Raw genomic sequence first — 72,089 nt, 5'->3', positions numbered from 1 at the left:
AATTTAAACTAGTTGAGATTCAATAGACTATGTTTTATCCCAGAAAATATGGTTATGTCCCACCTATTTATGCAAATAAAAAAATAAGGTTTTCTTGCATAAACCTCAACTCCTGGTATCTTCTAGGCAACTGTACAGAAACCATATTAATTCTCCTGAGAAATTTTTTATTTCTCATTCCACATTGCAGCTGTCTATTCCTGATAGTCTCCCATTCAAATATCAATTAGGCCCAATCTTGCTTACTTCCAAGCCGAGTCAACTTCATCATTTGTTTTATGGTAGGACCTTTTAGGACACCATTCAGAGCTCCCAGTTTGTGTACTCCTGATGTAGCGAATGCTCAATTCAAGAACAATGTACCCAATTTTCAAACAGTAAGAACAAAGATGTTAGGTTAACTCATATAGATGACAACGTTGATTAAAGTGGAGTCAAATCAAATCAGGTTTATTATCACTGTGCCTCAGATAGGTGGGTGTGGGTCCCTTTTTGTGAAATGGGGCCTTGGAGTCCAGGTGGGCCTTTTTGTTGCTATCTCCCTGCTACGTTTCATCAGCCCTGCCAGAGCTGCTGAATGTGTTAGCCGGATTGGCAGTTGATTTCCCCAGGCTGATGATCATGGGGGATTTCAATCTGCCTTCCATTGGCGAGACATCCGAGTCAGCTCGGGAATTGGCTATGGACCTAACTCAGTTAATTCAAGACCCCACCCATAACAGGGGACACACGTTGGACCTGATTTTCATCTCTGGACAGTGGATGAATGATCTAGATTTAGGGGATATTTCTATCCAACCCTTGTCATGGTCTGATCATTTCCTCATCAGGCTTGACTTCCATACTGCTACCCTTCACTGCAGGGAGGCAGAACCGACTAGATGGTTCCGTCCCAGGCACCTGATGGACCCTGAAAGGTTCCTGATGGAGCTTGAGAGCTCTACCGAAGCCCTAGTGGAAGCCTGGGATAGGGTGGCCACTGGGACCTTGGACCGTGTTGTGCTTTTGCGGCCTCTGACCCGGTGTCAATCCCGGGTAGCTCCCTAGTTTACTGAGGAGCTCCAGGAGATGAAACACCAGAAAAGACGCCTGGAGAATGGTTGGAGGGCCAACCGGTCTGAATCTGATCGAACTCTAGTAAGAATTCATATTAAATCCTACTTAGTGGTGATAAAAGTGGCAAAACGGCAACATTTTTCTGCTGTTATTGCAGCTGCAGATAACTGCCCAGCCGCCCTGTGTAGGGTGACCCGCTCCTTACTTAACCAAGGAACTGGGGAAGACACAGGGTAGGGCTGAAGAATTTGTTCACTATTTGCAGGATAAAATCACTCAGATTTGGGCAGGCTTGGACTCTGACTGGGTAGATTTGGGCGAGTCCACAGGGGATGAATCTTGTGGAGACTATCTGGGATTAGTTTGACCCTGTGACCCCCGAGGGCATGGACAGGATTATGGGGAGACTCAGTGCTGCCACTTGTGTGCTGGACCCATGTCCCTCTTGGTTAGTTTCGGCTTCCCGGGAGGTGACACGAGGCTGGCTCCAAGCGATTACCAATGCTTCATTGAGAGAAGGGTTCTTTCCCACCACCTTGAAGGAGGCGGTGTTGAGGCCCCTCCTTAAGAAGCCTTCCCTGGACCCAGCCTCTTTAGCCAACTATGTCCGGTCTCCAACCTTCACTTTGTAACGAAGATTGTTGAGAGTGTGGTAGCATGTCAGCTTCCCCAGTACCTGGATGAAGCTGCCTATCTGGATCCGTTTCAGTCGGATTTCAGACCTGGATACAGCACGGAGACGGCATTGGTAGTGTTGGTTGATGATCTCTTGCGGGCCCGGGACAGGGGCTGCTCCTCTGTCCTGGTCCTATTAGATCTCTCAGTGGCTTTCGATACCATCGACAATAGTATCCAACTGCGATGACTCGGGGAGTTGGGAGTGGGGGGTACTGTTTTGCGGTGGTTCTCCTACCTGTCAAATCGGTTGCAGTTCGTGTTGACAGGAGGACAGGGATCGACCCCGAAGCACGTCACTTGTGGGGTGCCCCAGGGGTCGGTTCTCTCACCTCTCCTGTTCAACATGTATATGAAACCGCTGGGCAAGATCATCCATGGTTTTGGGGTACGGTATCATCAATATGCTGATGATACCCAACTTTTCATCTCTACCCCAAACCACCCAAATGATGTCCTCGATGTGATGTCCTGATGCCTGGAGGCTGTGCGGATCTGGATGGGGGGGAAACAGACTCAAGCTCAATCCCTCCAAGACTGAGTGGCTGTGGTTTCCGTCATCCCGATTTGTGCATCTTGCTCCATCTTTGATGATAGGGGGAGAAACTTTACCCCCCTTAGAGAGGGCCCGCAATCTGGGAGTCCTCCTGGATACGCGGCTTAGTTTAGAAGAACACCTGACGGCTGTGACCAGGGGGGCTTTTTACCAGGTTCGCCTGATACATCAGTTGCGCCCCTTTCTGGATTGGGATGCTCTGTGCACAGTCACTCATGCCCTCGTCCTTTCTCGTCTGGACTATTGTAACACTCTCTACATGGGGCTGCCCTTGAAGAGTACCTAGAGGCTTCAACTGGTCCAGAATTCAGCTGCATGGGTTATCATGGGGGTACCTAGGTGCTCCCATGTTACACCCCTTTTAGGTGGCCTGCACTGGTTGCCGATTGTCTTCCAGGTGCGATTCAAGGTACTAATTATGATCTTTAAAGCGCTCCATGGCTTAGGCCGAGGATACTTGCAAGACCACCTACTGCCACCAGTAGCATCCCACTGTCCAGTGCGATCCCACAGAATAGGCCTCCTCAGGGTGCCATTGGCCAGACAGTGTCGGCTAGTGACCCCCAGGGAGAGAGCCTTCTCTGTGGGAGCCCCTTCCCTCTGGAATGAGCTGCCCCCAGAGCTTCGCATAATCCCCGACCTCCGGTCCTTCCAACGCACCCTAAAAAGTTGGCTTTTCCAGCAAGCTGGCCTGGCCTGAATAGAATAAAATATAGGATTAATTTGGTAGTTAATTTTAATTTAATTTTTTATTTTTTATTGTAAATAGCAATTAGCGGCGGTTTTTTGGATACTTTAATGTCCCTTTTAATTTTTGTAATATGTGTTTTCTTTTATGTTGTATGCCTCCCTGAATCCTTGGGAGAAGGGTGGCATATAAATCCAATAAACCTAAACCTAAATTTATTACAGTGAAATACCAAAGACTAGAACAAATAAAAACATTAATGAATATCCAGTTAAAAATTCTAAAATAAAATAATAAATAACAGATAAAATCTATACTAAAATCACAATCTGTCACCAGTCTGTCAGTTACACTCGGCCTAATTATACTATAATATCAATCCTTAATATGTGGGCCCATAGTCATTAAATACTAAAATACAAAAAAAAAACAAAAAACCGCCCTAGTAATGCAAAAAGGTTTGCTTCATTAGTTGGGTAAAATATCTATGGTGAATTAATCACATGTTTCCAACGAATCCCCTGTGCTCTGCTGCAGAATCTAGTCACCTGCACTGTTCATCCTTAAGCAGCCACTGCAGTGTCGAAACAGCCAGTATATCTATTAATTATTGGAAGAATATCCCCCCACCCCCAAAAAATATCTCTATAAAAAGACCATCGGAGTATGTGTCCAATGGTCTCCATCTCCTCTGAGCCACAGGAGAGCAAAGTCTTTCAACTAATTGTATCTTTTTATACTTGCCATATAGGACAGTAGATGGAAGCGCATCGCAATGTGCAAGCTTTCGGGTGGTTTGCCGACTCCAACTGGCTAATTGGAAGAAGTAATAACATATCTAATAAAGTATGAAGAAATAACAGAGCTTTCCCTAAGTCCATCTGCCTCTCGATGTCCTCTATTCTTTGTTGTAAGGTTTTTTGCTTTGTTGTAGTCCAACTTGAGTATTGAGGCTGGAGAGAAGCCTAGCTTGGCAAGGTTGAACTTGATGGCCTTAATCCATGAAGAGGAGAATTTGTCTTGGAGGATTAATGGAGCAAGACCTTGTGGAAAGAAATTAAGATTTAGCCAGAGATTTAAAGATGCTATATAGATTCTTGCTTCAACTTTTATTAATCAGATGCAAAAGTGCATTTGAGACACAAGACAGCATCTGGAGAATTGCTCTAATAAATTTGGATTGAACTTCTTCAATGGTGTGAAACACAAACTGAGGGTCCGAGCAAGTTCCCGTAAAGAAGCTGTACTAGCAACTTGATCAGAAAGAACTTAATTGCAACAGGGACCTAGTATCTTCCCTTTGTGCAGAAAAAAATGAGAATGGTGTTTGCTGATCTTTGGCCAAAAGCAGCTGCATATTCACTAAGTACTTTTCTTGAACCAATGGCATTAAGTACCCCTAGGTACATAAAAGTGATTACTTGCTCTATTATAACCATTAATATACCATGAGCAGAGTTTTGGCCTTTTTTCAAGGGGCATTACCTTGGTTTTCTCATATGTTATGTGCAGTTTATTGTAATTTCAATACTGGACAAGGGCTCACAAGGCTCTTTTAAGGCCTACTGTTGTCTTGGAGAGGATCACAGCATCATTGTAATGGCTCCTCTCCTAACTTGAGAAAGTAAAGACTCTTGAAATGGATTATTTCAAAAGGAACATTTAATCAATCAGGACGAAAACTATTAGAAGCAAAGCAGCATCTGAAAATCTTTAGGCCATGCAAATGGGATTAAGCTGATAATGACCCCTCCCCTTTGTCCGAATGCAGATTCTGAGCAATACACAAGTATGAAGATGTGTCCTTAACTCTTCTGCCCTGAGAGTCAATAAAGCACATGTTCCCATGGCTATCTCTAGTTAGACATCAAAGTTATATAACCCACATGGCTATCATAAACATCCCTCCAGAGATATTGGGACTTTCAGTCTCCCAGTGACAGGAAACCAGTTGTAAAGTTGTAAACTCAGTTGTCTCAGATGTAGCTAATGATTTAACTCCGAGGCTCCCCTCCTCCCAATTGAATGGCAGTATCAATTTTAGGGATCTGACAATCATCTTCATAGAGCAGCAAAGTGATGCTTCAGTTATCTATTTTTGTGGGGTGATAACTTGGTTTATTTAACCATTTTTACCCACCTACCCACTACCCAAATGTGTGAAGAAAGGAAGCTGCAGGCTCATTTGCTCTCAACTACCTGCTCTCCTTTTGTTCTCTGCTGTCCAGCAGAAAGGAGAATGAAAGGAGATGGCGTAGCCGAGGCAAAGAAACCTGCAGCTTCCTTCTTTCACATGTTCGGGCAATGGGGGAGGTTTTCTCACATGCCTTCAGAGAAAGAAAGAAGGTGTGCAAGAAAGGCCCTCCCCACTGCCTCTCAGAGACAGGGCGATTGGTGAGCGGCAGGTGGGGAAAGCATGGTGTGGATGGGCGAGGCAAGCAAGCAAGTGAGCAGTGACCAGATGGGCAGGGAGAGTGAGCAAGGGGAACAGGCGGGAGGAAGTGTTCTGGTACTGTGTCATGGGATGAATGATTTCCAAAAGGTAAATTTCACGAACAGATTCCAGCGTATCGTTGAGAACCAGCTGAACCCCACCCCTGCATGACACATACAATGTATGCCCACACACATAGACACAAATACCCATATGTTGTGGCCTGTTGGCTGCCGGCCCCTCCAGTAGCCAAATCAGATGAGAAAGAGGCATGAGAATTAGTTTCAACATCAAGGCAACCTGAGAGCGCTGATAGATAAGAGGCAATGGAGACAGAGGCAGGGCCTGGGCTGTTCGTCAGCCCTCAGATGGAGTCAACAGCCCCTAGATCTGGTGGTGTCTGATGAGGAAAAGAAGAAACAGCTGGGCCCAGTACCTGACTTGCAGATGCTCAGAAGGCAGAGGAGAGGAGAGCAATGGAAATCTGTAGGCCAATCCTTGGGATGGAAAAGCCATCACTGCTAATGAAGCCCCATCCTAGCTCTGGGGATAAAATATAGGGGAAAGAGATGAATAGATGTGGCAGACAACTATTCATCTCCCTGCCAGACAAACTTGTTAGCCTACGGTGAGAGAGAAACATTTTGCCTGGGCTGCTGGTGATCCTAATAAAGGAATCATTTATTTAACTTCAGAGGGTTTGTCATGTTTGGGAAGCTCGGACAGAACACCATATAGGTAGAACTTTAGTCACATAGCCATGAACGCTATCAGTGTCAGTCATATGGCCAGGAACACTTTTGTCAGTCACACGGCCATGAGCACTTTTGTTATCCTATCCTGTGGGGACCTGCTTGAAATGTTTATGAATGCTTAACATTTATTGGATACAAAGCTTAGCACGTAGCTCTCTGAACAGCCACAGTATCACCTGTTCAGAAGCTACTTAGCTACATTCACATAATACACTTAAACCTATTATAGAATTAATCCTATTTTCTAGATTCATACAATACTATACAATAAATCATAAATAGACAAATAAACATACTAAACCTATACAAACTAAGCAAGGTTACCATAACCAACCTTACTACATTGTAAAATGCTACTATTTATTTAATTGAGTGTCTTAAGCATGCTATATGAATTCAGCAATTGTCTTGTTTTCAAAGTTCCTAAAATGGGCCAGCTGGAAAGTTGACACTTAACCTCTATGTAAGTATAATCACTAAACTATGTACCAATCACTTGTCTGGAACTAGTTCTAATCAAAAGAATTGAAGCATTGGGACATTGAGACAAGGATGTGTTTTTAATTTAAAAAAGGGCCCTCAATAAAATTCTTTTCTTGAGTAGGATTAGAAATGACTTTGCTATGAGATATATTTCTTTACTAAATTTATATGGTCAATTAATTGTTGTTCTGAATAACACACTAAAACAAACAATATGAAAATAATATAATGAGTTACAGCAATAAAACATACAACATAAGGTAAATGTTCATATAAGTGGTCTAGCATTTCCCCCCGCCCCCATTCTAAATCCTGGGGCAAAGCCATGGTATTATAGATCATTATAAAAAAGAGCAAGAAAGAATTTATATACATATCTGAGGAGATGCTGTTCCAGAAGACAGACACTGCAATAGACAAGGCCTACTTCTTGGATCCCCGTTGGATGGCACCATTTGATCAATGGGATTCCCAAGCAAGTCAATTCAAATTGTAAAGGATCAATATAAACTACTGGAGTCATGATTCCTTAGATATCCAGGCCTTGTGCCATGAAAGGCTTTATAGGCAGCAACCAGCATCTGGAATTGTAGCTGGAAATAGCTAACAAGCAACAGAGCTCACAAAACTCATAAAGCAGATGTTACATTCTATGGCATCTTCATTACTGCCTGAACCCACTGCATCTTGTATTATCTGCCACTTCTGAGTAATCTTGAACAGCAACCCTTTATGGACTACATCACAATATTTCTTACGTGAAGTGACTAAAGCATGAGTGACTACCTGGAGGGGTTCCCTAAGCCAGAATGTCTACAACTGGCACAAAAATTAAATCTGTGCAAAGGTTTTCCCATCTGAGCTGCCTCTGCTTTTCAAGTAAGACTTGCAAATTAAAAAAAAACACCACTTCAAAATGTCTACCAATCATGAATAGAGGAATGCAAGCTCACTGAGAACTAAAAGTAAAAATTCTGTGACTTGATGGTTCCCACTCTTAATCCCCATAGTTGGTCCAGAACAATGCCATGATTAATGGTACTAAAAGCCAATGAAAAATCATGGAGAATTAGAATTCTTCTGAAAGCCTGTCTTAGGTCTGCCAAAGATCATCAACAAATGTTATCAAGACTGTCTCAGACAGCTGACCTATGTAGACCACTATCATAAATATGAACCAGTTGCCAAGCATCTGAATTTTGACTTCATGACAATGGGGTTGCTGCAATGATCAAAAGTGTGAAAAATGGTCATGTCACTTTTTTCAGTGTGGTCGTAAATGAACTGTTGTAACCACTGTATTAAGCTAACATCCAAGAATCTATTGATTCTTCTAGTATAGAAAAATGTCCTAACATTTTACTGGAATCTACCTATTATAATTTCCATTTCAGAGGAACCATTGAAAACATTTCTTCCTTCCAGCCAAATATGGATTGACTAAAGTTGTTCCACCAGATCCATTCTGAATCATTTGATATCATAGAGTCCTGACAGAAATTTCCTGACAATTAGAACAATTAATCAGTGGAACGAATGATCTGGACGAAGCCTATAGAGTCAATACAGGCTTCGCGAGACGCCACCGGCTTCCGAGGGAGATCCATGTGAGGGTGTTGAGAAGACAGCTGAGAGAGGACATTCTAAGTACAATAAGAGGGGACTCTCTAACATACAAAGGTAAAGAAATTCTCATCTTAAAACAGACTCCACGAAGAGTCAGAGAGAAGAGAAGGAAATACAACTTCCTCTCCACACGTTTAAACAGAGACAGAATCCAGTTCAGATGGCTCCTTCCAGAAGGAATGCTGATAACATGGAGGGAAAAGAAATACCGAATAGACACCTTGGCGAAAGCTCAAGAATTCCAGGAACTTTTACTAGCAGACGATGAGAGATTTAATAAAGAAGGACTTTTAAGACAGGAGGACACTATAATTGACACTCAACCAGGGGGGCGGGGGCCAGGAGAGGCCAGAGAACGAGAGAGATATGGCAGAGAAGATCCGAGAGCAAGGTCACCCATCGAGACTCGATCCAAAGGCGCCCTCAAAGCGAATAACGTGTAAGGGAATTGAAGAATGGGAAACGAATGTACTATCAGCAAATGTAAATGGTCTTAACATAACTTCCAAAAGAAAACGTGTACTGTTGGATCTAGTGAAACAAAAGTTAGATGTAATCTGTCTGCAGGAAACCCACATTAAAGAAAAATACAATAACCTGTTGGTCTGTCCAAAACTAGGTAAAACATTCTGCTCGTCAGCACAAACCAGAAAAAGAGGAATTGTAATGTATATAAAAGAATGGTTGAACCCCAAATTAATATATGCAGACAAAGACGGTAGGGTATTAATGGTGGAGATAATTAATGGTGGGAAAAAAATTTTACTAGTTGGAATCTATGCCCCAAATCAAAAACAAGAGAGATTTTATATTAATCTATATAAGAGGATAAATGAAATAGAGTGGCAAAATATATGTATTCTAGGGGATTTCAACGCTATTGCAGACGGTAAGATGGACTATAAGGGTACTCACAAGAAAAGCACAAGAAGGAAACTACCGTCTGCCTATGTAAATATGGTGAAGGATTTAGATCTTTATGATGTCTGGCGAGCAATGAATGACAAGATGCAACAGTACACGTTTTACTCCCATCCACATAATTCATGGTCCCGTATCGACATGGTTTGGTCAAACTCGGAGCTACTCATGGATACTGTAAATATTGAAATAATAACCAACAAGTGGGCCGATCATCACCCAGTCTTATGGCAATGGAAAGGGAAGGCAAGGATAAAAGCTAGGTGGACATTAAACCAGAACATACTACAAGAGAAACAATTTGTACAACAAATAGAAAAGGAATTGGGCTACTTCTTTAAAGAAAACGGTAAAGAGCAGACCTCAATACAAAATGTTTGGGACACGATGAAGGCAGTTGTGAGGGGAATATCCATAGCCTATACAATAAGAAGAAACAAAATACACAGGGAAAGACTTAATACACTGAACAAAGAATTAAGAGAGACGGAACTGCTGACCCAGAAAGAGCCAGAAAATAGTAGACACAGGGAAAAAGGAGAGTTAATTAAACACCAAATAAATTTGATCTCTCAAGAGGAAATAGCACAAAACATTAAGAGAATGAAGCAGAATTATTTTGAACATGCAAATAAAACTGGGAGATGGTTGGCCCACAAAATAAGAAAGGAGAAGGTCAAAAGAATTATTAAACAACTGTATGACGAGGAGGGGAATTTGAAACAAGAAATAGGAGAAAAGAAAAAGATAGTACAGAACTATTATAGGAAACTATATAAACAAGACGAAATTAATGAACAAGACATTAGAAAATACCTTATAAAGCAGAAGCTTCCAGTCTTGTCGGAGGAGATGAGAGAGATGCTCGATAAAGAAATCACACAAGAAGAACTGAAAAAGGCCATTCAAAAACAAAAAAACAATAAAACACCTGGGCCGGATGGGCTTCCGTCGGAAATATATAAAAAACTTCAAAATACCATAGAAGACAAACTATTAGAACTATGTAATGAGGCATTACAAAATGGTAGGGTCCCAAAATCATGGGGGGAAGCTTACATCACCCTAATACCAAAGGAAGAGGCGGACAGTAGCAAGGTCCAAAATTATAGACCCATATCCCTGTTAAATGCAGATTACAAAATCTTTGTATCAATATTGGCGGAAAGACTAAAAATAATATTAAATCAGAGTATACATTCGGATCAAAACGGCTTTCTCCCAAAAAGACATATTAGAAACAATACAAGAATAATAATTGATACCCTGGAATTCTATCAAACAAGATCCGAGAAACAACTCGCATTAATCTTTGTCGACGCTCAGAAAGCCTTTGATAACCTAGATTGGAACTTTCTAACCACTCAACTAAAAATGATGAAATTTGGCGATAAATTTATTAGGATTATAGAATCTATATATTCACGGCAATCTGCAAATATTATAGTCAATGGGGAACTAACGGAGAGGATACAAATTGGAAAGGGTGTTAGACAAGGGTGCCCGCTCTCCCCACTACTATTTATTACGTCACTAGAGGTCCTTTTAAATCGGATAAGATCAAATCAGGAAATTAGGGGCTTGACCATAAAAAGAGAACAATATAAAGTACAGGCCTTCGCGGATGACATGGTCTTTATCATAGAAGACCCCTTACTTTCAGGACCGAATTTGATGAAGGACATTGAGAACTTTGGGTGTGTGGCCGGTTTAAAAATAAACAAGGAAAAAACAAAAATGATTATAAAAAACTTCCCCAAAAACCAGATTGGAGAACTAGAGGAAACAATGGAATTAAAGGTAACTAAAAAAATTAAGTATTTAGGGATCTGGCTGTCTGCGAAATGCTCTTCCATAAAAGAAGACAACTATGATAAGTTGTTACAGAATACCCAAAAGGACTTAAAAAACTGGTCAAAACTACAACTATCACTGATGGGAAGAGTCGCAGTAATTAAAATGAATGTTCTGCCAAAAATCCTCTACCTATTTCAAACGGCACCGGTCAAGCTAGGGGAAAAATTTTATAATGATTTGGACAAAATGATTCGAAACTTTATATGGAATGGTAAAAAGCCCAGAATAAAATATATGCACCTGCAGGATAAAAGAACTCAAGGGGGAATGGGATTACCGGAATGGAAAACATATCATCAAGCAGCAACAACTATGTGGATAAAAGAATGGGTAATGTTAGCTAATAAAAGAATCCTAACAATAGAGGGCCACGACCTGCAATACGGGTGGCATAACTACCTATGGTGCGAGGGAAATAAAATCCACAATTATTTTAGTAGTCACCATTTAAGGGGGGTATTGATTAAGGACTGGCTCGAAATTAGAAGGAGATACTACACGCAACTACCTAAATGGATATCTCCGACGGAAGCCCTGATATACCCGAATTTGGTAAACTTGGATAAAATTGTTACCTACCAACAGTTGCTAGACGACCAAAACAAACTAAACCCCAGGGAAAATTTGGCTGATAAGGGAATAAACATTGATTGGTGGCCATATCTCCAAATTCAAAACAAACACAAATTCGATCTAGCACAACCTGGCTTCCAGAACAAGAACCAGGAATTAGATAAAATTTTAATTGGACCAGATGAGAAATTAATTTCAAAAATATACAACTGCTTACTGATTCGAAAAACGGAAGCAGAAAGGGTAAAAGAAGTCATGGTAACCTGGGCCCAAAACATTGGCCACACAATAGACCTAGACGACTGGGAAAGAGTCTGGGAATGGAACCTAAAATTGACAAAGTCGACGGCCTATAAAGAAAATATATATAAAATGTTCTACCGCTGGCATCTTCCACCGACAAGACTGGCGAAAATGTCTTCAAAAGTTTCGGCCATATGCTGGAAATGTAAAACGGTGCTGGGCACGTACTACCATATGTGGTGGACGTGTCCGGTAGCCAAAGCATATTGGAAGCAAATACTAGGATGGCTGAATGGAATCCTGTCAATTAAACTATGCCTTAAGCCGGAAACTTTCTTATTAGGAATAATAGATCAAAAAAATTGCAAATCTGACCAATACCTCCTAGTCCATATTCTGACAGCGTCAAGGATTGTTTACGCACAGTGCTGGAAGAGTGAAAATGCCCCCACCAACACTATGGTGATGAATAAAATTCTAGAACTAGCAGAAATGAACAGACTGACGATGCGAATTAATGACAAAGAAGACACAGACTTTTATACAGTCTGGGAGAAGCTATACAAATGGCTTGATGAGTCAGCAAAGACCTAGACATAAAAAGAGATAGCTGACTAACCTAATACGATTAAACTAATAACTCAAATGAACAATATACAACAACTGAGAGATAAACGAAAGGAGAAATGTATCAGGGGCGAGAACCCACCGTCGAGCAATTTTGTTACGCTACAATGTTGGGAAAACTTTAAAAAGCTGATAGGAAATCCGCTATAATTACCTGCATAAAATTAGCGATCAAACTTCATTTTAGATGAGGCGAGAGGACTTATAATCCTTGCCTCTTCAAGCAAGGAAAGGGAAAGAAAACCAGGTTGTCCTCAGCTGAGGAAAACATGCAAATGTAATAAAGGTTAGAAGGGAGGGAGGGAGGGCAGTAGGGAAGTCAGGATGGAGAGGAGAAAGGAGAGGAATAGGAAAGGCAGAAGAAGGGGGGAAGGATAAAGAGGAGGAAGAGAAAGAAGAGAAGGGAAAGAAGGTGGGAAGAAAGAAGGAGAGGAGAAAGAGGAAAAACTGGGGAAGGAAGGAGGGAGGGAAGAGAAGAGGGTAGTAAAGAGGGAAAGAGGGAGGGAAAGAAAGAGAGAAGGAGAGTTGAAAGGAAGGAGGGAGGAAAGGAGGGAGATTAAAAGGAAGGAGGAGGGAAAGAGGCAGGGAAGGAGGAAAGGTATGTGAGAAGGAGGGGGGGACCGAGGGAGAGAAAGGACGGGGAAGGAAAGGAGGAAAGGAGAAAAGAAAGGAGGGAAGGCAGGGGAGAAGGAAGTAAGGGGGGGAGGGAAGAAAAGAGGGAGGGAAAGATACCTAACCTTTGATGTTTATAATGATTTGATAGTATGGGAATATCGCGAAATGTAGTTGTATTGTTTGTTACAAGCTATGGATGTTGTATTTTCTTTTTACCAATAAAATCTTTTAAAAAAAAAAAAAAAAAATTATCAGTGGAACAAATTACCTCCGGAAGTTGTGAATACTCCAACACTGGAAGTTTTTAAGATGTTGGATAACCATTTGTTTGAGGTAGTAGGGTTTCCTGCCTAAGCAGGGGGTTGGACTAGAAGACCTCCAAGATCCCTTTCAAATCTATTATTCTCTTCTATGAATAACAGAGCAAGTCCTTTCTCAAATATTTCAATGCTATCAAAATATATTAGGGCCACATCATACATACATCCATAACACATCCATCTGTTAAGGAAATTGTCTAAATAAAATTGGACTCACAGGCCAATGTTTTGGAATTGTACAACTCAAGGTAATAATATATCAAAGTTTTACTGTATTATTTCTCCAGATTAGTTCTAATTATTATGGTCAAAGCTAGAAACATATTTGTAAAGTATTCCATTTGTTTGCTGGAATATGTTTATTTTGTAGCCTGTAAAATAGCATATGGAAAAACTATTTCAAGATGGTTTAAGAAATGTAATAGTTGGACATCTATACATTTGGATTATGAATTCCACAGAGCATGAATAGGGATATTAAAAATACAGGAATGTAGCATGCTATATATTTTTATAGGCATTGAATGAAAGTGTTTTGTAAAGTGTACACGTGACCTTTCCTTCAGGCCCTGATGTGCTTTTATCATATACATCCAAATACATTCAATTAAAAGTGGGCTTTCTTTATACCCTATGATTCATGTTTAGTATGGTTCATGATGCTTGCTCAAAAAAATCCAGGTCCTGGAGAAGTGAAGGAACTGTAGAGTTTGAGGTTCAAAAAGTGTTGCATTGGTATTTGTTTTACATTGTAATTAAGAAAGCAATATATTTCAATCTGTGTATGTATAATATTTATGATTCCATGCTCATTTCAATGTACCGGCATATTTTGAGAATATTTAGATTTCATCTGATGCTAATCATTTCTTATTTTGTATTATGTGATCAAGATATTTATTCTTACAAATAAAAGAAGACTGTGAGCAAGAACAAAAGTTTGTTCATCTTTAAAGTACAAAAAAAAAGTACCCAACCCTGTGTTAATGGATAGAAAATATTTCTATGAAAACATCTGCAGTTTTGGAATATTAACATTTCTAATAAAGTGGAACTGATATGTGCCAAAATTCAACAGATTTTCCATTGAATTAAAATGCAATTTATTTTATACTATTTTTTCACTGAAAGTTAACATTTCCCCTTCAAGAGAATTACATCTGTTTCACCTTGTTAGGAGTAATACAGACGTGTATTACTAGCTGATGAACTTGCATCTAACAAAATCCACATTAAAATTTCCACTAAAAATAATTTGATGATTTGCAGCTCTCGGCTCATCTAAATTCTTTTCTTGCAGTTAACATTATAAGGAAAAGGATTAAAAATGCAGATAGTCCTCTATTTAAAACTGTTTAGTGACCATTCAGAGATATGTTGGCATTGAAAAAAGTGACTTACACCTGGTTCTCATACTTATGACTTTTGAGGCATCCTCATAGTCCTATGATTGTAATTCAGGCACTTAATAATCAGAATATCTTTACAATAGTTGGAGCATCTGGGATATCTGAGAACATGGGCTCTGCAGGAGTTTGTTCTTTTAAGTAAAATGCTATCCTACAAATTCTATCTGTTTTGTACATACAGCATCAGAATGTACATACAAAAGAAGTGGGACTAGCATTACAATAACAAGGCATTGCTTCCATCATTCCTCTCTTCCCCAATTGTTTTTCCTCTGGATGCCTCATCTGAAGATGATTTTAGGGATTTGTCTTGTTTAGTTGGATATAAAAGTGATACCTTTTATGGAACTTTTGGGACCATAGGCTCTCATTATTTCTATAACTTAAATGAAACAGGCTTGTTAAAAATGCTCAAACCATTTGATTTTAGGAAGAAGAGATATTTTTATTCAGTGTTTATTTCTAACAAAAATCAATATTAAAAATTGCCTGTACTTTTGCATGCATCTTAGAATACAAAATACATTTCTGTATTAAGTTTTATCAAAGATAAACATACAATTGTCTGAAATACCATATTTTGTTTTGTTTTTCTTTTGAACAAAACATGTATTTAGCTACTGTAAAGCAATATCAACTTTTTATTCATTCTGTAATCCTTATTAAATGTTCTTTATTCATTCACATAATTCTTTCAATATTCACAAAGTAGGTAATCTGAAAGCATAGAATTACAATGGCATTAAAAATGAAACAGAAATCTTACTGTATTACAGTACAATACATTGAGTACAACAGGAATTATTAAGGTAATTGGGAACAGACTTCTAACTTTAGTCTAGCAAAGAACAAAAGTCATCAGAAAACTAATTCCTATGGACTAAGAAGTTGACAATACACAATTTTTGATCTTCAAAAATATACTGACCTTTAAAATTCCACAAGAGTGCTTGTTGTTTAAAATTTGCATTCAAGCAAATATGAGTTGTGCAGATTTTGTCTCTGCAAAAAGAATTTAATTTATATTTGGTTCATTCTACTGTTTTCTTATATAGCACATAGCTAGGCATACTATAAGGATACCACACATAAAGCATCACATTCTTCTTGAGTTTCAAATCTATTTTTATTTCCACCACAGCCACCATACCAGAACTGGAAGCACATGTTTTGCTGTTTATGGAAGTACCACTTCAGAGTATAATTTTCACACTCGCCACTGTCCATATCTTTTGAACAAGAATCTACAAAAAAAAATAATGCTTTTTGGTTAGTGACATGAGATCAATCATGATGAATCTTGCTGTCAAGAATAAGAGAGTGGGAAATTTAGAGATAAGAATTCATGTCGTACAAAAATGTACTATACATACAGTCACAAATTAAGCATCAGCCTACAACCATAACTGGCTAATGATTAGAATAAGGCAGTTTCATAGAAACAATAAAAACTTTGCACTGGAAGCCTTGCATGAAAAGAAGAAAAGAACTGAAATGAAGATTTATGAGTGAGGTTAAAAAGAGTTAAGGGGAAGAGAGTACCATAACAATTACTTGGGTGGAGGAGGCAGAAATCAATTTTCTATTTTCTTATTTATTTACTTTTTTATTTTTCTGATTTTTCTTTTCATTTTTTATATTCTCATTGTATTGTAAAATTTAATATCTGCCTATATACAAGGGCTTTTTTGTAGTTGCAATCATTTTTACGAAGTTTATGTCAAGCAAGCTGCTGTGTAGAACTGTGTCCCACATCCTCTTACTGATTTTTTTTATTTCTTGGCATCATGGAGAAAAGAGTCTGTCGAGTTCATAAATATAGAGGTGCTGGCTTATCTTTGGCTTGATGTGGGTTATTGCCTGCGCAGGCTTTCTCAGCTGTCAAACTCAGTTTTGTTTTCATTCTACCCTCCACAACTCTATCCTAATTTATTATTGTTAATTTTCTTTCCATTTTAGTCCAAAGATTTCCAAAGCAGCTTACATACAAAATATAAGAAATCAATGAGTTTAAAAACAACTCCAATAATGAAATTCCTTAAGCCAGTATAATGTAGGACTAAGAAAAATTATTTCTTAAAATTTGGAACATAACAGGAAATAGCATCCAGCACTGGGAAACCTTTCTTTTAAAAAATCATGCTAAGGTTGATGCACCAGAATTGAAAAGGCCCTCATGTCTTCATTTCTAGTGAGAGAAAAATCCAGAGGCAAGTAAGTCTTCAAGCACCCCTTCCATTACCGGCAGATAGAAATACTCTCTGCAATGAGAAGCAGAAGCCGTACACTTATTTCAAGCCTCGCAAGACAGTTTGAAAGAGAGGTTCTACATTTTTTTCCCATCAGCTCTTGAAATGTAATTTCAAAGAGGAGAGAATTGTGCAGTATTTCTCCTGAAGAGTGTGTATCCCTGTACTTATTTTATCTTGAGGTAATTAAAGAATATACTGTGTAATGTCCTGTGTTGCACTGTATACTCATGTCTCCAGTGACATACAGCTTCCTGGCTTTTCTACACTTTAATTAGGTTTCCTGTCTAGAATAAGTTTAATCTCCTTATGAAACAAAAAGTCTTTATATAGTCATTTGCTTTGATTTAAAAAAAAATCAAAGTATGGCTTTTTTAAAATGAATAATATCATCCTAACAAGCTTTTTGAATGTTCAACAGTTCCTTTGAATACAAGTTAGCAAAGGTTTCTTGCCATATTTGTTCTGCAGCATCTTCAATAGGGAGTTCTTGCTGTGTCTCTCTCCTTGGAACAATTCCAGACATGGTTAACTACATATACTTACCAGTAAGATTCATAGAATCATTGGGTTTAAAGGAATTGAAGACTATCCATGCAAGGCAGGAGTCCTCCTACCATCTTGGACAAATGGTTGTTCAATCTTTTCTTGAAAACCTCCAGCTGTTTGTTTATTTGTTTGTTTGTTTGTTTCACATTTCTGAACCACCCATCTCCCTCAAAGGATATGGCTATGATAGTTTAAAATCTCTCCAGTAATAATCCTAACTAATCCAACATTATGAAATTAGGCAAAGGATGTTGTAGACATTGGTGGAATGAAAAGGCAAGATTCATTGTGTAAATTCATTCTATACACTCCTTAACTTCTTCAATGCCTATTTGCTTAATCATATTTTTCTCTCAATTAAGGTAAACAAAATTGGACCTTCATCAGAATATAAGCATCATGTTTCTTCAATCTTCATGCAATTTTGGTTAGATTGATGAAAGAAAAAAAGGAAATTTGGTGAGTGCTATACGTATATATAAAATGAAACAGTACTTTGACTCAAAAGAGTTCTTCCCCCTCCCTTCAAGTTAGTGTACAAAATGCAGCCTTTTCTATCAATTTCCTTTACTCTACAACTAATATGCTGCCACTCTAGGTTTTCTAAGTATAATTCTTTTCTGTTCTTTCCTCCAGAAATATATGTTTCTGTATATTACTTGGCTATTATTATTATTTTTATAGGTATGGATGGTGTATCTCTTGCACTATCTATTTTGAAAGCCTAATAATAAATGGTCCTGGTTTAATTGATCAGTTCCAAACCTACATAATTAAAATATTTCTCTATCAGCCTTTTCTCTGTCATCTGATGCCTTCCAAGTATGCTTGATTATAGCGTCCATAATCCTAATTCTATGGTCTTCCAAGATGGATAAGAAAGGAATTATAGTACCTAATAGCAGGGATATCTTCATAATATACAAAGAGGAATTCAAAGCAATGAGGTATTTCCATTTTAAAAACTGTGAACAAATTTTAAAAAAATGTATGCAAAAATGTAAAAACAACAAAATTAAAATGGACTTGGACTTAAGTGGAAATGCTTGCTGACCAACAGACTATTCTCTAGAGATTTCAGATCAATAAAAGGAAGAATTTCAGTTTAAACACATTTTCAGGTATAACTTTTACTTTTGTCAAACATAGTAAGTTCCACTGAATGACATGTCTAACTACTTTAGTGCAGAACATGATGAAGAAAAATAAAGGAGATGGGAAGAAATAGGGTACATGTCTTCTATGTCTCAACTCTTGTTGCCAGAATTAACTCTGACAGCCTTTGATCACAAAACAAAACTGATTACTAAAATGTATAAGCGTCTCCTTTAGTTTTAGGAACTGAGCTGTAGGCTGTTTTTTCTGAAAACTTCCCCAACATTAAGTATACACATGGCAGGCATCGCATCTTTAATGTATCATTATAATGATAGACAACATTTCACATTTTAGAGAGTTTTTATAAAATCACCCAGTAGACAATTTTTAACATCCCCATTTATATAATGTGCATCCATATATACATACTCTTTGCACTTTGTACTTCCTCAAAATGTTCTTCAGTCTCTGTCCCATTTTGCATACTGATGCTGGTGAAGTATTTATTTTCTATTTGACCATACTGTTCTTCTTTTGGTCCTTGGGTGATCTTTAAATTTTTGTTTTGCACGTTTTTCCTGGATAATTCTGAAGGTTGCAACAAATCATTATGTTTCAATCCAGGAAATAGAATCCTATAAAGGGAAAAGGAGCAAAAAGATAATGCTTTAGTTACACAATTTTGAAAATTATACCCGAGGAGTCTTTAATTCAGATTGGTATATCACAGTGGTGGGTTTCCAAAATTTTTGGAACCTCTTCTGTAGGTGTGGCCTGCTTTCCGGGTGCACTGGTGGAATCTCTTCTAATTGGTTCAGTAGATTTGATGAACCAGTTCTACCGAATAGGTGTGAACTGGTAGGAACCCACCTCTGGTATATCATTATCCAACTTAGGACATTCTGATCAGCTAAGGCCTATGCAATTATTACCATTTGCTTCTCATGAAGAAGAACTGATTTTTGTACCTGTCAGTTATCCCTACAGCTTGCTGATAGTTGTCTCCTCGATTCAGATTGTCACATTTTTCTTCCAGGTTTTTAGGAGGATAAATATTCAATTCCCCTGGGAGGATGGGGAAAGACACTGTTTAGAGTTGAATACTACAATAAATTATTTATTCATAAATAAAAATACTGATTGTGTTTAAACAAATGTCTGCATGTTCATATTCTATTATTTGAGGAGATTTAGTAGTGAGTTATGTCCTGCATTCCTCTGTCACATGTATATACATTCCATTAGATCAGGGATGGGAAACTATGGCCCCTTTATGACCTGTGGACTTCAACTCCCATAATTCCAGAGCCAGCTTTTAAAATTTCCAGCTCAGCTTTATAGTACCAGATCATTCAAAGCATGGCTGGCTCAGGAATTCTGGGAGCTGAAGTCCACAGATCATAAAGGGTCACAGTTCCCCACTCCTACATTAGATATTTGCTCATAGGCTTGGGTAAGAGGTTGCTGAGACAAAGAATGGCTTAATGTCACTTAGCAAATCAGAATGTGATTGCATCCAAGCTTATTTTCCTAGATTGTCATATATAACAAGGCATGTTGTCACATCTCTAACAATCCATGTAGATGTCAAAATAATAAGTGTGTCAGGCATCAACAAACAGTCCCACAAAAGGAATTAAAGTATACCACTTACTTTTCAAAAGTTTTAAGAAGGCCTGGCTAAACCTTAGAGCATATAGCAATTCAAACTTATGAACTTTGCCCATCTGTAATAGGTGCTGCTCCACTGGAACACTGGAGAGTTCTGTCATTTCTGAATCATCAGTTTCACTGCCAAGGGCCAAGGTGAACATGGTGAATCCTCGGCATTTGGCTTCCAATGACATTTTCAGAAGTTTCTCTCTATCCCAGGCACTTGTCTTACTTCCCAGTATTGTAAAAATGATCTTGTGCTTTCTTGGCCTATCAGCTTCCAAAAACACATTATTAATGGTCCATTCTAGAGCATGACCCACAGCTGATGAACCTTCCAGCTGGTGAAGTGATTCCTGTATATGCATTTTCATCAGATCCTTAGTATTGTATGTAGTCAAGTTAAACTCTAAAGATACTGAACTTGATAATTCAGTCCCTGAGAAATTTGGTGGAGCGTGTTGAACCAGAGCCACTCTTGCTCCTTTGTTTGACTCAACAGGTAGTGAAGCAATAGCAAAATAATCCAACATTTTGCTCACAAACTCCTTCATTGTTTCAAACTCCTCACTGCTGACATCCTGAGACCCATCCATGATGTAAGCTACATCCATATTTATATTAATTGGAGGGGGATCCACTATTTCACATTGTGAAACGGGGTTACATGCATCTGTGGAAGAAGCACAAAATAATGACTATTTTCATGAAGTGACTGAAAAGCTGAATGTACAGAGATTATATTTTGCTTGGTTTCTCTTTTATAAATGTTTCTCAACAAATGAATTTGAAATTACCTTCACACAGACACAAGAAATGCTATGAGTAGGAACACTGAAAATTATAGTTTTATTAAATTTGAAGGGACCTAGTTTGAGAAGGTATATTTAAAGGTACTTAGGGTAGTTGTGATTAGAACTTTATTCATATTTTAAAATGTCTGTCTATGTGATGAGAGTATTCTGCACATTGATTGATTGAATGTATTTATTTCTTATGGTCAAGAAACTAATTGATTGATCAGTTTAACATTATATTAAAAACTATAAACCAGCAGCATCCAGAGACCAGATTCTGGGCACCAAAAAGTCACAATGGTCCCTATGCAATTGAAACCATGTCCCTTTTTTCATTGTGTTACCTGCACAACACATGTAAAAAGGGGAAAGTGTTCAAGCACAGAGTTGTAGTTGCTTCTTATTTTTTTTAACCCCTACTGCTAATGCCTCTGGTAGAAGCAAGCGACATAATGAGTATCAAGGCATTTTATGAAATAAAAGTAAAATAACAGACCAAATAAAAGCAATATGCTAAGTAAATAAAAACATATTAACTTGCACAAAATATTAGTTATAAATCATCCTATTTAACTTAGCCATATCTTCTGTTCATAGGAAATTACTTATACTATTTCTTTAAAAAAATTAAATAATATATAAAAACCAAATAATGAATCATGGTCCACAGGTAGAATACCTTCTCCATATAATAAATGTACATTACACTTAAGGTTATGGTAGCCTTCCAGTTTCAAACTCTCCACATGTATTGGATTACAATTCCCTTTTTTTCTTATTAGCACCGTTCCCCGAAAGATTTTGATCAGTAAGCCAACTAAGCAAGATATCTTGTTTTCTAAATTTCCAGCAAAGTGCCAGATCATTCAAAGTCTTAGCTTTCATCTTAGTCATAAATATCTGTGAGGTGAGCAAGAAATATCACTGAAACTATTTAACCTATGAACTTAAGTATATCTGATGCCAGGATGGAGATACAAATGGCAAAGAACTGCATTATACATAAGTGTGCACCAGAGGTGGGTTCCTACCAGTTCATACCTTTTCTAAGGTGACCAGATTTTCAGATTGGTAAAGAGGGACACCTTTGACCGGGGGGGGAGGGGGCTTGATTAAAAATTTTATACGGAGCAACAAAAATTTTCATACAACGCAAAAATAGTATTGTAATATTTTTTTTTATTTCAACATAACTACAATTTACAAATATAAATTGTAACTGTTGCCAAACATCAAAATTTTGATCGAGTGACCATGAGGATGCTGCAATGGTCGCTAAGTGTGAAAATGGTCACTTAGTGTGAAAAATGGTCATCAGTCACTTTTTTCAATGCCATTGTAACTTTGGTCACTAAATGAACTGCTAAGGCTAGCTTGCATTATAATGCCTTATGCTAGCTTACATTTTCAAGAGAGAGAAGCTAAACTCCTTATTAGAATTGAAATAGAAATGAGTAGAGTAGAGTAGAGTAGAGTAGAGTAGAGTAGAGTAGAGTAGAGTAGAGTAGAGTAGAGTAGAGTAGAGTAGAATAGTTTATTAGCCAAGTGTGATTGGACACACAAGGAATTTGTCTTTGGTGCATAGGCTCTCAGTGTACATAAAAGAAAAAAAATGCATTCATCAAGAATCATAAGCTACAACACTTAGTGATAGTCATAGGTTACTAATAAGCAATCAAATTATACTAGGAAACAAATTATTGGATTTTTAAATTATTGGATTTTTTTTCAAAGAAACTCAGTATGTGCTTCCTGATTATTAAAAGTGCAAATTCAGTGTCAATGACTCCTGACTATTTAAAATATAGTCTAAGACAATTTAAAAAAAGAATCCACATAGAATAAAACTATTTTAAAAAATCCTATGCACAATAAATAAAATATTATTTTAAAATACATTAAAAAATAAAAGAAAAAAACCCGGCTCACTTACCAGCAGGCAGGCACTCCAAGTCAATCCAGAATGATATAGATGTTAATATCTGCAGACCACCAAAATTTTCTCACAGACCACCAGTGGTCCACCACGGACCACTGGTTGGGGACCACTGCTTTAAAGCAGAATCTGCAAAGGGGAAGCAGGGAGACGGTTCCTAAATAGAACGCCTCCTTTAAAAAAAGTAAGGTTTTTTTTTAATGACTCAATGCAGCCAAGTTCATTATATGGCATCACGCAAGCCTTGTCACATCTTATTATGCCATCATCGCTAAATCTCTTTAGAAAGTCTACACGAATATAGTTTGTAAATCCCCCTATATTGCTCCTTTCCCATGACTCCTGATGTTGGCAGGTAGACTACCCTTGCCCTCAGAAGCTCAGGAGGAGAAAATTGGATAAAGCACACCTTAGTCATGCTGGATGAAAATTTAAATTTCTAATTTGCCTCTTTTTGGGGGGGGGGCATCAAGGCTGCCCAGGAAGACCAGCAGAATAATAATTTTAAAAAAGAGATAGACTTAATACGATAAATAGAGAAATGTGTAGAGAAATCTAAAGAATGAAGATTGATGGATGGATGAAAAGGGGGAAGGCTGGATGAGTTTTTAAGAGTCTGGGGCTGCAAAACAGGGGTTATTAATCTGTGTGTGTGTGTGTGTGTGTGTGTGTGTGTGTCCAGCCTTCATTCCTGCTCACTTCACACTGGATGCACAAAAAGAGCAGTCAAAATGTGTGTGTGTGTGTGTGTGTGTGTGTGTGTGTGTACAATTTTTACCAGCAACAAAAGGGGAATTTCTAGTAGAGTCTTTTATTTGCAGCTGTTAAGTGCTCGGATACAGCAATTACAAGATCTCAGGAGGAATGGGGGAACCTAGGGAGGGGGTGCGGGGGAGGGAGGGGGATCGGAGATCACAAAGTACGAAAGGGATAGATTAAAAAAATAAGAGGGATCGTATGCCCCCACCCACCCACTCCCAACCCCATCCGACAGAAGGAGACGAGAGAAGAGCAATGGAGAGAAGGAAATCTCCATCCCCCTGCCTCTTCCAAATTATACACACAGACACTGCCCTCCCCATGCCACAGCCTCAATTCCAGCTGCACCAATTCAAGCTACCAGATCTCTCTCTTTTTTTCCTCCACTCATCCCCCCCTCAACCAAACAAACGAGCAAAGGAAATACAAGAAAAGCAACTTTTTAAAAATAATAAATGAAATCCAAGGCATGGGAAGAAAATCCCCCTTTCCCCTAATTCCCACTCCCCCCCATCCCGTCTCCCAATCCATTTGGGATGGATTTCTTTATTTGCAATAAATCCTGGGTTTCCCCCCATTTTTTTTAAAGGAAGGAACATGACAGATCTTCTCCCCCCCACCTCACCAAAAGGAGACCAGAGAAAAGCAACCAAATCGAAAGGAAGGGAGATATGATCATGTTTGGAAGAGCAGGAGGGGAGGGACGAGCCTCGCCCCTCGTCAGGCGCTGCGAGCAAGCCGAGCGAAGGGAGGGAAACCACTGCCCTCTAAAGGCCACATCGGGAATGACACTTCAGAGAAATAAAAAAAAAATTAACGGCATCCTTTTTAAATCGGGACTTTTTGAACACGCAGTGGGACACGGGACAAATTTTGAAAAATTGTGACTTTCCCACCAAAAGCGGGACGTCTGGTCACCTTAACCTATTCGGTAGAACCGGTTCGTCAAATCTACCAAACCAGTTAGAAGAGATTCCACCAGTGGACCCGGAAAGCAGGCCATACCTACAGAAGAGGTTCCAAAAACTTTTGAAACCCACCACTGGTGTGCACTATCCATTCTATCATTTTTCATCATCATTGTTTTTACCTATGATGTTCACATGACATCTCCTTTTTGTTCAATTTTACCAGAGAATATCTGATGCTTGCTAGATCCAAATACAAACAGATGAAGGAAATTTGTGTTCTGAAATTAAAAGACCTAGTGTGTGCATGTGCGTATTTATGAGACACACAGAGAAAATTGTATATATATACCATTTTAAGAAATAAGAAAATCAATGAACTCACCATAGCAGAGAGAACAAAGTGAAACATAATTCAATCTCTGTTCATCCTTGGATTCCCAAACAAACAATTTAAATCGACCAGTATCATCTGTCTAGATAAAGGAGAAGATAATACAAGAAGTAATGCATTGAAAATATTTTCTGAACCGCAAGGTATTTTATTTACACATGCACATGCACACACAGAAATATAAACTTATGTAACTAGAAAGGGATTTCAAGGGCCCATTAAAGCCCATAGCTGAGAGTATATCAAAATATTAGAATCAAAGGAAAGCCCCAGTCTGTTTAATAGCAGGAAGACAAATAATGTTAATATATATGCCATGTTTTAGAAAGTGGAGTGGACATCAAAAACATTCAGCTGATGCTAACAGCTTTCTTTTATTTTAAATCTTAATCTGACAATCTGGAAGTAAAGGTCCATCTTTCTACAACAGTTTTGCCAATAAACATTTTAGAATTATTATTTGTCAGATAATTGCACTGAAAAATTCATAACATTCTAAATTTCAGATGAGAAGATTCAGTTGTCCCTTGGTTCAAAATGTAGAGTCACATAAATTTGGCTTCAAGTATGAATAACATATATGCTGGGGAAAGGGTGTGATTTGCCTCCATATATAAAGCCATCTGATGTCTCTCCCCAGTCCATTGCTGAACTTCCCAATTCAGAACTCAGATTGCACATCAATGGTCAAAATAATGCTAATATTTGCCGTTGCTGGGAACGTGATAATGGAAGAAAAAAATCCACAAAGACACATACACTCCAGTGGTGGATTGCTAATTTTTTTACTACTGGTTTGGGTATGCTCCCGCATGTGTACAATTCTTCTGCTTGTGAGTAGAGCATCTGGGTGGTGGGCGAAGCTTCCCATTGCAGCTACTACCAGCTGAACCGGGAGCAACCCTGCTACACTATAGAGTGTAGCACCTCTGCTACATGCCCTTCTATAGAATTCCACTCACCAAACAGAAACATGCACCATGTTCTAATTTAATCTTAATCTTAATTTAAATGGATGGCTCTGGATGTACTTTCATATTTTCATAGAGATGTCTTATGATTCCCATTCTTTTAAAAGAAAAAGAACAGATTCACTCAGTGCTGTAGAAAATTTAAAATTTTATATTCATGGAGGCAAATCAAGGTCACACAAGGCATTATTCATAGGAAAAAATATATGCCTTGCTAATACCCAAACAAAATAATCCCTTCAGGGTTAGCTGGATATCTTTCAATATGGCCTGCTACTTTACAGTTGGTTCAAAAGCAATTAATTATTTCCTTTAGTGCTGTCAATTTACAACTTCTGAAACTAAATCAAAAGGATTTTAAAAATCTGGCAAGAAATCAGAGTAAAATTCAAGATTCTGTAAAAATCATTATACTTTAGAATGGGAATCTAGAATGGAATTTGGCTCTCTAAAATACATCATACAACAATTAAAATGCAAGAATAATCCTGGATTAACTTCTGTTGTTGCTATCCTCAGCATGCATTAGTTATATCATGGGTCTGCATGTTTCTGAATATTACAGTTTTTAAAATAAAAAATTGTCAAGTACAGTTTCTGAGGTTGAAAGAGATTTATTTTTTTATTGATTGTCCAAATCCTATAATCAAAAGGGATAAGTTTTAGCTTCAGATTTTCTTTTACATATAACTAACTACAAATGACCAAGTAAAATTGAATTAAGCCTTGTGATTACTAATTATATATTAGAAATAAGAAACTACACAACACAAACCAAGTCTAACTATCCACTGCTCCAACATACAGATAAATAGATCAATGATCTCCAACCCTGCATTATTTTTCTTTTTTTCTGGTTGTTGTTTTTTTAAATGAGTCTATAAGCCAAGTACACTTTTGCTTTTCTGAGATCAAGTGGCAAAAGGTTTGAAGTTTTAATAAATAAATAAATTAAAAATATAATAGTCTTCAAATTTCACTATTCAGTTTTTGTTGTTGAGATTATAATTGCATGTTTGACATTCAACTTAATGCTTAAATGTGAATTTGCCTATCTGTTTTCCATTACCTTAAATGATATGTTGATTAATTTTTTGGAATTAATTTGCTATACTGGTTTAATTCCATGTAACCTTTCTCTACTGCTAGAGATTTCCTGCATTAAATAAATGTAGCCTCACATATGTGCAGTGGGTTTTTCCTGCTACTTGATATTTGGGAGGAGAGAGAAGAAGTTAAGTTTCAGAAACAAGATGTGGGTGACAGAAAATGAATGGGTGTCTCACTCACTTTGATCTCTCAATTGACACTGTTTCAGCTAACCACTCTGGGAAATGAATTACTGTAATTTATTTATTTTTATTTATTTGTATTCCACCTTTATTATTTTTACAAATAATTCAGGATGCAGACATAGACAACACAATGTCAACTGTCCAACTGGTGAACCCAAAATAAGAAAACACTCTCAGGAGCTTTGAATTCCCAAAAGTAAAACTTTATTGGATACACCATTTTGGTACTGAAGAATGTCAGCTATCGGCTAACAAGACAAATAGCACACAGGAGTTTTCCCTGGCAATCGCTTTATGGACATGCACACCGGGCAGCTGGTCTTTCTTCATCTTGGGCCACCAGAACTGCCTCTTAACCAAGTGAATGGTTCTTATAATCCCAAAGTGGCCTGCCGGCTTTATGTTGTGGCTTGTTTATAGGCTCTGGGTCCTCTGGCTGGCTATTAGATATAGTTTGTTTCCCTTCCATACCAGGTCCTTTCTCATCATTAGCTCATTTTTGTGGAACCATGCATCCTCTTTCAGGGTTTTCTTTAGCCATTGGGTCAGCACACTTTCAATTGCTGAGTGGTTGGTGACTACCGTCTTGTGGAGATCTGCGCTGCCAGTTGCCAGGAGGGGATAATGGAGTCAATTATTTCCACCCAGGTACTTTTGTATTGGGGATTCTTAGAGAGTGCATCAGTGAGTAAATTCTTCCCCCCTGGCAAGTACCAAAGGGTGACATTGAACTGATTAAAGTTCTGAGCCCATTGTATTTGCTTAGGGGACAGCTTCCTTGGGTTTTTTAGGGCTTCTAAGTTCTTGTGGTCAGTCCACACTTCAAAAGGATTTTACTGCCTTCCAGTAATTGCTCCAAGTCATCACTGTCCATCGAACAGCATATTCCCACACCGCCTAATGTCTGTCGGTGTCAGTCAATTTCCAGGAAGTGTAGCCGCATGGTTGCAGCATCCATTTTGCAATTCTTTGGAACAGAACAACACCCACCACCATATTGCTAGCATCAGCTTGTATTAGAAATGGTTCCTCCAGTTTCAGGTGTTTAAGGGTTGGCTTCCCTGCAAAAAGCCATATAAGCTTTTTGAAAGCCACTTGGCATTCTATAGTCCAATTAAGTGGCTGGCTCGGCTTGGGTTTCACACACCCTGCCCATTTTTAGTAATTCAGTATAGGCAGATATATCTCTGCAAATGTGGGGATAAATTGGTGATGGAAGTTGGCAAAGCCCAAGAAACACTGTAGTTGCATTTTGGTCCAGGGATCTTCCCACTCTAGCATGACTTTCACCTTTCCAGAATCCATCTCCACTCCCTCACTGGACATGCAGTACCACAAGTAGTCCAAACTGGTTTTGTGGAAGTAGCATTTGGATAATTTAGGGTAGAGCTTGACTTTTGATCATTTTCTTAACATTTCCTGCACTAACTTTATGTGAGCTTCCATAATCTCAGAATAATGAGGATCTCAACAGGTACACCAGCACTTCCTTATACAGGTGCTCATGCAATATTTAGTTGATTAGTTGCATGGACACCACAGGTGCTCCTTGCACCTGAAAAGCATCACCCGAAATTGGTAACACCCTAAGGGACAATTGACCATGTGATGGATTTGTGGGTGCCACTGAACCCAGGTGGCATAAAGACTCGGGGAAGTTGAAGGAAGAGAAGAAGCCCACAGAGGAAGCAGTAGATAATGGAACACTATATATGTCGAGACCATCTACTTGCCTTCCCAAGGCATGGTGAAAGCTATGGAGGCCACTGCAAAGGCCGCAGAGAGGGAACGCCAGCTGGAAGCTAGGCACAAAGAGCCGGCTCCTGGGCACACCTCGCAACTGGACGTGACTCTGCAAGGCGCAGCTGCGGGATTTACCTCCCCTAAGGAGTTGCTATTAGAACCACAGATGGGTGAAGGACTGGCCTCGACTCACAAGTGTAGGGGAGCAAAGCAGACACCAACCGGGCACTCTGAAGATTGGGAATTCCTGCCACTGTCACGCAGTCAGTCATTGGCCAGCCTCTGAGACCAATTTGGACAGCTTAATATGAATGGAATCAACCTTGCCTTAGCTCTGAACTATCTAGGTGGACCCTGGCACAGCCAAAGTTCACCTTCCTGGGTTGAGACTCCACAACACACTGGAGTGGGGATTCCTCCCAAATCCCCTTTCTACAGTGAAAAGCAGGTCATCCCACAACCTCTCCACTAGAACAAGTCCAACGGCAGTCCCCTTTCACCCCAGGGCACAGATGGCCCAGTACCTGGGCTGGGGAGGTCAACCAGCAGCAAAGCTTTTGGGGAATACCAATCCCTAGCCAGCCTAGGTGGGCTTTCTTCCTGGGCCAAGGATGGGTGCAGTATCAGTGGATGTCAGTTCCCCTTCAGCAGATGGCACTGATGCAGATGCTTGGGTGTTTCAATCCCAAGTAGCGACCCCTCCAACTGGTCCAACTGCAACCACAGTCCGGAAGAGGAAGAGTAAATCCAAGGATTGAGGCAGGCCAGCCGGCCCATGAAGAAATTAGTTTGGAAGTTTAGAAGGGTGGCTGGAAAACTACAGGATTGGCCAGAGCAATTCCTTGTGCACACGTTCAAGAATGCCCTAGATCCTGAGCTGAGAAAGGCATGTAGCATTAGAAGTGTGCCAAAGCGCATCCAGAATTGGCACACTACCGCAGTTATTCTGGACCATGAGCTCCACCCCCATCGAAAACCTACCATCGAAAATCCTGTCAGAAGACCTCTGGGCTGCTGAACCCAAACAAAGCAAGCTGAAATGCTTCCCCCAAAATCAGCTGGAGCAATAAAATGTTACCAGTGTTATCAACCTGGGCACAGAGTGTTTGGATGCTTGGCCCCATCACCAGTTCTACAAACACGGACCCAAAACACTAGTGGAACAAAGAGAACCCTACGAAAACCACCCAAAAAGAGTCATCTTGCCTATCAAGCGGAAGAAGTCTCTCCCCAGCCTGCCAGATGGGAAAACCTCTCCTGGCTCAGAAGAGGAAAACAGCAGTGAAGAAAACCTGATGGTAAGTACAACCATCCACCCCTTTGCTATCAAAGCCAAATTTATAATGCCCAAGACAGGGCATTAACACAGTTTGTGCAGAAAGCACCCACCCCCTACCCCTCATGAAGGACATGTTGAATCAGTTGGCCAAAAGCAAGGTGTTCACCAAGCTGTACTTGAGAGAAGTGTATTACCGCATACGAATCTGGGAGGGGGATGAAAGGAAGACCATGTTAAACTGCCCCCTTGGTAGTTTCCAATTCAAAGTCATGCTGTTTGGCTTACAAGGGACCCCTGCAGTCTTCGTGTAATTCATCAATAAGGTACTACATGAGCACCTTTACAAGGGGATGCTCATTTACCTTGATGACATTCTCGTCTTTACGGAGACCCTAGAAGAGCACGTAAGTCCTGTAAAAACTTCCAGCCGCCAAGCTTTACGCAAAACTATCAAAGTGTGAATTCACAAAACCTCCCTGGATTACATCGGCTACCGTATTTCCAGCGAGGGGACACAGAGAAAGTGAAAGCTGGGGTAGACTGTCAACCCCCATGCAACCAAAAATAGCTACAAAGTTTGTTGATGTTTGCTAATTTCTATCAGCAATTCATCCCAGCTTTTGCAGAAGTCGCTCTGCCCCTAACCAAACTGTTAAAAACAGGGCCATTGCCAACAATGCCAAAGCCAAACCAGCCTATTGGGTGGACAATAGACTGCCAAAAAGCATTTGAGAAATTAAAATGGCTCTTTGCCCAAGAGCCCATTCTGCAATACCCCAACCCAGAACAGCAGTTCATAATCCAGGCAGATCCAGTGATGTGGCAGTGCTGTTGCAAAGAAACAAAGAGGGACAAATCTTGCTGTGCACTTACCAAAACCTCACCACCACTGAAAGAAGATGGGCCATTTGGAAGAAAGAAGCATATGCAGTTTGTTGGGCATGACTTACCTGGAGACATTTTCTAGAGAGGGGGACATGCTATTCGAGGTCTCAACTGATTACAAAAACCTCGAAGCCCTAAAAAGCCCCAGGAAGCTGTCTCCAAAGCAAGTCCGCTGGGCACAATATTTCAGAAGATTTACATTTGAACTGAAGCACATTCCTGCTGGAAGAACTTGCTGGCTGGCACCTTATGAAGGAAACAGCAGTTTGACAGTCAGAGGGAGGAGTGATTCACACAATAATTCCCCCCAACCAAATGGCCACTCAAGTCACCACCCATGGCCAGACCAGGCAGCCACCTAACCCTAGCCAGGACAAGCTGATTGCCGCAATGAAATCGCCACTGCCAAATGAATCCTGGCTAAACGGCAACAAAGACATCCTGACTATGAGAGATGGCCTAGCCTGAAAAGGGTCCAAACTATATGTTCCCACAAGCTTGAGGCTGGAAATGCTACAGCAAAGCCATGACACACGGCTAGGAGGTCACTTTTGATTCCTAAAAACTCTCAGGATCTTGAACTTTCAACTGGGTGGGAAAACCGGGAAGCTTTCAGATTCGAGTTTTCCCAGATGTGCTAACATGATTCTCTTAATAAATTGGAACTTTGAGGAATCCTTTGCCTGTGATGTACTTTTGGATGCTATTTGAAACCCTGACATGAAGCACACCAGTGCTGCCATCCTAGATTTTGCCAGTTGGATGAAACCCCTAGCTAGATTTTTATCCACAAAGCTTCTGAGCTCCTCCATTTCCCTTGGAATCATTGAGTACATCTTTGGTTTGAGTAATTTTGCTCCAGGCAGTATTTCAATGTCGGTAGAGCAATGGGGATGGAGTAGGTCTGATTCCCGCTCACAAAATGCTTCATCTAGGTCTTGGTACTCCTTTGGGATGGCCAGCCCTACCTGGCCATTCCCAGCTAATGCATTCACAGGTTCTATATTTCCTCTCACCAACAGTGTTTCACCACCTTTGTGCGTCATCCAAGTGCATTGCAATCCACCTGCTTTAATCCTCAAGTGCCACTTGTTGTCCTTCCTGTCAACTGTTCCACTTCTTCAGCCACACCAATCTCAATTTCATAGTCTCTGCCATTTTGGGGGCTACTATAAACCAAATAGTCTCCTTGTGGCTCCCTGCCTACAGGGTTACTGGCTGGGTTACCATGCTAACATCTCCACCTGTGTGATCAATGGGTCAATGGTTACACTTACCATCAGATCATCCTCCCCTCACTGTCCCTCTCATAGATCAGGTTGCGATTGCTGGGGGTCAGAGTTTTATCCTCATCACTGGAGGGGGGAGAGACCTCCACGACCCTCTACTCCTTCTTCTGGGTGCCTTCTTGGCCTTTGATTGACTCGGAAGCTTTGGTGCTGACATGGATTGCAGGCTAGGCAATTGGCAGCCCGATGGCCCTTTTTCCCCATATCAGAAGTAGGTTCCAGGAAGGTGCCAAGACTCCCCTTTGGAGTCAAGGGAGGGGCTGTCAGTTCCTTGTGCACCATCAGGCATCTCTCTTGGTCTTGTGCTGCATGTTGTCGATACTCCAACAGGTCTAGCTTCACTATGATCACCAATTGATACCATGCCCAGGTTGTCCAGAATTCCCCAAGGCAGGCAGTTTGGGTACAGTTCCTTGTTTAGTCTGTCTCAGAAGTAATAGACCAGCAAGTGTTCTGGCCACCTCTTCAGCTTCCCAGTCAGGCTGCAGAACTCCCAAATGTATTCAGCTACTGGTGTACTCCCTTGCCTTATAGCGTGGATCCCAGCTTCTACTAGGCAGGCTTGTGCAGTCTCCAAATCTAGCTCAAAGATTATTCAGGAATGCATCCACATTCCCCAACTTGTTTCATAGTGGAGAAACATCACCCAGTCTGCTGCCTCGCATTCTAGATTTGAAATAATTGCATTTACACAGGGAATTTCATCTGGGTATTGTTCCATATAGCTCCAAATAGTTCCACAGCTAGTTCAGAAAATAAGTTAGCTTCTCCAGCCACTCGTCAAACATAATTTTCAGAGGGAGGGGTTTTTATTTATCCCAAACAAGTATGTAACCCAGTGGCAGCCTCACCACCTGCTTGAGCTTGAGTTCCTGCTGCTGCAAGGATCCCCTGTGCTTGTCCTGCAACTGTGGGAGGACAGCTGCCCTCCCCAGGAGGACCCCAGCCATTTGCCCAAGCTCCCCAGCCTCAACAGTTGGTGTGAAGTCAAGGTTGTCAACACTTGGCCAGTCCCACGTTCTACTCCCAGGACCGATGATTTCTTCAACATCGCTCCCTGCATCTCCATTCCAACAAATGTCTCACACAGCTACTCCTCTGAACAGCTACAGCAGGCTGTCAGGAATTTTCATTTCACTGTTTATTCCTAGTCTGCAGCCCCCCTGGCCTTCCATTTTCTCCCTCGATTCATGGCCACTCCAGGCTGGATCAAGGGGAATTCTGCTTCGGCTGCCTTCCCCTCTCCACTCAGCCATCACGTCTTCAAGTCAAGGCAAATTGATCCTGCCATGGCTCCTTCCTCATGCACTGGTGGCTCTTCCATCTAGTCCACCCTCACCTTGGATCGGGTCACCACTGTCTGCATCCCAGAGTCAGTTTGGGCTGCTGCTGGTGCCTCCCATGGAGGGACCGATCCAGGCTTCACCACAGCTTTCCTCTCATTTCCAGATATCATTAGGTCACAGCTCTGTCAGATGTATCCAAATAGGCTGCACTAAGTTAAGGAGAGTTGGTTTAATGTCAACTGCCCAATTAGTGAATCCAAAAGAAAGAAACACTTTCAGGAGCTTTGAATTCCCAAAAGTAAAATTTTATTGGATACACCATTTTGGTACTGAAGAATTAAAACCACTTCTGCTTTTCCTGCACAAATCCTTGCTTACTTAAGCAATAGCTTCCCTTTCTTTCCACCTCTGGGTGATCACATTGTCCAATTATGAGATGTCCTTTTATTATGGGAATAGTCCATCTGTTTCTCAAACACCTGCATTGATCTTTGCCAAGCTTTCATGATCCATTCTCAACACTCTATTTCCCCTTCCCTCCTACCAGGTCATTGGCAAGTTGAAAAGTGTTAAGTTTGAAAGAAGCAAAGTGATTCAATCTTGACAAACACCTTTCTCCTCCTCCTATTTTCCCCATAGCAACCCTGTGAGGTGAGTTTGGTGGAGAAAGAATGATTTGCCCAAAGTCACCCAATTGGCCTTCATATCTAAGGAATTGTTAGTACATCATTCACTCATATCAAGAAAATGTTTTTGAGACCCCTCCCATCAGAAGAAAATATTTTCTAAAAACAAACATCTGGAGAATATATCTAGACTAGAGAATGGAGAGGAGTCAGAATTTAGTTAGAACTCTGATGGGAATTTCTAACAAACCATATCAAAACCCAGTTGCATGATTTCATGCCATCAATTTCCAGGCAATTCTGATTAGATCACTGAGAATCTTCACAGACATAAGTCTGATAAAATATGTTCGTCACAACCACATCTATGGCATGATTTCATTGCTATTAACACCTCTCTGGTCACACTCCTTCATCAACCTGTAAGTTATTTTTTCTGACAATGACCTCCTTACCAAAAATGCTTCTCTGACATTTGATGCTTCTCTCAAAGCAATGACTGTTGGGATAATATCTAAAGCACTGAATTCCAGCACAGCTGTATTGATGGAAGCAGCATCTTGTGATGAGCCAGCAGTAAGGAAAATAGCAACTTTTCTGATAAGAGCCCCTTGGCGATGATGTTTAAAAGCATTCCTGGCAACAAAGCGCATGGCTCTTCCAATATTCCGCTGGCCTGAAGACCTCTCCAAAGGAATTCCCTCTACTGCCTCCATAAGGAGATCTTTTCTCTGAAAGTCAGAGAACCGGATAAGGTACTTTATAGTGGTATTGTACGAAAGCACTGATATCCGAGCACCAGTTGGGCAATTGCTTCTGCTAATGCTCAAATTCTTCAGCAAAGACTTCATAATGCCTTTCATCATTTCAAAGGAAATTGGAGTAACATCTTCAGACATGTCAAGAGCGAACACCACTTCAGTTGGGTAAACTGGACATTTGCTCTTGCCTTGTAAGAAAAGTAAAAATGTATCAGAATGTTTCTTGGGCTAAGAGAGCAGAACTTTTTTTCTTAAATATTATCTAATTCAAATAACTTACCTACACAGCAAGCTGTATGGGAGAAAAGAAAGTTGTTTTAATTCAAATTGTTATACTTATCTGATCATCTATAGATCATCAATAAACACTACAGAGAACTTAGTCTGAGCATGCTCTTTGTTTTAATATCCAATATCCAATGAAAAATTGGCTTCAGGTTTGGATAAAACACTGAAAAAAATTGATATCACAATGGTAATATATCTTTTTAAAGCTAAAGTATATGTTAAAATTTAAGTGAGCCATGAAATAGCTTTGAAAAAATTGCTATTGTTCTGTTTAAATGTAAAATATTAATGCAATTTAAGAGAAAAATGATTTAATTTGAGAATTAATTTTAATTTAAAAAGCTAACATTGTTTGCTTTAAAACAGAATTGTATTTCTAAAAATTTACATTTTCCTTCTTTTTTATCTTCATTGTGGCAATTCCCATTCATCATCAGCTATAACCAATGTGTAATGATCTTTTTATAATATCATCAATGACTTATTCCACTGCTAGGTTGCTATTTCTGTCTCCCTTCAAATAATCTCAAAGAATATGTTTTCTTGTAAATGTATATGGTTGGGGATAAATAATTTAATACAAGCAACCAAATAAAAATTAGTAGCTTTCTTAAATAATTTTAGTACCATAGTAATAGTAGACCTTGGTCGCCTGAAGTTACTACTTACGGCAGTTTCCTCTTGTAAGGTTCACAAGTTGACAGGTCTGCAGACAATGGGCAAAATAACATGATTAGTAGCATATCTCTGTATATATATGCTCAGAAACCTACAGGATTACTGTATATAGAAAGTATCCTATAGATCCGAGATGGCGAACCTATCGCACGCGTGCCCAAAGTGGCATGTGGAGCCAGGTCACCTGACATGCACAGTGTTGCCTGTTCCTCTTCCGGGTTTCTGACAGGCATGTGCATGTGATGATCAGCTGGCCTTTTGTGCGTGGGGTACTGCCGGAAACCGGAAGGGTTGGTCTTCCATTTTCCGGCGTGAGCATGTACACTGGCCACCTGATTGGCACCAGAAACCAGAAGTACGTTTTCCAGCACGTGCATGTCCCCTGGGCAACTCAACTTCCTGGTCGTGGCCCAAACAAGTATATATGTGTGCAAGAAGTGTGCACATGTGTGCAAAATGCTCCCTTTTCAGCACTCAATGCTCAAAGGGTTCGCCATCACTACATCTTGAGATTTTCTTCTTATCTTTGAAGTCGGTTAGATTTAAATAATGTTCCAAGGTTTTCATTTAGACTGTTTCTCTTCTCCATGTATGGTCTGCTTAATTCATAGATGGCCAAATCAGGAGAACCTTGGAAAATCAACAGCTGTTGAAGACTGTTTTTATGCTTAAACATATATATTTTAGTTAAATTAATTATATATACAGAAAGGCTCGTAATTCACAATGTCAAATATAACAATACATACAGTCATAGCAGTTGTGCCTTTTGGACCTTTTGGACCCTGGAAAGAGGAAAAATAGATGTATAAAATCACATTAGAAAGAAGATAGTGAGACTGGATGGATGGATGGATGGCAGAAAAGAAGCAACACTAGATATTCTTAAACCAGTATTTTTTCAAACCCCAGAATTTGGTATGCTTCTATCCTCATTCTATTTTTATTGATATTATTTAATGTAGGGAAATACATATTTGGATTTTGTCTGATATATTCTTTTTATATATTTTCTGAGCAATGTGTTTTTTGGAATTCAGTTAATTGTGGCAAATGTGGAAAAGATCTATTTGCCTTACTGTTACTGCAACATCTTTTCTGATTTACAAATTAGTTTTTATCTTTTCTATTTATGCCTCTGAGGTAATATGATTTAAAGTAGACCACAATCTACTTCTTGGTAAGCTAGAAAAATGTGGAATAGACAAGATCATCACCAGATGGGTTTGTAACACTTGTCAAACCGTACTCAATGAGTAGTCTTAATGGTACATTGGAGGGAAGTAAGCAGTGGGGTATCACAAGGTTCTGTCTTAGGCTTAGTACTCTTCAATATCTTCATAAATGACTTAGATGAGGGAATAGAAGGGGAACTCATCAAATTTGCAGATGACACTAAACTGGCAGGAATAGCCAACACCACAAGCTCAGGAGCCAAAAAGATCTTGACAAACTTGAACAATGGGTCCTATGCAACAAAATGAATTTCAATGTGGAGGAAAGCAAAGTTTAGATTTAGGCAGGGAAAATCAAATATATAAGTACAGATTAGGTGAGATCTAACTCAAAAATAGTATCTGTGAGAGGGACCTTGGAGTTTTAGTGGATGATCACTTGAATATGAGCCAACAGTGTGCAGCAGCAGCCCAAAAAGCTAATACAGTCCTGGATTATATAAAAAGAGCCATAGAATCAAGATCACATGAAGTATTAGTACTGCTTTGTAAAACTCCAATAAGACCAAACCTGGAATACTGCAACCAATTTTGGTGACCATACTATAAAAATTGTGTTGAGAGTTTGGGAAAAGTTCAGAGAAGAGCAACTAAGTTGATCAAAGGCCTGGAGACTAAAACATATGAAGAATGGCTGCAGGATTTGGGTTTTGCTACTCTAAAGAAAAGAAGAATTAGGAGTGACATGATAGCAGTATTCCAGTACTTGAATGGATGCCGGAAAGAAGAGGAGGTCAAATTATTCTCGAAAGCACTGGAGGTCAGGACAAGAGACAATGGTTGGAAACTAACTAAAGAGAGAAGCAACTTGGATTTAAGGACAAACTTCCTAACAGTGAAGACAATTAACCAGTGGGGCAGCTTGCCTCCAGAAATCATGGGAATTCTATTACTGGGTGTTTTTAAGAAGAGTCACTTATCTGAAAAAATATAGTATGAACTAGAAGACCTCCGAAATCCTTTTCATCTCATTCTATTCTATTCACATTAGAAACATATAGGAAATAGAGTTGTTTTGTAATATTAAGCAAAGAAACATACTTAGTTTAAATTATTTAAGATGGTTAATTGTTTCCATAAAACAAAGTTTTTGACTTTTAACTGATCTCTTAACGAACATTTATAATTATCATGGACTCCCCAAAAATCTAGTTACAAACCATTTTTGAAGTTATAATAACTACATAAATCCGATGGTCATATGATAACATTTTGGGCATTTAGCAACCTTTATAACTATTTGGGGCATCCCACAGACACTGAATCATGATGTGTGACTTTTTTTTTCAGTTTCCAGCATTTATTATTTCTGATATTCAACAAAAATCACCCATTGTGGAATTTGATTCGCTTAACTGCTATGGCTCAATTATGGCCATGTTGATAACTACCGTATTTTTCGGAGTATAAGATGCACCTTTTTCCCTCAAAAAAGAGGCTGAAAATCTGGGTGCATCTTATACACTGAAGACAGCATTTCTTGCCTCCTGAAACCTGGCCCCTTCACCAAAATGGCCATGTATAGCCTTTAGGAGGCTTTCAGAATGCTCCTGGGGAAGGCATAAATGTGTGAAAAATGGGCCTTTTTTGCTCAATTTTGCCCCTCCCCAGCCCCCAGGAGCACTATAAGCCTCCTAAAGGCTATGCATGCCATTTTTTAAAACCAAAAACGGGTGTGTTTTTGCAAAAAACAGGCCATTTTTGGTTCATGTTTGCCCCCTCCTCCCCAGGAGCACTCTACAAGCCTCCTAAAGACTATTCATGCCCTTTTAAAAACAATGGGCCTGTTTTTGCGAAAAACAGGCCGTTTGGGGGAGGTTTGTAGAGTGCAAAACCTTTTTTTAAAAATTGCCTCTTCAAAATCTTGGTGCGTCTTATAGTCCGGTGCGTCTTACACTCCGAAAAATGGTACCTGTTTTACAATGCATCTATAGTTTGAGGAATGCCTTCCTTGGAACCACATTATTCATATCTGAATATATGAAGAGCCGAGGTGGCGCAGTGGGTAAAGTGCAGTACTGCAGGCCACTTCAGCTGACTGCTAGATCAGCAGTTCAGCGGTTCAAATCTCACCAGCTCAAGGTTGACTCAGCCTTCCATCCTTCCGAGGTGGGTAAAATGAGGACCCGGATTGTTGTTGGGGGCAATATGCTGACTCTCGGAGCCTCCCCTACCATCATTTTACCATCTCTTGATTTCTGGAAGCCCTTGGTGCTGCTGGTGAGCCCCCTGGCCATCTATCTGCTGGCCCCTGGTCCTGTTAGTCGTCCCAGAGCAGCGGAACAGCAGCTACTGAAGTTGGAAGGAAAACGTGGAGGAACGCAGGGAGGGAAATGGCGGCGCCAAACAGCTGACTCACGGCATTATATCTGTACATCCTCCTTTCTGGCCAGCCTGTTGACTTCGCTGGAGCTGAGTGATTGTGACTGTGACTGTGAGCCTTGGTGACTAGCGAGCTGAGAGGGGTTAATTTTCTAACTTAGTTCACTTAAAGAAGGGGGCTGTCGGAGGCTTCATTGAATCTACGGATTGAATGGTTGTGTGTGCTACTGCCCTAGACGCCCCCCCCCCTCGGATTTATCTCTGCTTACTTTACTATCTGTTACCTACTTTATTATTCATCATCTGCTGTTTTATTGTATATCATCGTTGCAACCCCCTCCGGACTTTGCTCCCTGCACATTTAACCATTAGGAGGAGTAAGTTTGTGGCTTAACTGGCAGGGAGCGATAGAGGATGGCGGCTGCAGTGACGAGGACTGAGCCCCGAAAACACCAGCAATTTTCCCTCCATCTGCAAGAGCGGCACAAGTCAGCCTTGAACTCTGGTCTCCTACATTGTGGCTCTTATCTATCTTTGGAAAAGAGACCTTTGAATATACAGCCCACTAACCTCCACCAGTGGGGTAAGACTACATGGTTGCCGTTCATGAACTTTGGAGCTTTGTATTTAATCTTGCTTGTACACAGCCACCTTATATATTACGTACTTTTGACTTGGTGGCTAACGACATTTCCCCAGGACATAAGAAGGGAGAAGAGCAGGCCACCGCTTCCTCCACAGTTTCCATATTACTATATATTATAACTGCGCAATTTTAAATAGTATGTTGAGTGTATGGGAGTTGGCTGGAATTGAATGAATGGCCCACTTTTAGTAATTGTCACCTTTGTATTTTATATGTTTTAATATTTTACGTGGGAACTGTTAGTGTGGATAACTGAGAATGTGTGACTCGGAGGACCTGCTGGGGAAGGCGGGGGGTACCGGGGTGGTTGGGGGGACCATGGACATGGGAGTGGGTCGGAGCATAGCGGTCGTGATAGGGAGAGGCAGATATGGCGGGGACCTTAGGGCTGGCCATTACCGGGGAAGGAGGGTTCGCTACATCACAGAGATCCCTCCTTCCGGCCCTAGGAGTCCCACTCCAAGACCAGATGGCGCAAGTAGTCAGGACCCTGGTCTCAGGCTGTTGTCGCTAAATGCCAGGTCTGTTGTTCACAAAGCTCCCCTCGTCCGGGACTTAATTGTTGATGAGAGGGCAGACCTGGCATGTATTACTGAAACCTGGCTGGGCACAGAAGGAGGAGTCCCCCTTGTAGAGATGTGCCCAGAGGGATTTCAGGTGCTTCATCAGCCGAGAGCCCAGGGAAGGGGTGGCGGTGTGGCTATTGTAATCCGGGAGTCTCTGTTACCTCGTAGGGTCCCTGCTCCGGAGCTTGTCGGGTGTGAGTCTCTGCTGATAAAGTTGGACCTCAAGGGTCAAGTGGGTTTGCTGCTAACGTACCTGCCTCCCAACTGCGTTGCAGCATCCCTCCCCTCGCTCCTCGAGTCAGTAGCCGAGCTGGCAGTTGAGTTCCCCAGGCTTATAGTTCTGGGGGATTTCAATCTGCCATCGCTCGGTGAACGCTCTGATGGGGCGCAGGAGTTCATGGCTTCCATGACAGCCATGGGCTTGACCCAAGTAATTCGGGGCCCAACCCACGCAGCGGGTCACATGCTCGACCTCGTATTCCTCTCGGAGCAGTGGATGTGTGATCTTGGTCTGAGGGGTAATGAGATCCTACCCCTGTCGTGGTCAGACCACTGCCTACTGAGGCTTGACTTCCGGAGGCCAAACCCCCACCGTAGGGAGGAGGAACCGACCAGATGGTTCCGCCCCAGGCGACTCATGGACCCGTTGAGGTTCCAGACGGAGCTTGGGGTTATTCCTGATACTCTCGCCCACAGTTCGGCGGAGACTCTGGCTGCCGCCTGGTACTCGGCGGCGTCGGAGTCTCTCGACCGGATTGCGCCACTACGGCCCCTCCGGGTCAGTGGTCCCTGGTTTACCGAGGAGCTCCGGGAGAAGAAACGCCGGAGGAGGTGCCTAGAGCACCAGTGGAGGTCCGATAGGTCCGAGGCGAACCGAGCACTCTTAACTACCTGCACCAAGGACTATGTCCGAGCACTAAGAACTGCAAAAAGATCATATATTTCAGCCTTGGTTGCGTCCGCCGAGTCACGCCCAGCCGCCCTGTTTAGGATAACCCGCTCCCTCCTCAATAGGAGGGATGCGGGAGACCCCTTGCAGGGTAGGGCTGAGGATTATGCTCAATTCTTGGCGGACAAAGTAGCTCGGTTTCGATCGGACTTGGACTCCACCGCAGTAGATCCAGCTGAGACACAGGAGGATCACTTGCCACACCAGTTCTGGGTTGAGTTCCAGGACGTTGCCTCTGGGGATGTGGACAGGGCCATTTGAGCTGTAAGTGCCTCCACTTGTATTCTGGACCCGTGTCCCTCCTGGCTGGTTGCCAACAGCAGGGAGGTGACACATGGCTGGATCCAGGCGGTTGTCACCGCCTCCCTTCGGGAGGGGCACTTCCCCGCCGTACTTAAAACGGCGGTGGTGAGACCCCTCCTGAAGAAACCATCGTTAGATCCAGCCATTTTAAACAACTTTCGTCCTGTCTCCAACCTTCCCTTTATCGGGAAGGTTGTTGAGAAGGTGGTGGCCTTTCAGCTCCAACGGGCCTTGGAGGAAGCTAGCTATCTTGACCCCTTCCAGTCCGGCTTCAGACCTGGTTACAGCACAGAAACCGCTTTGGTCGCATTGACCGATGATCTCTGGAGGGCCAGAGATGGAGGCTATGCGTCCATCCTGGTTCTCCTTGACCTCTCAGCGGCTTTCGATACCATCGACCATGGTATCCTTCTGCGACGACTGCGGGAGGTGGGAGTGGGAGGCACTGTTTTGCGGTGGTTCTCCTCCTACCTCTCGGACAGGTCGCAGTCGGTGTTGGTCGGGGGGCAGAGATCGTCCCTGAGGCCCCTAAAATATGGGGTGCCGCAGGGTTCGGTCTTATCCCCCCTACTATTTAACATATACATGAAACCTCTGGGCGAGATCATTCGGAGGCATGGGATAAAATACCACCAATATGCGGACGATACGCAATTGTATCTGTCCGCCCCGTGCCAACTCAATGAAGCGGTGGACGTGATGAACCGGGGTCTGGAGGCCGTTAAGAACTGGATGAGTGCTAACAAACTGGTACTCAACCCGGACAAGACCGAGTGGCTGTTGTGCTTCCCCCCCAATAATTTGGCTAATATACCAACGCTTAGGCTGGGGGGTCAAATTTTATACCCCTCAGATAGGGTCCGCAACTTAGGAGTCCTCCTGGACCCACAGCTGACTTTTGATCACCAGCTGTCAGCTGTGACCAGGGGGGCATTTGCCCAGGTTCCCCTGGTCCGCCAGTTGCGGCCCTACCTAGACCGGGGGGCTCTCACAACAGTCACTCGAGCCCTTGTGATCTCTAGACTGGAATACTGCAATGGGCTCTACATGGGGTTGCCCTTGAAGTGCATCCGGCGACTGCAGCTAGTCCAGAATGCAGCCGCGCGAGTGATAGTGGGCGCACCGCGGTTCGCCCACGTTACACCTGTCCTCCGCGAGCTGCACTGGCTACCTGTTGGTCTCCGGGTGCGCTTCAGGGTACTGATGACCACCTTTAAAGCACTCCATGGTAGTGGATCTGAGTACTTGAGAGACCGCCTGCTGCCGATTACTTCCCTAAATCGACCAATTAGATCGCACAGACTGGGCCTCCTCCGAATCCCATCTGCCAGTCAATGTCGACTGGCGACCACACGGAGGAGAGCCTTTTCTGTTGCTGCTCCGACCCTGTGGAACGAGCTCCCCATGGAGATCCGTACCCTCACCACTATCCAGACCTTCCGCGCAGCCCTCAAGATCTGGCTCTCCCAGCAGGCCTGGGGATAGGCTTCCAATTCACCCGCCCGAGTGTTTGATTGTTGAATGAAAGTTGTGTTTTACTATCTTTCTTTGTTCACATATTGTTTTGTTTTTGACCTTGCACCCCCCCCCCCTGTGGTTGTAAGCCGCCCTGAGTCCCCTCAGGGAAAAGGGCGGCATATAAATCCCAATAAACTGAAACTGAAACTGAAACTCTGTAAACCGCTTAGAGAGGGCTGAAAGCCCTATGAAGCGGTATATAAAAATCTGCTATTGCTATTGCTATATCTCCATGATTTGGTCAAATTATGGTTTTCTTAGGCTTAGCACCCCTTAGACCTGCCTTCCCATCCAATCTCTCCCTCTCAATTCTCTTCTCCTTCTGGAATACAAACCTGGAGATTTCCTACATGCCTATGTTCAATTGGTGGTTTCATCATTGAGAAATCACCTAATCATATATATTAACATGCTCTTTATGATTTAAGTAACAAGCTGCAATCAACAAAACATACTTAAATCTGCAGATTTGTTTCAAAGAAATCTGGCACTGCATGAAAATTATTTAGCACTGACCAATGTTTTCAATTCAGAAATAAATTTGTTGAGATGAAGAATCCAGATGGTGCTGCCCCACAACTTTCAACAGCTCTAGTTAGCATAACTAATTATTAGAAATCAGCAACATCTGGAAGACAAATTCCCAATCTTATTTTGGATTTTTTAATTAAAAAAACTATTCTTTTTCTCCCCAAAAATATTTCAAATAAATAGAAGAATAATTTTAAATGCATGTGAAATCAGCTAATCTTGAAGGAAAGTTTCCACTGACGTCTCCACATTATGCCAGATGAAACATTTACTTCATTTGTTTATACATGTTTGATCAGCATTTGCTTAGACTTTTGTGATGTGTCCCAAATTGGGTTGTCTTTGAAGAATATTCAGAAACTGCAATTGGTCTAAAATGCTGTGTCATATATTGGTGAATCAGAGTCACTCTAGTCATATAGCACCTGTTTTATAGTAACTGTATTGACTACCAATACATCTAGGTACAATTTAAATTGCTGACTTGGGCTTAGAGTGTCCAATGTAGTTTAACATATAGACATCTGCCAGACCACCTTCTTCACATACAACTGATCTAGCAGGTACATCTCATCTTCTTTTCAACAGATGCAAGGGGCAAGGACCTTCAAACAATGTTTTTTTTTAATTACAGCTCAATTTTATGGAATAGCTTTTCTCTTGAAGTCTTCAATGTTGACTTCCCACAAATTATTTAAGACTGATTTGTTTCATATGGTATTTGGAAAGAAGCTATCATCATTGCAATACTTTGTATTTCATCTCCATATTTGTTTTTAATTATTACTTTAAGTTGGTTTTATGTTTGACATTGTTTCATATTAGAATAGAATAGAATAGCAGAGTTGGAAGGGACTCTGCTTAGGGAGGAAACCCTACACCACTTCAAACAAATGGATATCCAATATCTTCTTTAAAATGTCCAGTATTGGAACATTCACAATTTCTGGGAGAATATTGTTCCATTGATTAATTATTCTAACTGTCAGGAAATTTCTCCTTAGTTCTAAGTTGCTTCTCTCCTTGATTAGTTTCCACCCATCGCTTCTTTTCCTACTCTCAGGTGCTTTGGAGAATAGTTTTGTATATATCATATTGTATGATATAAACTTGTAGGAGTGTTTTAGAGTCTAGTGATACCAAAAATCAATCAATAAATTTAATTAATTTTGGTAATGTAGTTTGATCAATACTGTTTCAAATACCAATATTAGGTTAAATTTATATTCATATTACCATTTTTCCAGGTGGTCCTTGACTGCCTGGATTACCCTTTGTCCCCGGTGTTCCATTTCTGGCCTTAAATAAATACAAAGAGCATATTAACTCTCCAATAACAAGGCAACCTGGTTTAATTTTCATTACAAAAATTGCTTGAATGCTGTTTATTAGATATAAATTAAAGCAACTGGACTCTTGTTTAAAATAGCTGAATCTAGGTATGATAATTACATGCATCAATTCCTTTGTCTAACCTAAGATGATAATCAAACAAAAATTGTTAGATACAGCCATACTAATACATTAATTCCACTTAGGAATACCTTTGAAAGTGTGCAGAAACTGCAAATATTCCAAAATGCTGATAGGGATTCACATGTAAGACCATGTTATCATATGGTACTATTGTCATATCTTACTATGACATAGTTACCAAGTTGATTATTGTTAGTTTTTTGAAATCAACATCACTCCTGCACTCTCTTGAAAGGCAGCCACACATAGCATTGCATCTCTGTTTCCACATCCATTATTTTGAAACTAAAGTGGGCATTGTCTGCATAAGTAAAGATTTATGCATCTCAAAGTTAGTAGAAAGTTTAATTTTTAAAAAAATGGAAAATAAGGAACAGTCATTTATAACGGAAAAGTAAGAATAATTTCTGAGGCAGCAAGTGGCACAAATAAATGAGACCAATTATCACACTGAAACAGATATTTCCTAACATGCTGCTCTTAAATCTGCTATACATATAAGAAAAAAGAAAGTACACAACAGTGTTGAGTGCCATTAGAATCTTCCATCTCTGTAAAACAGAAGCAGCATGGATTACCCTTTGTTCTTTGATTCCTTTGGCACCTTTATTGCCAGGATTGCCTGGATCACCAACTTCTCCCTACAAAAGAAGCAGAAGCAGAAATTGTAATCAGGGACCTGCAATCTTGGAGTACCATGACCCCCTTCTAAAAAACATAATAATTTTGATACAGTAAATAGCTTTTTAAAAATTTTATAAGAAGTGAGAATAGAGAGAATAGATAATTGATAAAGTTACCTAGTATTGTAGCCCAACCCAAAGTTTAAAACTTCACTATCACAACATTCACTCTTGCATACTGTCAGGGTTCTGATGGATGCTCTAATTTAATCATTTGCCTCGAGCCAAGCTTCAAAAGAAATCCAGTTATTTCTTAGGAGCAACATGTTAGCATGTACCAGGGGTGGGTTCCTCCCAGATCGCCCCGGTTCACGCGAACTGGGTGGTCGGTGAACCCGGCAGTAATTAACTCCTGGCCCCTGTCGTTGGACGCCTGGAGGGTTTTTCTTTTTAAAAAACGCCTCTCCGGATGATCTTGAAAACCTGCAAGGTTGCTTTGGAAGGGAACAGATGGGCAGCATTTCCCCCTGCCCCCCTCCCTGGGTGCCTGCAGCCTCAGAGCCTGCAGCCTTAAAGCAAGGCTTTGCACAGTAAAGAAAATCTCACGAGTGAGAGAAGTTCTTAATTGCCTTTACTGTGCAAGTTGCAGAAGGCTCCGAGGCTGCAGGCAACCAGGGATGGGGTGGGGGGGAATGCTGCCTGTCTTCCCCCTCCCAAAGCAACCTCGCAGGTTTTCAAGATCGTCTGCAGAGGCGTTTTTAAAAAGAAAACGGTCTTCTTGGGAGGGGGAATGGGCTGCATTCAGAGGAGCCGGCGGGTTGTGCTCCTGGTTCTGGGGATTCCCCTCCCCCCAGCAAAAAAAGACCAGCTGCCAGTCTCTCCAAATCTTGTGGCTTTTCAGGATTTTCTTTTTAAAAAACTCCTCTCCTGATGATCTTGAAAACCTGCAAGGTTGCTTTGGAAGGGGACAGATGGGCAGCATTTCCCCCTGCCCCCTCCCTGGGTGCCTGCAGCCTCGGAGCCTACAGCCTTAAAGTAAGCCTTTGCACAGTAAAGAAAATTCATGAGCGAGAGAAGTTCTTAATTGCCTTTACTGTGCAAGTTGCGGAAGGCTCCAAGGCTGCAGGCAACCAGGGATGGGGTGGGGGGAATGCTGCCTGTCTCCCCTCCCAAAGCAACCTCGCAGGTTTTTAAGATCGTCTGCAGAGGCGTTTTTAAAAAGAAAACGGTCTTCTTGGGAGGGGGAATGGGCTGCACTCAGAGGAGCCGGCGCCCGTGGCACCCTGAAATAACGCATCCCCTCCACCTCCTTCTACTCAGCAAGCGGGGACATCCTGTCTGTGCCCGCTTTCGCTGCCGCCACCTCCACTCCCAAACGCAACTGTCAGCTGCGAGCAGATGCCTGAAACTGCTGCTTGCAGTCATTTACGGCTGCAGATAGATTGTGCCTGTAGCAGGAAGCTCTTTGCCCTGTGAGAGCTCCTCTCCTTTGGTAACATCATCAGTGCTAGAAGGGAGTGGGGTTGCGGAGGGAAGGAGGAGAAAGTTAGGACAAAAAAGAAAAAGATAAGGAGGGAGAGGACTGTGGGGTCCTTTGGTGTTCTCTGAACGTGGTGGTTTTTAATTATTTTAGGGCATTTTTATTTATTTATTGTTTATAGAATGTTTATTACAAGAAGTGTTATTCCTTTTTGCAAATGTTTTATTTGTGATGCAATATGTTGTTTTTAAGTGTTCAGACCAGGTTTATGTATTTCAAAGTGGCTGCTTTTCTATGGGCAGGCCAGGTTTGTTGCAAGGCAGTGTGTTTCACCCTCCTTGTTTAGGTAATTCTGAGGTGGTTGATGGTTCTGTGAGCGCCTTCCTTTATAATTTTCCACATTGCCTTGATGGTTTTTATTCCAGTGACTTTGTCTTTCCTGTCCTTAGGCTTAGGGAAAAAAAAGCTGGTTTCATTAGCAGTCTTTTTTTGGGGGGGGGGGAATTCTTATTTTTTTGGTGTTTTCCTAGCACTGTCATAGTTTATGTGTGTGTGGGTGTGGGTGTGTAATGTCCCGCAGTTATCTACGCATTAATAATGATCTAGTAATATTAATAATATCTAGTAATTAGTAATATCTAGTAATAACATTGTTTTGGCCACTCCCACTAGGTCACATGGGTGGCAGGCCACTCCCATCTGGTCACATGGGTGGCAAACCACTCCCATCCAGTCACATGGGCAGCAAGCCACTCCCACAAAGGAGGCCACGCCCACAGAGTAGGTTTGAACAATTTTTGAAACCCACCCCTGGCATGTACCCAAGTGAAGCCAACTCTGACCCCACGTAATTTATGACCCAATTATGACCCTGTTTCCCCCCCTCATAAATGTGTGTGTCATAAATCACATTCTCCAATGGAGTACTTTCACGAGCTATAGAGATCATTCCCCCTCTGACTGATGTGGGTAACTGGGGAGACAGCCTTGAGAAAGATATGCCTGGAATGTGCTTCTGTTTGTGGCTGCCATGCTGCTCCATCAGTTTCCCATCCCCTATGGCAACACGAGAGCAGGCTAGGGATGCTTTGCGAGTTGACACATACCTGTTGTCCAGGGTTTCCAGGAGATCCAGTCAATCCCTGAGATTAGTAAAACAAAAATACAATGTTGGTTTTTAAATTGCTTATTCATGGTTTAAGAAAAAAAATCAATGGATATTCTTCTTTTTAAATTATTCTTTAATTAAATAAATGTGTGGCACCAACATTGCTTTACTCAACAGCCACCCTGGAGAGCTAAATCCATAACTGAAATAGGTTACCCTTTTAATTGATTCAACAATTGTCTATCACAAAATAGGTTTTCCTAAAATACATCTGGTTTAAGACTTATTGCAAGCCATATCTCCAGGACAAAGGACATGACAGAATATAGTCACCTATACGTCTATACTTCTAAATTCTATACTTAGAATTGCTTATATACTGACATACTAAAGAATTATTCAGGTTAACAATGTTAACATAAAGAAAAATAGCAGTAGTTCCTGCACAGAACAAATGGAACACAATCATGGCTGAACCACCATTTTTCTTCAAATACACAAAATTTCATGGAAAATATTGCCCAAATAGGTATCTTGCAATTAAGATGCAGAATATAAATATTTCTGTGCAATTCTTTACATGTTAGTATACAACAGCATTATAGGACATTACTCTGGCAATTAAGGTAAAATAGTGCAGGTCCAATTATTTCTGCTAGAAGGCCCATTTAAAAACAAACCATAAAACAGTTAGCTAGTCTTTGTCTGCAGTAATAGTTCATGTAAAGATTATCCATTTTTCAGTCTTTTAAGAAGGAATTTCTAATGAAGGATTTTTTTTATATTTCCTGATGTATAAATTAGATGGTCACTGGAATGCTGTCTATGATATAGGAGGGATTGGCTTAGTTTCTTCCAAACACAAATCTTTCAGTTATAATGCCATAAGAATTTAGAATTGTTTATATTTCCTCCTCATCTCATTTTATGGTATCCTAAAATTATTTGCTTTTGCTACAGAAAACCCTGATGGTCAAAACTGGAGCTTATTCTAATAAATGTTAGATAGAATTAACATTTTAATGTTAATTTGGAATGGGACTGATTTCCATGACTACTTCAGCAAAATGTACAGGGTTTTTAATTTAGTTCTCCATTGATGAACTGAACTTTATTGCTTTCTCTTGCCTGCCATAAAACTGTTTGGATGTATAGACCTGTGTTTTTGACAGTTGATTGTAGATTTTGCAAGCATGGAATGAGACCTTTGTTTGCAGCAAATGAAAACAACCATTTTCTACTTACACAAACAGCTATTTTAATATAGTAATTACTTACTTCTGAAGAATTAGATCCTCATAAGCCACTCAAAACACAATCACTAGGAATGTTAAGACCCATGGAATCAGAAAGGCTTTTAATAGGTTGATTCCAATTTATTTTTATTGAGGGTTCCATAAGACGTATGTTCAAATAGTTACAGCCTTAATGTTTTGTATTATCACTGGATTATGTTTATTTGTCCAGAAAGACTAACGTATGATTCTTACCTTTGTGCCTTTTCTTCCTATAAGGCCATAGCCATTACTACCATCAAAGCCCTATAAAATATGGGAAAAAATAAATGGCTACTTAATGTTAAGGTATTCTATTGGGGCAAGCATAACATTAGCCAATGAGATCTAGTTTGGTGTAGTAGTTCAGGCGTCAAGGTAAAAATTGGGAAACCCCAAGTTCTAGTCCTCCCATGGTCATAAAGCCAGCTGGTGACTTTGGGCTAGACACTTTCTCTCAGGCAACATACTTTTGAAAACCTTGCCAAGAAAATTGCAGGGACTTGTCCAGGCAGTATTGGACATGAGACAACATTTTTAATCAGCTAGTTCCAGGTGACAAGAAAATATGAGGAATGAATATTTCTTTCATTTATTACTTTATTTATGACTGCCAGATATAGAGATATTTTTGGATGTTTCATCTAGGGTACCAAAATAGCTTAATAAATCTAAAATAACATACATGTTAAATAGAAAGGTTCTGCTTCATCTCAAGCAGCCAAATGCACTGGATCAGGACCAGTGACATGCGGTGAGTTTTATGGTTGGTGAGGCAGCAATTTCTTTAGACTTGTGGACTTCAACTCCCAGAATTCCACAGCAGGGCATGCTCAGTTCTGATTTAAAGGGACAGCATTTGTTTTTCTCTTTGCTAAATAAGTTTTCTTCTTTTTTTTCTTTTTCTTTTCCCTTCCCCTCCTTCCTCCCTCTCTCCCTACCTCCCCACTCTCTCAAACACACACACACACACACACACACCAGGATTCAGAAAATTTAGGTTTTCCTCCTCAGCCCATGTTAACAATACCACTAGCAGCATTTTGGCTGGCAGGTGTAAGTAGAAGTGGAAATTCATTCTACTGAAAACATTGTTTTTGCTTATGATTGGATAATTAAAATTTCAGAAGACCCAAAGGCATAGTATTAGAGTGTTACATAGTGCATAAACTAAAGAACTGTCTCAATATGCTCCCTCCCCCCTCTCTAAAACACACACACATACACACACACACACACACACACAAAGTTGCACCAGGAGGATGAAGTTTGAATTCCTTCCTCTCCCTCTGACCCACATGTACCTTTTCCAGCTGTTTCAGAGAGGATTTCAACTCTGCTCTTGCCTGCCATCATGAAAAGAAAAAAAAATGTAAAAGGAAAAAGGCAAGAGCTGATGTCAGGCTGAGCTAGTTGTTGCCAGAGTCACCGTGGATGACTCTGCCTCTAAAAAGTGGCCTCTACAGGAGGAGGCAGGAGAAAGACATGCCTCATCTACATCAGGAATTTTTTGGCTTTTAACCCTTATTTAGCTCTGCTCGAGTGATCATAAAAAGTCAGACTAGATGAGGCACGTCATTCCCCTGCCTCCTCCTGTAGACTGCACTTTTTAGAGGCTTTTTTAAACAGTTAAGCACTAAGCAGAGTCATCCATGGTGACTCTGGCAGCAACTAGCTCAGCCTGACCTCAGCTCTTGCCTTTTTCCTTTTACATTTTTTTTTCTTTTCATGATGACAGTAGTGAGGCTCTGCCTCCCCTGCCTCCCCTGACTGCACGTGTTGGAAAACTCCCAGTCAGGCTAGCAGGAGGGATCAAGCAGGGAACTAGCCTTAAGTCCTTGTGCTGTTGCAAGAGGCACAAGCTTGGCTATTGCCACTCCAAACTTCATGGAAACTTATCTAGTTGTTCCCAAGGGAAGACAAACAGTCTAGTGAGAGTCTTGTAATAAAGATAAAAGACAATAAAGGTGTTGACTTATACCTTTCATAAATAGATCTGGTTTTTGACTGACACCATATAACCTTGGAGCACTGACATTTGAAGAAGCATGTGGGACAAAAAGTGTATTGATTGTAATAGCATTGTATTTTTTGGAGTTTTCCCTCAAAAAAGAGGGTGAAAATCTGGGTGCATCTTATACACAGAATTCAGCATTTTGGCCTCCCAAACCTCCATCCCCTTCATCAAAATGGCCGTGCTTAGTCTTTAGAGGGCTTCCAGAGTGCTCCTGGGGGCTGGGGAGGGCAGAAATGAGCAAAAAATGGGCCATTTATTGCTCAATTGTGCCCCTCAACCCCCGGGAGCACTCTATAAGCCTCCTAAAGTCTAAGCACAGCCATTTTGTTCACAAAAAATGCGCCCATTTTTTGAAAAAAACAGGCAGTTTTGGGGAGCTCTGCAGAGTGCAAAAACTTTTTATTTTTAATTTGCTGCTTCAAAATCTTGGTGCATCTTATACTCTGGTGCATCTTATACTTGGAAAAATATGGTATGTAACAAATAATTGGGTATATTTTACATGAATTGAAACTATGAAAAGTCTGAAAATACCATAATTTCTCTCCTTGCCTTGGAAACAAATTGTTTGTTCCCATACAGGCAGTCCCAGTTCAATGATTTTTTTTTTAGTTATCATGTGCAGTTACACATGGTAATGAATGGTAAAAGAAAGTAAAATCATAAGCATAGTTGATAGTTTCAGTTAGCAACCACTTCATTTAAAGACCAAGTTGCTGGCCCAATTGTGGTCTCTAAATGGAGACTGTCTATATTCAGAAAGCTATACTGCCACAACTATGCTATGATCATTGATTCTTCATAGATGTTAAGGATCATATAAAAGAGAACAATAACCTATATGAAACCTGAATTCTGAAAATTAAATTGATGTATTTGCTTCAATTCTGAATTTTTATACTTATTTTTGATAATAGCAAGACGTTTGTTAAACTCTTTAAATATTGATTATAATTCATAATTCCTAACTGAATATTCAGTTAGGAATTCAGTTAGGAATTATGAATTATAATAACATTTAAAGAGTTCAACAAATGTCTTGCTATTACCCAAAATCAAATATCCTAAACCCAGTGACCAATTCCCCTTTCAGACTATTGAGCTTTGCATCAAGTTAAAACAAGATGGATTGGGAACTTGAAGAGACCAGTGCTTTAAAAATAGGACTATTTCACAAAATAATTTAGAAGACAACTGCATGTACTCCTGAGATGACCACATATAAGAGATTTAAAAAAGCAACCTGGCAGCCATAACCATATGATTACAGCTCTGTCCTTTATATTTCCATCACAATGTACTTTAAAAGGAGCATGCATTCAATTGCATGATTGTGGCTGCCATCTTCTGGTTTTTTAGCCTGCTGTTGATATTTTTTAATCTGCCCTTTTCTTTAAATGAAACAAATTTTCTTAATACTAAGATAAAAATATCTTAGTACCAAACAATAAAAATGTTCATGAACTTGAAACAAAAAATTAAGGAACATCAGTCAAATAAACCAGCAAAAAGAGAGGAATTCAGAAGGAGTCAGGTAACACTCACAGGAAAACCTCTTGTTCCAGGTAGCCCCTTTTGCCCTTTTTCTCCAGGATCACCTTGTTCACCCTTTCATGGAATAAAAAAGATATTAGTCGCCCAACAGCATAAACTACTGTTATAATGATCTAATTGCAGTTTTCTTGTTCCCACCAAGCAAGAAACATGGGTCTAACTATACATACTTCAGACTCGGAGGATTTCATGTAATGAAATGACAGAACCATATAAAATATTGTCCTTTTCATAGAAAGCTAGATGCCAGGGAGCAGGATCCTGACTCATTGTTCTGTCTAGGAAGGGATGAGCTATGATAAATGCTGAAAATTCTCTGTACAAAACGTTTAGGTACAGCAGAATTATTTTAATACTTATTCCTAGAATTATGCCACAAAAATACCACCCATGAGTCAAGAGAACATATTCACATGAGAAATCAGTGGGATTTAGCTGATTGGAAGATAACATCAAAGACAAGAATCTCTGTTCAAAATGTTCACTTTTTGCACCAGTAAGATTGGACATGGAAGTCAGCATCACTATCTTAGATTTACAAGTCAGCCAGCATTTTGAAGTTAAAAGATTTGTGCTGCCTTTCCAAAACAAAAGTTCAGTGAACCCAACTCTGATGATTCTCATCTAACATATAATAAATGCAATGGTGAAATTCAATTTTTTTTACTACCAGTTCTGTGGGTGTGGCTTGGTGGGCGTGGCAGGGGAAGGACACTGCAAAATCTCCTTTACCTTCCCACTCCTGGGGGGGGGGGGGAATATTGCAAAATCTTAATTCCCACCCCACTCTGGGGCCAGCCAGAAGTGGTATTTGCCGGTTCTCTGAACTACTCAAAATTTCCGCTACTGATTTTCCAGAACTTGTTAGAACCTGCTGAATTTCACCCCGAATAAAGGGATGTTAGTGAATATAGTGATATATATTGGAATATGATTTAGAGGGACCAAAGTTAAAATTCTTACTCACTCTTCTCATACTTATACTTCTACAAGTATATCATAAATATATTTATTATGGGAACAATGAAAGAGAGAATTTTATGTATGCTATCTTGAACTCTGGGATAAAATGTGAGCTATAAATGAAATGAATGAATGAATGAATGAATGAATGAATGAATGAATGAATGAATAAATAAATAAATAAATAAATAAATAAATAAATAACCACTGATTACCATAGGTAAGTTGGGTATACAGTTTAACAGTCAAAACTGATTAAGTGAGTCTATGATCGATATACAATCTCTAAAGCTCTTTCTTCATTTCTTCACATTTTTGCTAATCTTGAGAAACTACATTCCTATTTATTTAATATAGTTTTTAGCATAGTTTCCCACGTTTCTCCTTTTCCATGACTATATTTGCAATTCTTATGAAATTCTACCTTTCTTATATTTGTTTAATAGACTTTTTATCCGACATTTCCACTCAAATGATAGGTTATTGTAGGTAAGTTCCCCAAAATACATATAATCAAATGTTTACAAACAAATAAGAAAAATGCTAATGGACAAAAACAACAGGCCCCAAAACAGCCGAACTAAAATCTGGCCAAAGACTTCTGAAATCCAATCCAATCCGTATTGATGGAATATGGATTTTTAAAAATACTTTGCTTTCTTGGAGTAAGAAATTCCACACATCCTGAGTACTCAGACAAGTAGTTCTTTCCCGATATCCCTATCAGCTGCATTTTATAGAAGCTGGGCGGAGAAATTATCACTGCTGTTCTCATTAATCAGGCAAGAGGGAACCCAGAACCCGAATATTTAGGACTTTAAAGGAGAGAACCAACTTTTCTAGATAAATCCAGCAAACAGTATACCGTACATGTAATCTTCCCAGCTGCCGTGTTTACCAATCATTAAAAAATTACAATGGCATTGAAAAAGTAATTTTATCTGCTCCTCACACTTATGACTATTACAACATCCTTGCACTCATATGACTGAGATTTGAGTGTTTCAGAAATGGCAGGTGTTCATCATAGAGTCCTTAGTCATGTAATATGTGTGCTTCACACCTAAATTCTGACAAGCAGAGTCAATGTAGAAATTAAAGTTAAAATAACAAATCATGGTGATATCTTGTTTAATGGCCATGTTCCTTATTGAAGTAGATGCTGATCCCCATTGTGGCTGTTAAGTGAGGATTACTTTGTAGTTCAAACATGAAGAAATATGCCTTAAGACTCATTCTTATATTAATTGCCTTAAGACAATTCTTATATTGCACCAAGTACAAAGGAATGTGCTGGACAATTATTTATACTGCATTAATAATGATGTTAGCTGCATTTTATTTAAAAAGAAATGAATTTGTATCTTGTCCCAAAATCATTGAAAAATAAGCAGTGCTCACCTTTGGACCCAGATGGCCTACTTTTCCTTTAGCACCAGATTCACCTTTGATTCCTGCATTAACCTACGTTCAGAAGCACATATTGAAAGTTACTTTTTAAAGAAAATGGAATTCCAGACATTTATGACACAGAACAATGGCATTTTTTTCAAGTACAGAGCTAATGGACCTACTGCCACAGATACTACTGGCGGCCAATTAAATAGTTTTTGTATTTTTTCTGTAATCATATCCAAGTTTAAGTAACGTCTGCTAAATCACTATGCAGAGAGTCACAGACATCCTACATGCTCTACGGATGAAACTGAAATCATTTGTTTCTTTTTTTAAAATGCCAACCCATGTCTCATGAAATAATCCAGGCCCACAAGTAATCTTTTGGGAAACTTGCTTATCCAAAGGAATAAAATTCCAGTTGGTTGCATTCTTTCATTAATTAAAACCTTTCTATGTTCCGACATATTTATATCTACAGCAAACATGATTCAAATTTGAAGTTTGGTGAATGCTTAATTGTCTTGCAATTTATGTGAATGGTGTACTGGCATCAGTGTGCAAAGTGCATTGTTTGTGTCAGTTGATCTGATTTGTAGTATAATATTATTGTGGAGATAATATATTTTGAATAATTGACATTATTGCAACGACATGGGGGATAACAAATTATTCTCCTCTTTCCCCCAATCAGTTCATTAAAGCAAGATTCACTCTGCAAGAATGACAAAATTATTGTGGTGGTTATTATTATTCTGTTGCTTTGTACGTACACTCAGTGCTTCTGTACCGGAGACAAATTCTTTCAGAGTCTAATCACAGTTGCCAAATAAAGCATTCAATTCAGTTCAGTTCAATTCAAACAATCCATTTTAGGTTGTTCAAAATGGGTTGAAAGATTAATGCACAAGTTACCTCCCCACTCACACACAATACACACAAACAATTTAGTTCATCAAAAGTAAAATAATTTCTATTTTACCTGATGGCCAGGGGGACCTTGAGGTCCTAAGGGTCCAGGTATTCCTTGTAACCCTGAAACACCCTAGCAAAGAAGAAAGAGAAAAAATAGATTCAATATTAGTGAAAATGCATGGACCACAACTCCCACAATTCTCCAGCCAGCCTGAAATTGGGAGTTGAGGTCCACACATTACTAATGTTGATAAACCATCTCACAAGGTTGTTGTAGGGAAAATAGAAAGAGGAAATTGTATTATATATATTGGCTGTCTCAAGTTATTTATAAAAACAATAAAGTGGAAAAAGTTATCAAAAGTGAGAAGGAGAAGATCTTGTGGGACTTTCGAATACAGACGGAACGTCATTTGGAACATAACACACCAAGTATCACAGTTGTCGAAAACCAAAACATACCATTTATTGACATTGCAGTACCAGGAGATGACAGAGTAGAAGAAAAATAACTGGAAAAAAATCATGAAATACCGCGACCTGGCCATTGAAACTATGTGATTATGGATGAAACATGTAACAGTGATACTCATTGTCATCAGGGCACTTGATACCATGTCCAAGAATTTTATAACATACATCAACAAATTGCAGCTTCCTGCAATAACACCAGCAGAATTGCAAAAAACTGTGCTACTTGGAACATTGTATATTTTAAGAAGGTACTTGGTTGATACCTAGGACGCTGGCAGCAATCCATATCTACAATTAGCACCAATCAATGTTAATTGTGATGCATTTTTGAATGTTCAGTTGACTGAGTTTCATGTTTAATGAATAAAGATAACAACAACAACAACACCAATTTTATATATATATATATATATATATATATATATATATATATATATATATATATATATATATATATATATATATATATATATATATATGTTATATTTATGCTGATAAATAAATAAAGGGAGACTAGTATAGATCTATTTCAAGCTATTTAGCTCTCATCAGCTAGCCATACCCAAGTTTTTGGGAATCGAACCTGTGCTCTATTGCCTCCCAGGCAGGGAGTTAACCATTTGAGCTACAGAGAACGACTCCTTTATCAGCCAGCCAGGGTGGGAGGTATATACTTAAAGTCACAACCCCTGGTATGCCCAAGTATGGTTAACTCCCTGCCTGGGAGGCAATAGAGCACAGGTTCGATTCCCAAAAACTTGGGTATGGCTAGCTGATGAGAGCTAAATAGCTTGAAATAGATCTATACTAGTCTCCCTTTATTTATTTATCAGCATAAATATAACAAATGTAACAAAAAAAGGCAACAGTAAAAAATATTGGGTTTCTGTCTGGATGGACTCTTGTGACGAGCCTAATGACAGAGAGTGGAAGTGTGACCTTCCTCCCATACTTGGGCATACCAGGGGTTGTGACTTTAAGTATATACCTCCCACCCTGGCTGGCTGATAAAGGAGTCGTTCTCTGTAGCTCAAATGGTTAACTCCCTGCCTGGGAGGCAATAGAGCACAGGTTCGATTCCCAAAAACTTGGGTATGGCTAGCTGATGAGAGCTAAATAGCTTGAAATAGATCTATACTAGTCTCCCTTTATTTATTTATCAGCATAAATATAACAAATGTAACAAAAAAAGGCAACAGTAAAAAATATTGGGTTTCTGTCAGGATGGACTCTTGTGACGAGCCTAATGAAGAGAGTGGAAGTGTGACCTTCCTCCCATACTTGGGCATACCAGGGGTTGTGACTTTAAGTATATATATATATATATATATATATATATATATATATATATATATATATATATATATATAGAGAGAGAGAGAGAGAGAGAGAGAGAGAGAGAGAGAGAGAGAGAGAGTGCGGCTTCCTAGAGTGGCAATTGTTTGTGATGTCAGTTCCTTTGCAGCTTCTTCTGGAAAACCAACCGTGATATTCGCCCTCCAGTAGACCAATGGGGAGGCACCTGATAGATTTGGGGCAAAGCACCAGGATCATACACAGGGCAGGAAAAAGAAGCACATGGGAGGGGGAAGGGATATGGCAGGGATAATGAGCATGGGAGTAGGGGGGAGGAAGACGTCTCTCAAAGGTTCCCTATCAGTCAAATGTTTCAATGTCTATAAATACCCTGGCAACACTGGGTCATCAGCTAGTATAATTTAAATATTACCTTTTGTCCTTGTAGCCCACCTTCCCCAGGATAGCCTTGGTCTCCTTCATTTCCTAGTTCACCCTATAGATTAAAAAAGAAATATGTCTTTAATATTAAAATGATATTATTGTATTCTTGCCAAGTACTGACAATCAGTGCTGCTAACCATATTAGTCACAATCCCAAAAAGAAGGCACAACTACACAAGTATAGATACTTAAGTCACTTACATATCTCTATTACACCTTTCTTCAGCCTGATACCATCCAATACTACTTGACTGGAAATGCTATGTTTTGCATAAGGGTTGTCAAACTTAAGTACTGCAGGGTGCTTAGATCTGACCCATGGGGCAGGTCTGGAAAAAGCAAAGGACCGGTGCCTCTTCTAGCAAAAATGGAGTGTGGGCCCCGCAATTGCTTTTGCCCTTTGGGGTCCTCAAGGATGTCTTCCAGGCCCAAAACATGATGGTGTCCTGGTGGGTGGGTGGGTGGAGCCTGCCACCAAGCATGCCTGAAAGGTAAGTAGAACAGCGAGGGGGGAATCTGCTGTGCCACACAATTTAAATTAGCTAGAAAACAGGAAATCCTGCTTTCTAGCTAATATAAGTTGCGTGTCACAGCTGATCATTGAAAATATCTGTTCACCCAAACTGGTAGCATTTTTAAACTATGGATTTGGGGGAACTGGTAGCTTTTTTTACTACCAGTTCAAGCAAACCAATCCAAACCAGTAGCACCTCTGGATATAAACCCCCCCTTCGTCTGGTTTATTCAAGGCTATCGCAAATGTAGACTTGAATTTAAAGTTTCTGATATTTCATTTGAAAATCTATAGAAAAAAGGAGGGAGGGAGGGTTTTCACATGTTAGTTCATATTATTTAAATAGCAATCAGGGCATGTAGTCAATCTGCTTCATATCCTGACTTCTATTTAAATGATAGGAAAACTGCCATAGAGCAAAATTGCCATAGGTTGAAGCTGAGTCTTAATAGCTCCTCTAGTTTTACAATAACACCTTTCCTTTATCATAATTGGCTATGTACGTATATATAAATAGTGAATAGCATTCATAGCATTGATTAAATGTTTATGTTCTTGACATTAATATGTTTAAAAAATGGAAATAAAACTTTTTCTTTTCAGTTTTACCTCATTTGCAAGGCATCAGGCACCAGGAAGATGTCTTTGATAATTCAATTGAAATTTTAGAACAAAGACAATGTGAACTATTCTAAGAAATTACTTGAATTTATTCAACTGAGGCAATATTTAATAAGGAAATAAATAAAAGGAAAACTAGATATAAGTAAAAGAAAACTAGTTATACAAATGATAAAGCCGAATGAAGAGCCAACGTGGTGCAGTGGTTAGAGTGCAGTACTGCAGCCACTTCAGCTGACTGTTAGCTGCAGTTCGGCGGTTCAAATCTCACCGGGTCAAGGTTGACTCAGCCTTCCATCCTTCCGAGGTGGGTAAAATGAGGACCCAGACTGTGGGGGCAATATGCTGACTCTGCAAACCGCTTAGAGAGGGCTGAAAGCCCATGAAACGGTATATAAGTCTAACTGCTATTGCTACTGCTATAAAAATTTAATGAAAATATATTTTTCTAATAAAGTTTTGCTAAAGTGAAGGAATAGAAATGATTTAGAAAAATGTCAAAGCGTGCAGGGCCTTCTAGGGTTTTATAAGAATGTTGTCAGTGAATAGCCAGATTGTAAGGCAGATGAAAAGCTAATCATACTAAAATCAACCCAGATCACAAGATAAGGAAATGTTTTCAAGTTTCCTTTATATCATTCCATATGCACCTAATAGACCTAATGAATTTCAGAGGGAGCTTCATGACATTTTGCTATATGATTGGATCAATGGAGCATCTGCATGTCACTGTCAAGATTATTTAGGATAAACTCACTCAGATTTACCCTGATTTGAATTCTAGCAATTAAGACACAGTATCGTGATATTATCTGGGATGGTTTAAGTCTATTAGTCCCAAAGACATGGTGTTCAGAGCATGGATCAGCCACTTGTATTTTAGAGTCATTTCCCAGCTTGTTTAGCAATAGCAATAGCAGTAGACTTATATACCGCTTCATAGGCCTTTCAGGCCTCTCTAAGCGGTTTACAGAGAGTCAGCATATTGCCCCCAACAATCTGGGTCCTCATTTTACCCACCTCGTAAGGATGGAAGGCTGAGTCAACCCTGAGCCGGTGAGATTTGAACCGCTGACCTGCTGATCTAGCAGTAGCCTGCAGTGCTGCATTTAACCACTGCGCCACCTTGGCTTATTAAGAGGAGGAATGGATCTATATGGTAAATGCTTCTCTTGATCTTTCCACTGCTTTGATAGTGAACCCAAATAAAAGAATTCTTAAAAAGACTCTCCAAAATGTTGAGAAAGCGGTGACCTAAAACACGGAGACCGATTACAGACCCTAAAGAGGAATAAACTTTAATAGAAGACTACAGTTTTAAAATATAGAAAGACTAGACTGGAACAGGTAGTATTGTGAAAAATGATCTAATTTGTAAATAAAATTATCTGACTGTGGGAAGAAATTGCCTGAAGAAAAATTGGGGCGGGGTTCCGAATATTTTTTTTTGACACTCAGCTGTTATACTTTGGTTTCATTTAATGCTGGAACTTAGAGCTGGGATGCCACCTACTGGTGAAAAAAGATATTCTATTATATGGTGGGGAAAGTCCTTGATAGACTGTGAGGTTTGATAACAAAAGGGAAATGAAGAAGAAGAAAGAAACAGTGAAAGGCAAACAACATCTGGAAGGCTTTTTTTTGTTCCATATTTATTCCTGGCTGCTTGGGAATAACTGGTGAGCCTCTTCAAGACTTATAAGGGAATGTGGACTATAATTAACAAGAATTACCGTTGAAATTGAACATAATTCTATGGATTAATGAGACTTGGGGAACTTTGGTGGGCCATTCTGGATTATCAATACTATCTGATAGAACATTCTACAAGGTAAAAGAAGAAAAATTAAACAAGATTTACAAATTTGGATAACTTAAAGGGAGCAAATTGGAAGACTTTGGGGACTATAAGAATTGTTAATTTTGAGTAACAGTTCCGGAACTGAGCAAATTTGACTAATATTGACTTTTTTGGTGTTTCTGGACAATTGGGACATTGGGATTTTGGTTGATTATTGAGTAATTTTAAGCTCACCATTAAATTAATGCAAACTGTTTCAACAGGAAAAAAATGCATTTCAAAAAGAAACACTGATACTTCAATTTATTCAAGAAACTTTGATAAGAAATCAGGAAGATGATGATACTGATGCATAATACAGACATGAGAGTAGACAACTCTTAGAAAATGACAATGAAAGATGAACAAAAAATCCAGAAAGTAGAGAAGAAATCAGATGGAGCTGAGGAAAGAATAGAGGAGATAAGCCAATGAATATTACAAGCAGATAAAGATATGGAAGGGACAGTAAAAAATTCTAAAATGCAACAAGTAGATTATTCTCTAAAAGGTCAAAATATAGAAGCGGATAAAGAGAAAGATCTCCTAGAAGTGATGAAAGAATCACTGATGGGTGCTCTAGAGACTCAATAGCAAGAAATAGATGTTGAGGCAAATGAAATACTTAGACTAAATATGAGGGATATAAGGGAATACAAGATCCCAAGGGAGGAGTATGGAGATTTAGCAAAAAGTCAATATGTTGAAATAGTAAAAAAGATAAGAGATTATGGATAGATATACAGCTGCGTGAAAAAATTGTGCACACTTTCAGTTTTAAGCTATATTTACATGTTTAATCAACTTTTCACTTATAGATAGCATGCAAAATTAGTACTTTGATGAAAATTTCTGTAGTCAGATTGAGATGCATAATTTTTATTAATGTAATCAAAGTCTTTTTAAGGTTTGAGTGAGTTTGTGTACTAAAACAAACACAACTTTGTAGGAAATAGATGTCGCCATAACTGGCTAGGTGAGTTAGCTAGGAAAAAAGCAATCTGAATTAAAGCCTAGTGAAAATTTGCCAAGGCCAGTTAGCTGACATGCAAAAGAAACATTCCTAAGATAAGAAAGTGTTAGAATTCATTCCGGACGTTTTGTGTGAAAGGCAGTTTCTGTTCTAGAACACAAATACACAGGAATGATTTATCTTCACACTAAGAAACATCTTTATGGCTTGATGGTCATAAATGCAGCTTAGAGTAACAAACAAGATGCGAACCAACTTCTCCCACACACACATGCCTCAACCTCCTCTCCCCCCTCTAAATGTCATAAAATTTGTAATCCTTTGTTCTCCTTTTGCTCACCCTTTCGCTATGAAGTGATTTATGATTGGTTTATTTTGAAGAATGCTGTGATCTTTTTACTTGTACCATGTGATACGCTTCTCTCTGATGACGCTGTAATTAACTTGTTTTTCTAAATAAAAAGAGCGTTCTGTGGACACAGAGAAGAGCCATTTTGAGCCATTTCACCCAAGATCACAGCTTCGTGTCATTCTTGAGCGTGATTTTAGGATTGGAACCGTGAATTTGGCTCGCTGGTTGGGGAGACTCTTGCATTCCTTTGCAAGCTTGTCTCTTCAAGTGGTGACCCCGACGTGATTCTTTTACAACAGAAGTCTATCGGGGTGCGACGCAGGAAGAGGCTTTTCGTCTCTGGCGTGCCTAACAACTCTCATCTCTTACCCAGTGCACAATTCGTAAGTATGGGAGAAGGTTTGTCTAAAAAGCGGGAGGCTTGCCTTAAGGGAACTGGACAATTGTCTACAGAGCAAATGGCTCACCTTGAGGAAATTGGACAAATAGTTAGAGCTCACAAGATTATATTAAAGAATAGAGGTGGAATTCCTACAAAAAAAGGGCTTCAGGAATTATTGAAATATATTTGGCAGAATTGTCCATACCCCAAATATGGGTCTTTAAATATTAAAACATGGACTGATATAGGCTCCTATTTTCATGAAGAGCCGAGAGCACCACCATTTATATTAATTAACTGGAAAGCAGTCTTAATCGCCCTCTGTCTCCATCACGGAGACGCAGTTCCTCCTTCACAAAAACAGGCGGATGAATTAACACCATTAAACCCAACCGCCCCTCCCAAATACGAGGAAATAACATCAGAAGCTGCAGAGAAAGTAAAAAGGGAAAGTAAGGAAATAACATCAGAAGCTGCAGAGAAAGTAAAAAACAAAGAGGAGATTTTACAACAAACTCCTCAGAAAGAAAAACCCAATATTCCTCCTAAAAATGAAGAAATAGCAACAGAGGTTGTAGAGAAAATTAAGGAAAGAGATGAAGGGAAAATTAAACAACAAACTCCTCAGGGAGAAAGATCTAACATTTACCCGGTTTTAAGCAGTGAGTGTCCATACGGACCTCTGACTACAGGGATTCAGACAGCAAGAAGTGGTGGAAATGTAGAATTAAATGATTTAGAAATGATGGCTGCTTTTCCTGCACCTCCATCTATATTGATGAATTGGAAGGCTGTTTTAACTGCCCTTTGTCTGCATCAGAGAGATATTTTTACTCTCTCAAAAAAGCAAAGTAATCAAAATTGTCCCACATATCCTGAGAAGAGCTCAATTCGAACAACCATTTGGGCAAAATTAGGGAAGTATTTTCTCCAGCCCCTAAAGGCAGCAGCAAAAATACTTTCCACTTGGCAGATCGTCACGGAATGTTTAAAAACTCATGAACAAGCCGTGATGGGGGGACCAGACACCCCCCCGCTATATTCGGAAACCTCTTTGCTAAATTCACACTCTGAATCCAAGGCTTTCTCTTCCCTTGTATGTATGCCTTTGAAGCTTCTCAGCATTACGCTTCTGCCTGTTTCACAGTCGGGAGACTAATCTTGGGGCATTCAGCCAGCCCCACACAAAAGGCTGCCTTTTATCTTCCTTCTTATTTCAATCTCTTGGCAAGTGAATCTGCCTGTCTTTTCCTATTTTCTTCCGGTGATTCCAGCTACCTCTATTTCATTACCCTTTACGATGCCACTTTTAGTTTTTCCTCATTGTGATTTCATGTCTCAAGGAGTTCTTGCTACTCCCTTTCTTACTGACTCATCTAATTTTTCTTTTGTTGCTTTGAGCACATTTTCATGCCAGAGCACCTAAATCATTCTCACAGATGTTTTACAGAGCAATTGATTTATAGGATCTGAATTGGAATGGAGAAAAAATGTTTTTGTGCGTGCATGAATGTGTGCCTAAGTTTTTGTGCACCCTCAAGGTAATTGTAACTAAGATATTTTCAATCCAAAAAGACAGGGATTTTAAAGTGTTCAATTTTATAACAAATTTGCTGACTTTCTGGCCACCATCAGATGAAAATTGTTGCAGCTGTAATAGTTGTCTTTTAAAAGAAAAGTAGAGCTCGAGCCCCACTCAGATGCAAATGATGTGTTAATAAAATATCTATATGTCTTACTCTTTAAAAATATGCCAGCGCTGCTGGGAGATCAAGATAGAAACGGAACATCCCAGGGAGAGACAGATATTAACAATCTAGTGCTTAAGGAGATAGAATGGGCATAACTTCGAGCAAAAGTAAAAAAATGTAGTAGGTAATGAGGTAAAGCCTGACTGAATGGGAAGACCTAGGTAATTGGACTTGATTACTTTGATGTAATGTCTGTTAAAAAAATTCTTAGGTGTGCATCTAATAACATGTAGAATTGAATTGAATTGATGGTGATATGTTTGATCAGCTAGCTAAATAAATAAGCAAGCTTGGGCTTGAAGCTGTGGGGGAGGGAAGAGTAGTTAGGATTTAAGCTGCTCTCTGAGTTTCCCCGCTGCTTGGGGAATGAGCCATAAGTTCTCCAAGGAAAGAAATTTGAAGATTTAAAGTGACAGAACCCCCCCCCCAGGCCTGAAAGTTTTGTTTCATGGTATGTGTGCATGTGTGTGTGTAATCATTTTCAGACCTGGAGGGACGTTGAGATTTCTTAATAATACAAAATAGAGCTCATTGGCTTATGTACAGCTCCCTGAAATAATTGTAATGATTGCTTTGCATGGAAGAATGAATGAAATGGGATTTTTGCATGTGAAATTAATTTACACAAGCAGTCTGATTGCAGTGCAAATGTATGTTGAATAGTGAAAATTGGTATGGATGTACTTTGATTTCTTTCATATAAAGAAACAGTAAGTTGCAAAGTTGTTTAATGGTATGTGTGTGTATGCTTGTGTGCTATCATTTCCAAACTTGTTGAGAGAATGCAGAGTGGAAAAAAGGAGAGACCGTAGAAAGTTAACACCCAGCCATCCCCCCCCTCTTTTCCCCCTGAGTCATTCTTTGGAAGGAAACAGGAGAGGTGGGAAGAGAGAGTGTGTGTGTATGTGTTTGAGTGAGGGAATTGCGCCTATTTAGGGAAGTAGGTGAATTATTGCAAAGAGACAGAAAGAGACAAAGAGAAGAGAGAAGGAGAAGAATGGATTTGTTTCTTTGGCTAGATATTGGCATGGACTTGTTTCTGAACGCTGAAAAATGCAGTTTAGGGAAAGAGAAAGTGAACAGAGACAAAGAGATAGAGAGGGACAAAGAGATAGAGACAGAGAGAGAAGAGAGAAAGAGGAAAGAGATACCCCACAGCCCTTACAACACCCCTGTGTTTGTTATAAAAAAGAAATCTGGTAAATGGCATTTTTTGCATGATTTAAGGGCTGTTAATAAAATTCTCCAGCCCATGGGAGCGCTGCAGTGCGCCCCCCCCAATCCAAATTTGATTTCCCAAGAATGCGATCTCATGGTCATTGATTTAAAAGATGCCTTTTTTTTTCTATACCACTCCATGAAAAAGATCGCAAACTGTTTGCTTTTACTGTTCCAGAATTTAACAATTCCAAACCTGCTTCTCGCTTTCAATGGAAAGTTTTGCCTTAAGGAATGTTAAATAGTACAACCATTGTTTGCGCTGCTGGCGGGTGAAAGAGAGACAATGTATTCAGATAATTCAAATGCAGATAAAGCCGCAAGGGAAGGTTTTATCGGGTTTGCAATTCCTTGGGAAAGTCATGAATATTTTCATCAAAATGCAAAGGCACTAAAGAAAATGTATAAACACATCAGCAAGTTTTAAAAGAGGTAAATGAGGCACTTGTTTAAATTTGGGTGGATCGTCTTCAGGACAACACTCCTTTAGCTTTCATTAATTATTGAATGGGTATACTTGTCTCACACCCCAAAGTCCACTATTTCTCAGAAACCTGCACTTTTTGCAGCTCTAATTACAAAAGCCCGTGTTAGAACAAAGCTGTTGGCCGGAATTGAACCTTCCACGATTTTTGTCCCTTGTTCTTTATCAACTTGGGAGACTTTATTTGCTGACTGGCCAGGTGAGATTTCTTGCCATGCACCTCCCGACCTTAGATTGGCTCTTTTGAAAACTGTTACCTTGCAATGGCACACTCCATATTCCCCCCTTCCACTTCCTCAAGCCATAACTATTTTTGCTGATGGAAGCAAAACCTATGGTGCTTGTGCCTGGCAGGAGAATGGTCGGTAGTGCTCAAAAATTACCCCCCCACAGACTTCCGCTCAGCGTGCGGAGCTTGCTGCCTCTATTTTGGCTTTTTCCACTTTTCCAAATAAACCCTTTAACTTGATTTTGGATAGCCTCTATGTAACCCAGATTGTGAAATCAATCTATGAGGCCTATCTTTCTCCCTCATTGGAACTACAATTACTCTCACTTTTCTTATTTTTTGCAAAAGTTAATTTCTGCTATCACACCTTGGGATAGCCACTCTTACTTTCATCAGAACAGAAAAGCGCTCATAAAACAATTTGGCCTTGCGTCGGCAGGGGCATCAGCAATCAATGCCCCATTGTAGTCGGCAATCTCATTCCCTCCCTATGGGAGTTAATCCCAGAGGGACAGAATGTTGCCAAATTTGGCAAATGGATGTGACTCAATATCCATCCTTTGCTCCTTGGAAGTATCTACATGTAATCATAGATACATTCCCTGGCTTCTTGTTTGCTACCCCACAAAGGAGGGAAGCCACAAAACATGTTATCAACCACTGCATTCGAACCTTCGCATCGCTGGGACGCCCAAAAGAGATAAAAACAGACAATGGCCTTTGCTGCTTTTTGTAACCAATGGGACATTGTGCACAAATTCAGCATGCCATATAACAGCCAAGGACAGGCAATGGTCGAGCGCGCTAATCAGACTCTTAAGCATGCCCTTGATCACTACATTGAAACACAGGGGAAAGCACCCCCTGGCCTCCCAGCTTTGCAAAACATTCTTAATCTTTGTCTCTACATTAAACTTTTTAAATCTCACGAGTCAGCCGCCTTCCTCAGCAGCAACTCGTCATTTCGCAGCTCCACCTTCTGCTGACACTCTTCGACCACCTGTCTACTATCGCTGCTTGCCTGACCTGACGTGGCGAGGACCTGCTGACCTGATTACCTAGGGAAGGGGCTACACTGCAATCCAACTGAAAGACAAGGTTCTTTGGATCCCAGGACAGCACGTAAGACCATATTTGCCCAAACCACCTACACAACCACCTACACAAACACAGAAGCCGCCTGACCATGACCAACCAGTAGGAACCACAGCTTGAGGCTGTCTCTGTCTCTGACCTGGAAAACAGGGCAGAGCACCCTCAACCCTCCACTCCCCCGGAGGAAGTTTCCAAGCCTTTGGACTGCAAATCATTTTCATATCACATGATTATCTTTGCTTTATTGATGGTCATTTTGTTTTTGCTTATCTGGGTTGGGGAATGTCAGGCAGTTCTTGCTGGGGCAAAGGATGCCTCCACCCCACATCATCGGCCCAAACGCACAATGGATTGGCATGTAAATGAGTTTCATCTTCTTATACATAACCTTACCCGTATTAACAATCTGTCTGATTGCTGGGTTTGCACGCACGGCCCTGCCTCTAACATGCAGGGCTGGCCCATTCTAGCCTCTGGAACTTTAAACCTCACAGGCTGGAATGTTACTGTGTTATATTCCACAAAACATGGTGGAATGTCTCGCATGAAGGTTATTCTGCCCAATATATTTTGACACATCGGGTTCTATCCCCTCTTGCCCCCATCTGCATTTCCTAATAAAATAATAAAAGCAGAAATAACCTCCAGGGCAAGCATGAAATACCCTCCGGTTAGTGAATGGTTTCTGTCCTTTTTAGAATATCAACAAACAATGGGAGGAGGCAGTTTTCGCCACCTTACAAAAAGAGAGGTAAAATCTATTGATGCTGAGGTATGCAGAAAATGCATAACCACAGTTAGGACAGAAGGTAAAATTGGCACTACATTAATTTATAAAAATAAATATTACTGTGAAGGGACAGTAACCACGGGATGTGTATTTCATAATATTACATATAACGCATGTACTAAGGGGAATCAAGTCACTTGTTATAATCCAACACAAAAAGCCATATCGTATATATTAAAATTGAGGCAAGGGAATGATAACGGACAGCTTATTACTAATGTACGATTGGATAATGAAGATAGTAAAGCTTCGCTAATTTTTGACCCTTGTAAAATTGCTAGATGGCCTAATACATGTGGTACTATGGATTGGCAGAGATATTATACACACCAGGATAAATATATTTGCCCTAAAAAATGGAGTCAAGGGAAGGATCCGGACTGTGACAATTCGGATGAATTGTTTTGCCCCTATTGGAGATGTGCATCATGGGCACAAGATGGCTCATGGGGCTATCGTATATATATATATATGCTTAATAGAATTATTAGATTACAAGCTGTATTAGAAGTAATTACAAATGAAACTGCATTGGCATTAACAAAACTTGCAAAAGAAAGTGTGTTGTCAAGAACATATATTATGCAAAATCGTTTAGCTTTAGATTATTTGCTTGCTGCTGAGGGTGGGGTATGTGGAAAATTTAATTTTAGTAATTGTTGTATACAAATAGATGATTTTGGAACTGTAATAGAGAAAATTACTCACAAAATGATACAGACTGCTCATGTCCCAGTACAAACTTGGAAAGGTTTTTTGGAAGCAGAGGGATGGCTGGGAGGTATTTTTAATAACTGGAAACAGGGATTATTTTTCATTGGATGTTGCCCTGTCTTTTACCACTATTACGCTCCACTATGCAAAGTATTGCTGACGTTGCAATTCAGAAACATAACGCACCAGAATTAACTATTCCTGGCTGCCCGATGAAAAAAGAATTTACGAGAAACAAAAAACAACCCATGGTAATTGCCTCCCCTTTAAAGAAATAAAAAGGAGGAGATGTAGGAAATAGATGTCGCCATAACTGGCTAGGTGAGTTAGCTAGGAAAAAAGCAATCTGAATTAAAGCCTAGTGAAAATTTGCCAAGGCCAGTTAGCTGACATGCAAAAGAAACATTCCTAAGATAAGAAAGTGTTAGAATTCATTCCGGACGTTTTGTGTGAAAGGCAGTTTCTGTTCTAGAACACAAATACACAGGAATGATTTATCTTCACACTAAGAAACATCTTTACGGCTTGATGGTCATAAATGCAGCTTAGAGTAACAAACAAGATGCGAACCAACTTCTCCCACACACACATGCCTCAACCTCCTCTCCCCCCTCTAAATGTCATAAAATTTGTAATCCTTTGTTCTCCTTTTGCTCACCCTTTCGCTATGAAGTGATTTATGATTGGTTTATTTTGAAGAATGCTGTGATCTTTTTACTTGTACCATGTGATACGCTTCTCTCTGATGACGCTGTAATTAACTTGTTTTTCTAAATAAAAAGAGCGTTCTGTGGACACAGAGAAGAGCCATTTTGAGCCATTTCACCCAAGATCACAGCTTCGTGTCATTCTTGAGCGTGATTTTAGGATTGGAACCGTGAATTTGGCTCACTGGTTGGGGAGACTCTTGCATTCCTTTGCAAGCTTGTCTCTTCACAACTTGAATTTTTGAGAATGTTAGGATCGAAAGTAACCATTCAGCAGTGAGCTTTGGTTGACCAATCAAAATGCACAAAGGCTAGATCTATGAGCCAATCAATATTGTCATACTCTCTGACTATAAATAGGCATGAAAAGCATTGAGAAATTTAATTTAGCTCTGGCTGCGGGCAAGGATGAAGGCCTTTGCTTTCACCAGTACTGAGCAGCAGCATCGCATCATTGTGCTTCATGAAGAGGGTTACTCCTGTACAGAAATAGCCAGAGAATGAAATGCCATCACACCACAGTGAGCAGAGTGGTTGAAAAATACTAAATAATTGGTTCAGTTGATGACAGGCTCCGTTCTGGAAGACCAAGAAAGTAAGCCAAAGGGCAAGATTGGGCTCTGCAATGCATTTCAATGGCTGACAGGAAGCTCACCTCAGCTCAGATTACAAGAATTTGGGGTGAAACATATAATCTAAAAGTGTGCACAAGCACAGTGTATCAAAAACTGCTTGCCAGAGGGCTCAAAGGCTGCAGGGCTTGAAGTAAACATTTGCTCACAGATGCTCACAGCTCACAGGCCAAGAAGTATACCACGTGGATCAACGAACAGTGGGCCAAGGTCATCTTCAGTGGTGAGAGCAATTTCTACTTGATTAGGAATCAGTGCAATAAGTACATCAGAAGATTTCCAGCTGAAGAATTTAGGGTGTACTGCCTGCATCTGTCTGTGAAGCATCCATTGCACATGATCTGGGGCTGTATCGCTGCTTCTGGTATCGGTCGGATACAAAATGTGCAGGGAATCAGATACAAAATGTGCAGGGA

General features: G+C 40.0%; 1 protein-coding gene and 1 long non-coding RNA gene across 2 annotated transcripts; both read right to left on the bottom strand.

Annotated features, from left to right (window-relative positions):
- Window positions 1–15,909: 15,909 nt before the first annotated feature.
- Window positions 15,910–35,454, bottom strand: LOC116521159 (collagen alpha-6(VI) chain-like). Its single transcript, XM_032235856.1, has 7 exons — window positions 35,011–35,454; window positions 33,983–34,111; window positions 25,173–25,263; window positions 20,389–21,060; window positions 19,703–19,799; window positions 19,164–19,369; window positions 15,910–16,082 (listed from the first exon to the last, which is right to left on the bottom strand). The coding sequence occupies exons 1-7, from the start codon at window positions 35,452–35,454 to the stop codon at window positions 15,910–15,912; spliced, it is 1,812 nt and encodes a 603-aa protein (XP_032091747.1).
- An 839-nt stretch (window positions 35,455–36,293) lies between these two features.
- On the bottom strand, window positions 36,294–45,649 carry LOC116523073. The gene is made up of 3 exons (XR_004257027.1): window positions 45,589–45,649; window positions 37,032–37,067; window positions 36,294–36,310 (listed from the first exon to the last, which is right to left on the bottom strand). It is a non-coding gene; the product is annotated as an uncharacterized LOC116523073 (long non-coding RNA).
- Between the last annotated feature and the right edge of the window lie 26,440 nt (window positions 45,650–72,089).

This window comes from Thamnophis elegans, chromosome Z, assembly GCF_009769535.1.
Source record: "Thamnophis elegans isolate rThaEle1 chromosome Z, rThaEle1.pri, whole genome shotgun sequence".
Lineage (NCBI taxonomy): Eukaryota > Metazoa > Chordata > Lepidosauria > Squamata > Colubridae > Thamnophis > Thamnophis elegans.
Note: the sequence above shows the minus strand (reverse complement) of the source record. Positions and strands in the feature narration are given on the sequence as shown.

Bases quoted from the DNA above. Each gene is read 5' to 3' on its own strand.
- LOC116521159 (XM_032235856.1), bottom strand. From the start codon at position 35,454: ATGTCTGAAGATGTTACTCCAATTTCCTTTGAAATGATGAAAGGCATT. The intron at 19,370-19,702 runs GTACAAAAATCA...TTCCCTTTATAG, and splicing joins GCTGTAGGGATAACTGACAG to GATTCTATTTCCTGGATTGA. The intron at 16,083-19,163 runs GTATGTATATAT...TTTTTTTTGTAG, and splicing joins GGAAGTACAAAGTGCAAAGA to ATTCTTGTTCAAAAGATATG.